This window comes from Lissotriton helveticus, chromosome 7 (genome assembly GCF_964261635.1).
Source record: "Lissotriton helveticus chromosome 7, aLisHel1.1, whole genome shotgun sequence".
Taxonomy (NCBI): domain Eukaryota; kingdom Metazoa; phylum Chordata; class Amphibia; order Caudata; family Salamandridae; genus Lissotriton; species Lissotriton helveticus.
The window spans coordinates 318,631,356-318,703,444 of record NC_136068.1 but is presented as its reverse complement, the minus strand read 5'-3'; positions in this window follow the sequence as shown (position 1 = coordinate 318,703,444).

Sequence of the window (72,089 nt, the reverse complement as noted above, 5' to 3'; positions counted from 1 at the left end):
TTTACAAACATGGTGTGACGCAGGCTCATGCCTGGCCACCAGTACCGCGATTGTAAATCTTCCAGAGAATCTTTTAGTTTGAGGTGTCTGAGACCCTCGCCCATATGTGCGTCTGCGATTAACAAGTTTCTCCTGTCCATGTTTGGAATCACTCTATCCCCCACTCCAGGGATTCGAGCAAAAGGGACGGAGTTTGCATCGATTATGTATGTATAATTGAGTGGATAGTTGATCGGTAACGCTGAGCAGTCGCCTTTTGATGACGTTTTCACCGCCAGCACTGTTTCACCGTCAATGTATTTTAATGTACGCTTTTTTCGAACTACGGGAGCCGATTTAGTGGATGCCGCTGTGGCTGTTTCAGCCAATGAATTCCCTGCAACGTGAACGCCATCACGCTGATGACTCAGTGAGTGTGTCACGTGAGTCTTTGGTAGCTCTTTCTGTAAAAGAGCTATTTGTTCCCAGAGCAGTTTTTGCTTTATTGGTGCATCTGTGTCATCTTTGTAACCGTTTTGAATCCATGTCTGCAAATCGCTGTTATATGATTTGACGCAGTAATATGAATCTGACACTATAAGTGTCGGGAATTCGCGATCCGCATTATCTAGCGCCATTTTCAATGCCATTATTTCAGTCTGTTGTTCTGAATTAGTTTCTACTGAGTGTGTTTTTGTTAATAGAGGTTTTAGTTTACCTCCGCGCCACACTTCTTTTGTAATACCACATGTGGGGTTGTATGCCTGTTCTCCCCAAACGGGGGGTTGAGCATGTCCGTCTGTATAAATTACACAGGCGTAATGTCGTAAAGGCAGAATTTCAGCTGGCAGAGGGTATGTTTTTTCATATTCTAAATTTTCCATTTCTTCTAGTTCTAGAAGATTGTAAGCCAGGCTACACTTGATAATTCATATCCTACGAACAGGACTGTCAGATGGGCAATTCTTGATTTTTTAAAGTTGAATTTGTAACCCTCTGCTGCGAACCCAAGTATTATGGTGTTCACTCTTTTCAAGTGAGTCTCCAAGTCATCATCTGTTAAGTAAATGTCATCGACATAAGATAATGCTTCATCATCATATAGTTGTAGTAATTCTGTTACTCTCGCTGAGAATACCCCCGGGCTGTTCTTGTACCCCTGGGCTAACCGACAGAATTGTTTTTGAGTGCCATTTATTGAGAACGCAGTTAAATATCTGCTCTCTGGTGCTATGTTTTGACAAAAGAATCCATTAGAGATGTCTAAGGTTGTTTTGTATTTTTTGCGCACTATGTTATTCATTAGTGCAGCACTGTGTGAGTTTTGCACTGCAAAAGTTTTGCAACATGTGTTAAGGTGTCGGTAATCCAAAACTAGACGATATGAATTGTCTGGTTTGGAGACCGGAAACAAAGGGTTGTTCATTTGTGAGGTGCAAGTTTCAAACACCCCCTGGTATTCTAGCTGATCTAGTATCTCATTTACCTGTTTTTTAGCTTCTTGCTTAATTGGGTACTGCCTTTGTGCAGTAGGTTGTGATTTTAACTGGATTTTGTGAGGAGGAGAGTCCTCATCCCATCCCACGTGATTTTTATATAAAGCAGGAGCTAGAGCCACTGCCCATTTTCTGGCAAGTGTGTATTTTTTATGAATTGGAATTTGATTTGAGAAGGCAGACATAATTATTTCTTCGCCATGAGGGCACTCCCTGACAAACTCTGGTGGCCAGTCTTTTTCAGCTAGAAGGATATCATAGCCCTTGGAGAGATTATCCCAAAATAGTCCCCTTATTTTTCTAGTCTTATCCCCCTCTATACGCAATGTTATTTCGTATATTTTGTGAGGTTTGCTAACTCTGGTGTCCGCAGTTTCCACTTGAAGGTATTCATTCGTGTCCACTGTCTCCAGATGATTCATAAGGACTTTGCGAGCTATGCTCACTTCTGCTGCGCTGTCTAGCATTGTCTGAGCCCATTCCCCGTTTTTCAGTTGTGTCCTCAGTATTCTCGGCATTGTTAACTACCTTGATACTGGCTACCTTCTTTTTTTGAAAATTGTAATTTCTTTTTTAGCTGAGCAGGTTCCTTGTCTTTGGACTTGGCGTGCTCTTCTCTTTGTTCTGATCGTCCTCTTCTTTCCGATTTCTGCGAGGAAGTCTGAAAAGATTGAGAGGGACGTGTATCAATGTCTTGATATCTATCAGGCTTTTTTATATTATCCCTATTTCTAAGGTTGTATCTATTCCCAGAGGGGTCACTCTGGGGTGACCTGTGTCTTTGGTTCGGAGATTTTTCTCTTCGCCTAGGAGACCTTCCTCTGGACTGAAATTTCTTTTCTTTAGGATTGGATTGTTTGTTTCCATCCCAGTTCTTTTTTGGTGATGTAGATTTATTATTATAAAATATTTTTTCAGGACTTTCAATTAGTTGCGGTTTTACTGGTATCCCACCTAAACTATCTCTGCCTAGTTCCTCATAGGATTTTTCTATGATTCTGGCAATTTCAGCTGGTTGGTCTGCTATATCTGTCTCTTTTAACCTCTGGCGGATTGCCACGTTTGCTGCTTCTCCTTTTATGTTGGCTAATAGTATAGCCGAGACCTGCTTGAAGTCTTTTAGTAATTTCATACCAAGAGTTAAAGCGGGTTCCGGACCATATTCATCTTGAATTTGTTTTAGCACATCTGGTATTACCGAAATGGATGGAACACCATGCGTTTTTGTGTAAATGGAAGCAAAGACTGTACCCCAAGTGTCACAGTCCTCAATGTGTGGTGCAATTCCCATTGGAAGACAGATAGTCAGAATCCTGTGTTTTTCTAATGGGGTGGTGTCAGGAAACACCGCCTCCATTTGGGTGATTTTCTGTGCCAACCAGAATGGTATTTGTTCCTGTTTAGCCGGTACTTTACCTAGGCAGGACTGGATGTTCTGTGGTGTAATTTTATTTGTGTTCCCCTGGTGAGGGGTCAGATGTGGAAGTTTAATCGCTGGCTGAATTGTTGAAGTCCGCATCACATATTGGACTAATTGTCTGTGTATTTTTATTAGTTGTTTTAGCTGTGTTAACAGCTCTGCTGCAGACATCCCTTCGATGTCTGGATGTGGTGTGTATCCGGCTAGGACCGGCCACGTTGCTCCTTGTCTACCTAAAGGACCGAGCCTGGTGATGTGATTGTTATGTTTTAGGGCGCCATTAAATAAGAGCAAATGCTCTTGAAATTTAAGTGGTACTTCCACTTCCTCGAAAGGAGTGTACATTTCAGGAGGTTCCTCTATTTGGTAATAGTGGAAGTACTTTGTTACAGCATTTGCTGCTGGAAAATGTATCCATGAATAGTATACCTCTGTCTGCCGATATTCGTGTGCCTCAATTACGAATATGACTGTGCCACCTCTAGGTGTCAGTCCATTTTCTATAAGTTTTAGAGTTATAGATCTCCTTTTGATGACCGGGATGAGTATTATATCCTCGTCTGCTGCCTGCATGGTGGCATCAGCTGCTGCGAGTTCAGTTGCTAATCTAACTGCCTCTCTTTCATCCTCATTGTCTGACATTTTACTGTCCAAAAGGTTATTTTGTTTGTTTGCAGATCAGGTTTCTTATGGAAACAAAGATTAGATGCACAATATTTTGGAACTGTTTTTATCCTTCAACGTTGACTATACCAAGAACCATACATAGGAGTTCCCTCCTGCGAGGTCTGGCGGATATAACCTTTCGCCCACTCCAGACGTCTTTGGAGTATTTGGGAAAAGGGGTCTGAGTGAGAAAGCACGACTGAGTTACTCTAAATGTCTTACGTTAGTTTTATCGCCCTTTCCAAACGCGTTGGGTGCCATGTAGTGTAGTTCCTATCATCCCAATAGGCTCTGCGCATTGGAATAATACCTACAGCAGTAAAGGCCTAGACCGGACGTTAACTAGGTCTACTACTGTCGATACTAGACTTAAAGTTTTGGGTTTGCCAGCTTAGCTCAGAGTTCACTAGAAACTTTCTCGAATGTTCAGGAAGGACTTAACTTCCCTGATTAGACAAGAAGGGATTTAGTTTCTGACAACCATAGAACATGACAACTTTGCTCTCCCCTAATCAAGAGTATATCTCGAGAGTCGTGTGAACAAAAGGCAATTTATTTTACTCAGTCAGTACGTGCATTCTTAGTCTCATCAGAATGTAGAGAAAAGGAAGAGACGGGCGTGTTCAATAAAAAGGTGTTATTTATTGATCAGTCTCTTTTCTCATACAAGAGAAATGGATCGATATTATTGCAATACTTATAGTTAAGTAAAGTGCATACATTAAAAGCAATAGTATAAAATAATACTGTAAAAACATTGATATGGTTTCTAAGCCATAAGATGTTTTAAAATGAATAAAATATATTACATACACATATACATTTGACTAAACGTACTCAACTGGTGTTTCTAAATACGCCTACCCCATGTACCTGACCTAAGCCTAATACGTGGGCGGGAATAGAAAGTTACAGTTTAAGTTAAGTTTGTTTTTGCCAAGTGAATAACTAAAGAATTCTCTGTGAGGGGTTATTCAGTTCTGTACCTGGAAGTTAGGATGAATGAGGGATGGTATCTCTCTCTCTGGTCTCGATATTCCAGGCTGCCTGCGAGGGCTGCCCAGAAACGCCGGGGCTGGATTTCTCGGCAGGAGAAAGCAGCGCGTCTCTCAGCACGTCAGGAAGGCGGGGCTGCGCCAGCGGGGTCTGCTCAGCTCTGCTCTTCGCTTCGGCAAGTATGGCTGCTCCGTCTCGTCACCACGCGTGTGTTTGCATAGGGCAAGATCGGTAATATTTATACCTTTAAGGTGCCGAGATTGACGTAAGGATGGACATAGATACGTCAATAAGGATGTCATACGACTTGCTCGTTAGCACATTCTTTTACTGAAGTTCTCGGTGAAATCAAAACAATGGCCGCAGGGTTTTGCCCAGGTTGTCATAGGTTTGATTTGTTATGAGAACTCCGTATGCCTTATCGGGGGCTGGAGGAATATCGCTTGTCTAATTAGATCGCAAGCGTTATGACCTAATCAGATAACACGTTCCTGTGCCGTAGTGTGACTGCGTCAGATAACGGTATCTGCATCATGGGGATTTTCTGCCTCATGGGCTGATTACAAGTTAACTTGTTAGTTTGCTAACCAGAATAGGGTCAGGAATAGGGGGATCGATTCAGAACCTATAGGAATACATCACAAGATAGATAGATAGATAGATAGATAGATAGATAGATAGATAGATAGATAGATAGATAGATAGATAGATCGATAGATAGATAGACAGATAGATATGTGTGTATGTATATACCCTCCAGGATTTCACGAATAAAAGAAATCTTGAAATTGTCAGTTTTGTAAAAATACTGCGCTTTTTAGGTCGAGCTGGTACAGCTGGAGACCTAATGTTGCCCGTCACGAGGGAAGGAGGACAAGAGGGTGTTACTAGCATTTTCCCTGGATTTGTGTGCGCGAACGCGCACGTTCCGTCCTGCGCCGCGCACTTCCCTCCCATACTCCCAGCCAGTCAGCCTAACGCGCATGCACACACACGCGTGCACACGCACTTACACTTACACAGACACCCAGGCAGGCAACCCCCTCCCCTTCCCACAGTCACACACACACACACACGCATACACACAGACTCCGAGACACATACACACACACACACTCACACACATACACAGCCCGCCGCCACGCGCGCGCGCACACACATGCCCCCCGCCCTCGCAGCCCAGCAAAACACAAAGCGAAGCCCCACTCACCGGCTTCCTTGGTGCAGCGGCTCTCACCAGCAGCAGGACTCTTTCTCCCTTCTTCGGCACCGGGGCGCAGGGTAGGCTCCTGCCTGCTCCGGTGCTCCAAACAATCGCGGCTCTTCCGTGGGAGGTGGGGTAGGCTCCCGCCCTCCTACTTCCTGTTTCCGGTTGTCCCGCCCGGCCTGCCTGACTTCCTGGTCGCAGGCCGGCGGCGCAAGCTTTTTTATTTATTTATTTATTTATGTATGCATTTTTATATGGCGCGGACTTACAAAAGAGCAGATTACAAAAGCATACATTACGTTACATAAGGTAATAGTGACATTTGTGAGCAAACAAAATACATGAGGTAGTAAAAATTGTGAGCAACCAAAAATACATGAGGTAGTAAAGGTAATAGTGACAATTGTGAGCAAACAAAATACATGAGGTAGTAAAAATTGTGAGCAGCCAAAAATACATGACGTAGTAAAAAGTGCACAGGAGGAAAAAGTGACAAGTGTCAACAAGTGACAACTGCAGCACGCGCTCTCGCGAAGATTTCCCTGCCCTCGCAGTTGTTGTAAGGTAAGAGAAAACTGCAACGAATGCTTCACTTGGCTCCCTAATGCTTCTAAGCACTGTTCTGTTTTTGTGAAATACATTGTCTGGAAGGACGTTGTCTTTCCTCACAGAATCAATCTGTGCAACCATTCAACAACAACTGGTTCAAATATACGCTATCAATGTTTCAAGCTTTATTGCAAATGTCACAAAAAAATGTTAATATTTCACTTCTGTTCTTGGATTTTCGTCACAATAAAATACACTGAACATAATTTCACAAAAGTTCTTTAGAAAAGTTTAAGCTATTGCCATTATAAATTACAATAACTTTTATTTAAGTATTAGTTATTTTAAAAAATTAAACGCCATTGTTATTTGTAATATCAATACATCTAAGTCATGTAAATACAAAACATATTGCATTACAAATGCTATAGGTATCACATTTGCGAAAGTTATAACTATTAGCATTGTAAAAGACAAAGCTATTAATTTAGCTATTTAAAAAAAAAAACATAAATAAAAACTTTGCCATTTACAATACCAATAGCTCAAACTTTCCTAATGCGAGACCTATTGCATTGCAAATGCTTGTTACAAAAGTGCCTGCAAAATCTGGAGAATGCGACCCTCCATGTATTGGTCTAGTGGCCTCCTCACCACTGAGCCAATAGAAGGCTATAGCCAATAGCTATTTTTCCTGAACTTGATTATTTATAAATCAACAAATACATGTGCGCTGCAGCCACACACGATTAAAACACTTTTGTTCTTATACCCCATGCAACGAGAACACAATGTACTGTGCGCATGTGTAAAACATCAGGGATGCCCGGATTGTATCTAAATACACACATGAAAAGAAAAAACTGTTAGCATTTTCATTTCATGCAATACCCAAAGCCCGAAATGTTATCAGTGTCGTGACAGTCGATGCCAGGGTTCCTTTTCTTGCACTTATGAGGAGGACCTCGGCTGCACGAGCCAGGTGGGGAGTGAGTTCCCGAGGCGCAAGGCTGAAATCTAATGTTAGTGAAAGGGTCATTAGCGACAACGCGCTCCTTAATAAGCTTTTCCGAGGAAAATGGGTTTTCCAAAGTCCTGAGATTATAAATTCCCCACGTTCTCCCCAGCTTCCTCTCGTTCTTGCTCTCTCACTCTTTGTCTCTACTTCTCTTTTTCTCTCGCTGGCGCCTACTCACACTCAATATTTTATGTGTTTCTCTATTTTTCTCTTCCTTTCCTTCTTGCGCTGTCTTCTCTGTCATTCTCGTTCTCTTAGGTCATTTCTCTCTGTCTCTTCTTTGTCTGTCTCTCTCTCTCTCTCTCTCTCTGTCCCCTCCCTCTCTCTTTCTCTCTCCCTCCCTCTCTCTTTCTCTCTCCCTCCCTTTCTTGCTGATTCTCTATCTCTTTCACTGGAACTGTAACATTTTGTATGTCTTATTCTTCTTCTCTGTCTATATCACTCCCTCTCTCCTTCTCTTCTCACAGAACTTCCTGTTGCTTCTTCTCTTCTTCTCTCTGACTTACTTTTTTCCAATCTCATGTTTCTTTTTCTCGCTTACTTTAAAGTTTCCTTGAGTCTCCCTTTTTACTTTCTTGTTCTCTTTCTTTCCATGACTCTTTCTTACTTTAATGTTTCTATCTCCCTTTTTTTCTTTAATTTTTGTTCGGCTCTCACTTACTCTAATGCTCTGTCTTTCTCTGTGCTGCTTTCATAGCTGCCAAGTTTCCCAGGTCAGAGGCTAAAGAGCTGCTCCTATTCAGCTTTTTTCTGTGTAATCTAGGCTTTGTAGTCCTGGTTTTATAATGAGCTAAACAAGACTACAAGTCACAGAATTCATAGGAATAACCCTGAACTGGAGCAGCTAATCACATATGGATCTAGGAAACTTGGATGGGCTATACCATATGATTCAAAACCGTGACTACACAATAAAACTTAATGCGTCAGGGAGTGCATTAACAACCAGAGTTATCTTACAGTTATTATTATCATCTGAAAATTGCTAGGCACTGAAAGATCTTTGCAGCAGGTGCCTTAATCTCATAACATATTTTAAAATGCCACCTCCTTTTCTCTTTTTCTATTTTTCTACCACATTCAGTTTTCATGCGTATATACACACTACGACTCACACACAGTCGCTCACACACACACACACACACACACACACACACATGCCCCCACACACACACATATAGAGGTGGGGAATTCAGCAAAATTACAAGGAGACAATGTGGTCCCAATGCGCAATTTTCTTTAATTAAATCTTTGTTCCGCTGCCCATGGCCCATGCGGCGGGCCTAGGGGCAATATATTTTAATTAAATCTAGGGCCTGAAGCCCATGTGGAGCTCAGCAAGCCCAGATGGCCATTATTTTGTACAGAATGGAGAAATAAAGTGCCACAAAAAAGATGCCTAATTTCCATATTTGTGCTGCAAAATTCACTAATCCATGCACTAATGTTATCGACCTCAAAAGGATGAAAGGCTGAGTGGACCTGCTGATATTTGAACCTGTGTCAATGAGGTCAAACAAAGGCCTCTACTGTGGACGCATTAGCCCACTAAATCACTATACATGGGACAAATGAGTATATGTAAAAAAAAACTATCGCCACAGGAACGTCACTTTTTAGGACGTTCCTATGGCGATAGGGGCTTTGTCTTATTCACAAGGCAGCATTAAGCCACTTAACGTGGCTTCAGGCTGCCTTGTAAATAAGACCCCCTTTCAGGCTATGCTTAGCTTGAAAGGGGTGGGCAGTGGATGTTGCGGTGGGCATTCCACCGCAACACCTATTAATTTTGACGCTGCCCTCTATTCACAATGGTGGCGTAAATAGGAGGCAGCACCAAAACTAAGACCAGGGAAAACCTGGTCTTAACTTGGCGAAACGATGAGAAATTACTTATTTCTCAACGTTTCTGCTTTTTCCATGTATGCTGCCTTGTGCAGCAGAACAGGGAAAAAGCAAAACTCCTAGGATTGTTTATGTGTAGGAAGGTGTCCCTTCCTGCACATAAGCAATCATTACAAAAATGACATTTTGTAACTTTCATTATGCAGCACACCACAAAACGGCATTTAAAGATTGTATATGCGCAGGAAGGGACACCTTCCTTCAAGTAAAGAATCTTCCCCTGCGCGCAGTCACCCTTGTACTTTGGTGCATGGGTGCCTGCATTGGCGCTAGGCAGCTAAGTGTGGCGCCTGCACAGGGGGAAGCTTAAGGCTGCATTATATTCTTGTACATATGGTGCAGCCTTTCATTTCTGAAGTGACGGAGGGAGGTGGTAAGCCATGACACCTAATGCCTCACTCCGCCACTTCTTTGTACATATGCCCCCAAGTGTTTTCAGACCCTCTCTTTTTCTGAGATCACACTTGTCGAATCACCCAAAAACTTTCCAAGCATCAGCTCAACTAAGTTGTACACTTGCTTTGAAACTTTTGTGAAAATGTCATGAAATAGCATCAAAGTTATTAGCCAAACAAAAAACGCTTTGTTGATGGAAACTAGGCCCAAGCTATAACTACCATGAGCATAATGAAGTCTGGTAAGCATACTCATATTAAAAATGCTCTGAAAAGGCTCCTTTTCTCTTACATCTTTCCAGAGGAATACAATAAAAAGTTCTACAAACCAAACAGCATAAACGTTGACAACATCTCTACTGACGTTTTTTCATTTCATAATTAGCCACAATGCAATCACTAGTAAAACGTCAATTTTATTGACATTGAATAAAACATTCTTCCCGTAATCTGAGAATCTTCCAAAAATGTTTTCAGTACTGGAGGGGACGTTATTAGAATGAAAAAGAGAATTAATCTAATTACAGACTTTTTGCCAGAATTCTTGAACAAAATGACAGGAACACAAGTGCTCTCATCTGGCAAATTGAGTATTACATGACCTGCAAATATTAGGAACATCCGAGTTAAATTTATATAAGGTTGACGGAGTAATTGGAAATCTATTACACAGAAAAATAGTTATAATAGAATTTGCAGGAGGCATTGATTTTTTAATCTTAAACCAATTGATTTCCATAGAGTTGTTTGTCAAATAACATTAAGATGTTGCTCCCATTTCAGTTAAGCCTCTTTTTTTTGTCTTTTTTGAGCTTCTGATTTTTTTCAAATATAATTTACACAGGTGATGCACTTGGATTTTGTTCCAGAAAAGTAATGTAATCAATATTAATACTTATGGGGAAATTGTTATAAGAGCTAGAAATTACTTTAAGAAGTGATTTGATTTTTTTTTCCAAATGAATTTGGGAAATTAAAAATGAATCTTGCTATTGAAAAGGGAATTACACTATCCGCAGAAAGTAATTGATGTACCCAATGTAAGGTTTTTTCTATATAGTTTTGCTAACATAATGGTTTATTATTGATTTTGATGAATTTATGTTACAAGGCTGAGTTTAAAGATGTATCCCTCCCTGCAGCTTACGATAATACTAAAGATTCTAATAATCTATAAATATTTTTAAGTATGGGTGTTGGCATAAACTGCAGTCCTTGCAAATAGGAAATAAATTCTTTAAAAGAGAATGGATGAATGACATTCTTTTCTAATTCCACATGGAAAGGGTAATAACCCTTAACGTTCAGTAACTAGTGCATAAACTGTTTAAACAAAAAGGCCTATAGTCATTTTAAAAATCTTGTTATTTGTATGCCTTTAATAGAAACATACAAGGTTTTTCCTTGTTGCAGCGAAAAGAAGATACTATAGAAATTAAATTCCTGAAAAATTGAAGGGGTTGTTCATATGAAATGTGGCATGGCTGGGGAAGAGCTTTGTCCTCCCTGATTACATTTCAGAGGACCTTGCCCATAGCACACACAAAGGAACCTGACACCAGATCAACCCTTGCATTTGGCACCCTAGACAGTTTGAAGCCAGGGAAATGGAAGAACTGACCAGAACCTGTTTTGAACGTGGCCAAGGGAATTCCTTCTAACAAAAGCTGGCACAAGGTTTAAAAAGAGGACTTTCTACACAATTCTACAGAACACTCAAATACCTTTGGAAGATTCATAAGAAAGATTGCCTTGCTGCCAGAAGGACTGCTCTGCTGTGTGATGGTCTGTCTGCCTTGCAGTCTGAGGAAGGAAGAATTGACCCTCTTGTCGTGATCTCAGTCTATCCAGAGTGACACAGAGTGTCAGTTGGCTGACATCCTGTGCAAAGTATGGGGACTCAAACAGCTCCTCGAGGCCTCCTTACAGGTTACTAACTGACCAGTACCAACTGCAATTTTCTTGTCTTGTGTTTTCACCTTATTACTGGTAGTGTGCGCCATAAATACTTTACACATTGCCTCTGAATTAAGCCAGACTGCTTTTGTGCCAAGCTATCAACGAGTCAAGCACAGGTTAATTTAATGTATTATGTGATTCACCCTGAAAAGCATTATGATTGTTGACTGAGTGGGGCTTCCACACCACTCAAACAATAACCCAATTTCTTACAATGCGTTTTGCAAAACAAAAAACCTTTGCAAAGTATACAGTAACTAATGGAAATGTCCATAAAAAAGTCAAGGGGCTTATTTACAAGCCACTTGGGCTGCGGGTGGGTCACTTTTTCCCCATATAAAATGTGATGATTCGGCGGCGCAAGGGGCTTGTAAATAAGCATTAAAGGGTTTTTGAGGTGAATCTATTACAAAACTCTCAGCAAAGTCGTTCCTCATGCAAAATTGCTCAGCAGGCAGCAGTCACATTTTAGGTGTTTTGGCGGAAAATGTTTTCCTTATCTAATGCTGAAATGCTGCAGATGTACCTCTGTGGACCATTGGATAAGGATCTATTTCCTTCCATGTCACAAGTTTTTTTTTGCTCTCAGTTACTTCATCTTGATGACATTGAAATGTGTCACCATTCATGCCTAAGCGTTGCGCAAGACGAATTGCTGCTGTCAATAAGCCCTAATTTCAAGGTGGCCTTTTATGAAAATAAGATATTTTTACTTCATTATATATTTATTTTATACTTATATTAGAAGATCCGAGTTATTAAGTATTGTAAGAAAAAGTTTGGTTTCACAGTACTGAGTATATTACATGCGTTCCATATGAATTTGCCTTTTTTGTTTATTAATATGTTGAGGGTATTGTCAGCACTTTGGTACTGTTGTTGAATCGTAGTAAAGTAGTTCCAGTTGACTTGGTTAGGTTACAGATGAATACGTTTATTATTCTTAGATGTTAAGTACGTTTTCCAGTAAAGATGTAGATAAGGCCCTACCAGGAGCATTCTCTCTGCTGCTCAGCACAGGATCTAACTGACACCTCACAGTAATCCTCACATTCCAATGATATCACCCTCCACACCAACATTCTACCCAACACATTCACACTGGTTGAGCAGCAGAGGCAGAGAAACAGGGACGATGCATAGTTTAAAACCTTTGATATTACACACATTCCCCCTTTATATAATACACTTAAACATAGCAAATATAAGAAGAAAGATCACCATGATACAAAGGAAACTTTCAAGAGAAAATGTCGCAAAATGCAAGTAGAAAGCAGCATTACATAAGAAACGTAAAAATACTAGAATATAGGCAGAAAATACAGTTACAAAAAAAGGAAACTTGCATAAGAAGATATCACAAATGCAAAAATGCAAACAGCATTTTGTGAAATACATAAGGCACTTAAGTTGCGTCTATGCATAAAATTCAGCAAGATGCAAGGAGGAAAAGGAATACATGAAAGATAAGATACACATCCTCTTCCTTAGAAGAGAAAATTGAAACCAGAAAATTTCAAAACGAACAAAACTGTCCAATAACACAAAAGCAAAATGAGAAAGAGACATACACCAATAAGAAAGAAGTATACCACGAAAACAACAAGTAAAGAGTGGTTCAAATTACCACCACAACCACATCAGCCGGCCAGACTGACAAAGAAAATGTGAAAAACGGAACACATCAAAAGGAAGTAGAAAGGACAAAGACTTACATCCAAACAAAAGTAAGCAACAGGTGGCTAGCATGCAAGCAGAAAGCAAGCAAGGGGGAATTACACCCAACAGGATGGGAATACACCCAACCAGAAAGCAAGCAATAGGTGACATACACCTAACCAGAAAAAAAGCACGGGGTGACTGGCACCCAAATTGAAAGTAATTTTAAGTAAGCAATGGGTGGCTGACACCCAAATTGAAGGCAAGCAAAAGATGAATGACACCTAACCAAGAAAGCAAGCAACGGGTAGCTCACACCCAAATAGAAAACAAGCAAATGGGCGACTTACACCCAACCAGAAAGCAAGTAAAAGAGTGGATTACACCCAACAGAAAGCAAGCAACGGGGGACTACACCCAGAAAGCAAGCAACCGGATCTTCACCAAACTAATGAATCCCCAAACAGCAAACAAATCAAAAATGCGATCCGGGTGTACTACACCCCACCGAAAATCAAAAGTGCAGTCACACCTCAAGTAAGACCATGCAAAAAAAATCGCAATGTAGTCACACATGCAGAAACTTACACACCAAAGTAAAAGAGTGCACCATAATTGGAAGTTCTATAAAGTAGCAGAAAATAATTAGAATACAACATGACAACCAAAAGCGAGTATTGCACTTCCAAGATACAGACAAGTTAAAACACTTGAAGCACTGTGTGCCATGAAATTCACACATACAGCAAAACCACTTGTAATTGCAATACAGTAAAAATAAACAAACTCGTAATACTTCTACAGCAGGAATATAAATCAAAATCATAAGTAACACCCTGGAAATCATGGCAGTACCACATATAAATAAAAACAGCAATAAAACATTTTTTTGTTAGGGAACTGGTGCCTCACCCAGGTGGCATGTTGCATTTCCGCGTCTCTGCTCCTTACTGTTTTTAGGTCTCGCCTGTCAATGCGCTTGCGCATTGAGCTTGCGAGAATATAGGGGCTTATCCAGAGCTTAACCATTCGGGCAATTTCATGCTGTGCCCGTGAAAAGCAAGCTCAATGCGCAAGCGCATTGACCGCAAAGCGCATGCACATTAAAGCCATCTGCCTCCTTCCCACAATTATTCACGGCCGGCCGGCCGTACTTTCACTTTCACGGCTGACAGGCCGTGTCTCTCGTTTCTCCTCCCCCCTTCCCCCCTCCCCACAGCAATGCATTTCTCCTCCCCTAATAATTCACGGCCGGCCGGCCGTACTTTCACTTTCACGGCCGCCACGCCGTGTCTCTCGTTTCTCCTCCCCCTTCCATCACAACAGTGACTTAAATCCGTAGGCATCTCTTTTTCCAAAAGTCTAAGACGCCTGTAGTTGTTGCCAGAGTAAGTTTAAGCATCGCATTTCACCTTTTTGTTTTTCTCAGTTCCACAGGTTATTAGAGCATTGGCGTGGTCACCAGCCTCCCCCATTACCACTCTCCCAGCATCACACATGACGAGCACATAACTCAATGCCGAGCACTCCAGCACAACCAGCTAGAGCACAAATGTCTCAAAAGCGCATGTACACTGGTAATATTTGCCGTATCGGTGTTTTTACCTTTATTTGGACCCTCCCTGCACGTGTTGCCGCCAGGCCGTGTCCCTCGTTTCTCCTCCCCCTTCCCCCCTCCCCACAGCAATGCATTTCTCCTCCCCTGATTATTCACGGCCGGCCGGCCGGCCGTACTTTCACTTTCACGGCCGCCAGGCCGTGTCTCTCGTTTCTCCTCCCCCCTTTCGTCACAACAGTGACTTAAATCTGTAGGCATCTTTTTTTTTTTAAGTCTAAGACGGCTGTAGTTGTTGCCAGAGTAAGTTTAAGCATCGCATTTCACCTTTTCGTTTTTCTCAGTTCCACAGGTTATTAGAGCATTGGCGTGGTCACCAGCCTCCCCCATTACCACTCTCCGAGCATCACACATGACGAGCACATAACTCAATGCAGTAGCACTCCAGGACAACCAGCTAGAGCACAAATGTCTCAAAAGTGCATGTACACTGGTAATATTTGCCGTATCGGTGATTTCACCTTTATTTGGACCCTCTGTGCACGTGTTTCTTTGATCTTCTGCCTTATCTTTTCTCGTCTGTAATCTTCATAAGCAAACGGATTAACCATTGCATACCTTTAAACATAAACAAGAGGGAAATGTGGATGAGCTGCAGCTTGAAGTTACATCCCCTCACTGCACAGTTACTGCAACAAGGTGACAGACCAGGCAGGCTTTATTTGCCTTTTCCCTTACTTTATGATACAATCGTATGTCAATAAAAAAGCCATTCATGTATGCCTTGAGCATCGGCGATCCAATCAGATGAGCCAGTCCTGAAAACAGAAAATACAGCTTGAGCAGGGATTCTTTTGTTTGCACTCATGTCCTTTTGCAGTTGAAGGCCCAGCAAGACATTGCACCGCATTGTGTTAGATACGTTTATACAAGAATACCTGAACAGCATTTGGATCGTAAGTCACGTACATACAAAACATGTTGCATTACAAATGCTATAGGTGTCACATTTGAAAAAGTTAAAAGTATTGGCATTGTAAATGACAAAGCTATTAATTTTGCTATATTCAAGACCAACACATAAAAAAGAAATTGGCATTTACAAAACCAATAGCTCCAACTTTTCTTTTTTTTTTTTTGAAAACCTTTATTTGTACAAAAAGGATATACAGGTCTAGGCCTACAACCACACTGGCCGGCCACAATACGAGAAGCAGTCGAAAAAGACAGAGAAAACGATACAGAAGCAATCATAAAGGAGCATGAGTAATACAATCTTAAAAAGGGGGAGGAGGAAAGAAGATTTAGACGGCCAGCAAACAGGAGCAAAGAAGGTTAATTTTATAATATAGGGATAAGGAGCATGACAGGCTTAGTGACAACACAGAAGAATCCGGAGTCCCAAAACAAACCATTGGCAGCAAAGAGGGTAAAGGGCCGCAATGCAGGAGTGTCAGCACTACATACATCGGAATGAAAACAGGTGCGGTAAATACAAATCAATATGCAAATACTATCAACTTTGCACGCCCACCACCCCGTAGCACATCGGAACCAGGACAAAGGGGCCAGATTAGCGACTTCGCCAAACCTAACCCGTCACACTAACCTTGGGTGAGAAAGAAAAGGGGGGGGGGGAAAGAAGAAGGGGAAAGAAAACCACAGACGAAAGAAGGAGTGCCGCGCCGAAACAAGCGCCCGGTAGCGAGGAGTACAGAAGAGAGCAGGAATATTAGCAACGAGGGGGGTATGGGAGTCGCGATGGAAAGCAGCAGAGCTATGAAGAAGAAGAACAGCGACGGTACAGACCCCACCCCAATCACGCCCCGAAAGGCAGGGACAGACGCGGCACTCCAATAAGGAGACACAAAAGGCCATAGAACTGAGGAAAATGAAACATCAAAGAAGACCCAACCCACCCATCCCACCCTGCACCCCTGCAGAAGGCTACGGCCTACCCTCCAAACAGCGTGCCTGTCGCCCTAAACCTGAACCCGAAATGTAGTAGAGAGAAGAGAGAAAGGAATATGGAGACAAAAAGAAGGAGAGAAAAACAAAGAAATAAATGGGGGGGAGGAGCAAGAAGGCATAAACAAATACGGTCGGCCACAGCCCTAAGCCCAACCATAATCATATTACGTGTGAACCAGAACGACACGATCTCAAGTGCCATAAAAACTGACAGGGGGGGTTCTCCCACAGCGCCATGAATATAAACAACTGTGCTACGAATCCGTACACCAATAATCCACCGGGAGTCGTGCATCTCATCCCAATCCCTTCTTAACCGCAATTCCCACCCACCACATGACAAATTGAAGTGAGTAACACGATGCGAGGCAAGCACACAATTGAAAGAAAGTACGATTAAGACGTATACCAGGGAGGGCAAGCAAGTTGCAAGTGAACAAGAGTTCAAATAGGTAGTCCAAGTGTCTCAGCAATAGCAACACGAACAGCAAAAAATAGGAGATAAGTCTCGTAGTTCGGAAAAGCGGTGATGCTCCTGCAAGATAGATAGACGACCTCGTCAAGGCAGGAACAGGAAGCAGTCCACCATGTTTCTCAGGCATCCGGGGAGGAACGGGCCTCCGCACTATATCCAGGTCCCCAAACTCCAACCATCGAAGAGCAGGAGGTTCCAAAGCCACCGGCCCACAATCCCGTCGACGAACAGCGGCAGCAACCCTCATGGCAACCGAGGGGGGCGAGGCAGTGGCATCACCGGGACAAGAGGGGGCAATGAAGAAGCGTCCACCCAAGATGGCGGCGGATCGCAACAAGTCTCTAGGGGCACCGGGGGCCAAGGACGTGTGCCAGGACCGCAAGGCACCAAGAACGTCTCCAATCGTAAGTTCACGTGCACAAGTCCAGGCCCCCGTGTAATCCAGTAACCGAAGTCCGCCATCACGAGGAGATCTACAGCCCGGATCTTCGGCAGCCATTTTGTAAGTTCAGCCTCCTCACCCCCCTCCGTGACTCTCGGGACAGTTCACAAATGCGGGACTTTACAGATGTCCCGGGGGTCCCAGCAATAGCGGCCTTGGTGCAAAAAGGAGTATCGCTCAACGCGGGGGCCCGCCTGTATCCCCACCAGGTGCTCCTCACGAGTAGAGTCGGAGCGCACGGATCCAGGGCCACCGGACGGAGCAGCGGCGGGGGAACCCCTTCACGCGATCAGTCCCCGGAGCACTGCGCCCCGCACCAGCCTCACGGCCACCAAGGCAGGCCCGGATCAGGGTCACCGGGATGCTCGCACAATGGCTCTCACCAGCGGTTCACTCTCTCGGCCGGGGCCTACGGTCACAACAACGCCTGGCCGGATCACACAGGCGAGGCCCCGGTACCAGCCCCACGGAGGCCCCGGTCCCCTCGGATGGGCACAACTTCGGATTTGCAACTCGCTGGAACTTCCAGGTCAAACGGTGAGTATGAGCGAAATGTTGCGTTCCTATTTCTTCGGAAGCGTGTCGTCTCTGGGCAGGATATGCAGCAGGATATACGAGTCAGGCCGGAGGGCTGACGGAGCCGAGCTAAAAGGCGACCATTACGCTCGCGAGCTTGGCTCCTCCCCCAGCTCCAACTTTTCTAATGCGAGACCTATTGCATTTCCAATGCTTGTTAGATCCTTGGCCTCATTTAATGTATTCATATATTTATTGCACTTGCACTTTAGTATTGAACAGGAGTATTACTGTTCATTATCTGCAAGTTTGGTCATGATAAATGGGTCTGGACACATAATATGAGGACAGGTTACACTATTACTAATGACTAGTTTGTGATAACGAGGGACATAGTTACTATGGGATTGTGACCACGATTAAACTCAATTGAATGTCGCTATCATAGCAATTTATTTGTGGCAGAGGGTAACATTAATTTTTGGAGCATTTTTGAAGCATCTGTATGGGTAAGAGGTAATAGGGTCATGTCCCCCACTGTGAGTCATACACATCTTCTATCAGGATTTTAAAGTACATTTAAATATGGGCTAAACCGCTACAGTCTCCCCTAGTTTATCACATAAAAAAAAATCTTTTTACCCTTGGCCTGACTATGTAGTCAATAGCGGTCCTGTGAAAAGAGGTTAAATCTCCTGTTTTTTGGGGGGTTTTAACACTCAGCACTTGCACTATTTATATTTTATCACATCAGCCTTACTTTTACCGATTGGATTTCAGTATACCATGTTTTTTTGATCAGGGAGTGTTTCCTGTTTTGTCCACTATGGTGAAATTACACTGACTGTGTATGAATTCAAACCCACAGCAGGCTGGATTGTTCTGCATTTATAGAAAGTCTTTCTTTGAAATGTATTTCTCCCGATCGTTGCAGTATGTTGATTAGTTTCCTTGTATGCTGCAATTGGCTGACAGGGAAGGTAGGTAATTGACAACACTATATTAATTGAAAAGGGGCCTAGCGTGTCATGTGATCAAGGTCGTGGCAACACGGCCGAAACGTGTCATGCTGATCTTCACAAAATAAAAAGCACTTATTGAACTCTCAGCACTGTGTGGTCTGTACCTGATTATCCGAGGAGTTGGAATGACGGGATTGTGGTTTTCCATATACAGATATATATATATATATATATATATATATATATATATATATATATATATATATTACCTACTGGCGGTCGCCAGTAGGTATATATAGTTAGGATTTTTTCTCTATGGGATTTTTGAAAATTCTATGTCTAATAACTTTGGCGTTTGTGGACGGAATTGGCTGAAATTTTCAGGAAAATGGCACATTTTGTTTCTGAGCAGCCCCTGAAAATTTTGGGGGGGTTCGTCAAGGGGGGGCCGAGAAAAAAGGGGGGTCCCAAAACGCGTTTTTCCCATGTTAATTTCCATAGGGCGGTTGGCCTCACTTTTAGCCCGAACGGCTGAATGGATTTGCACGAAACTTGGCAAAATTGTAGGGACTGGTAGCCCGATGTGCCTTTTGTAGGTCTCAATATATGTGCTCCAGTGGATTTTGAGAAATTAACGTTTAAAAAAAGATATATATCTGTAACAGCGGACCTGGCAGCGTCCCAGGACGCGTACTTTTCGCGCAACGGAGCTTTGTGAAGCGAAGCTGATTGGTTCTCCGGCGTCTGTCAACATTCCAAACAGTCCGTAGCGGCCGCCATCTTGTCTCTCGGTAGGATCGAGAGACAAGAGGAGGCGAAAGCGAAGGGGCAAATGACCATAAGGGGGAATAGTAGATCCTCGCTGACCCCCTAGGTTTGATGTGGAGGTTTTAAAAGGGCCCCGCGGGGCAAAAAAAAATAAAATAATAATAATCGAACGGCTGAATGGATTTGCACGAAACTTGGCAAAATTGTAGGGACTGGTAGCCCGATGTGCCTTTGCTAGGTCTCAATATATGTGCTCCAGTGGATTTTGAGAAATTAACGTTCAAAAAAGATATATATCTGTAACAGCGCTCCGCTTCGCGTACTTTTCGCGTTACGGAGGTTTGCGAAGCTGATTGGTTTTTCGGCGTCTGTAAACATTCCAAACAGTCCGTAGCGGCCGCCATCTTGTCTCTCGGTAGGATCGAGAGACAAGAGGAGGCCAAAGCGAAGGGGCAAATGACCATAAGGGGGCATAGTAGATCGTCCCTGACCCCCTAGGTTTGATGTGGAGGCTTTGAAGGGGTCTCGCAGGGCAAAAAAAAATATACAGTTTTTTTAGTTTTTTTGCGTGGAGTGCGCCCGGTTCGCGAACCGGGAAGCGTTCTGGGGAGCGTACTTTCTTGAAAATTAGTGAAAAAAGTTAGAGTAAAATAATAATTGTGAGTGATCAGATGTAGGGTAGCTCTGAGAAGAGCTTTTGGGTTCATGGTACATTTAGGTACTTATAAGTAGGTACCAATGCACATTCTTAAATTCAGAGTGAAAACTCTGTTGCCCTCATCTGAGAAGTGAACTCCATCTCCTCTGTAGATATCTTGCATGTAGTAACGCAAGTTATTGTTGTACAGGGAGCCCATTCCATGGTCTCTCATGTAAGCTGAAACAGATTTGTTTACATGCTTCCTCGACTTCTCAATTTGTGGACAAAATTGGTTCGACCACCTCCATTTCTGTCTTTGGCATATATTTGAATATACCAAGGCAGTCTGAGGAAAAAGTGCCATCAATTGCTCAAAGGTGTCCTTTAAAAGCATTTCCAGACCTACCCCAGTCAAAGTGCCCAAATCATTACCTCCACAGTGCACAATTAACAGGTCAGGTTTTGGCAAATGCATAAAGGTTTTCACCAATGGTATCAATTGGTGACATTTTAATCCTCTGTGGCCAAACCACTTAATTTCCACATCTTGTAAATTGAGGTTAGGTAAATTCCTGTTTTCAGCGTATTTGAGCCCAATAGATGTAACTATGTCCAACAATCCAGACAGAAAACATGGTGAGAGAAGGTTCTGCTGCAGTCAGATGAAGTGTGGCAATGAAATGGCAGTTGAAAAAATGAGAGTGTAAAATGAAAAAAACGGAGGAGTTTCTGTGTTAATGAAGCAGTAAGAGTGATTGGTGGATTTTGATTGCTGAAAACAGAAAGTTAGTGTGCATGGATGAGTTCGTTGAAAGATGTATTTTGAGTGGCGAAGAAAAAATCATTAAATGAAAGAATGCTCTGGATATGCAGGTGCACTGAGAGTTCAGAGTTCAATTGCAACATTGTTGTGTGAGAGGTCTTGCAAGAGGTGGTTGCTATGCAGAAAAAGCAGAGAGGGGGCAGAGGGGGGAAGGGTTTTGCTTTGAAAAAAAGTGAGGGAAGAGTTTTGATTGGGTGACATGAGAGATATGTGTGAGGAATTACAGCATTTCTGTGCTTTTGATAGCTGCAGACTCTGGAGTGCATACCTTTTGCTCTGCTGAAGACAAATTGGTGTGTTTCTGAGACTGTTTTGAAACTCAAAGTATTTGCTAAGGTGAGAAAAGATTTCTTTAATTTAGATAGAAAATAGTGTGCTTTAAGGAGAAAATTATGAAGAAAGTTGTGTTTTTCAAATGTTGCTTTGTCTCAAGTGTTTCACAAATAGATTTTGTTTCTTTGAGAAATTGTAATTGGAGAAAATGTGAAGTATTAGTACTGACAGGGCTTTTATGTGCATAGGAGCTGTGGAGTGTTTTCAAATTATGACTTGTAAATCGTTTTTGAGAAAAAGCAATGGTTTTAATATTGATGAGAAGGACATAATGGTGTCTGCTTCTTTATAAGGTAATTGAAAGTCTCTGATGTTATTTTTCCCATTTCAATGTAAGAAGTTTGTCTGTGGAGCAAATTGCTTGTAAATATGCTCCCACCTGTGCATGGCAAATTTAGATTTTGAATGTTTCCGTTACATAGGCATGTTAAAGGTGACTGAAACATGCTGCAAAGGCAATCAAAAAATGCTTTTATGTGTCTTAAGGACATTTTAAGTCATTTCCCCATGTGCAGTGTTTTCAAATTATGAGTTGAAAATCGTTTTTGAGGTAAAGGAATGTTTTCAAAATTTATGTGCGCCATATGACCCCAAATTTCTTTTTCAGGGGTGCAGCAGGGTGTTCTTGAGACACCCCTGCACCGTCGGAAATATTGGTAATTTGCGATGAGGTAATTGCTAATCGCAAATTGCACCTTCATTCCTATGGGCCTCCTGCTGCATGGAAATGAATGGGTAATTTGTAATTAGCAAATAGGTCATCGCAAACTAGGAATGGTAAAGAATCGCTATTTATTCCTTAAAGTTCGCTATTTAGGAAATGCAAAAAACTTTGATGATACATATGGCGGTTTATCTCTAACAAGATAAGAAGCATAGGGATAGATTTATGATGACTGGCGCATCACCAGGGATGTGTTAGTCATTCTGTGCCGCTGTTCCGTCACCTATGGTGTGCTGCATTTACAATGCGGCGCATCATGGGGCAAAAACAGCACAGATGCGTGACGTATTTGTGCCGTAAAGTTGGCGCATTGCTGGAGTTGTATCGCAAGTGTGATGAAGCTCCAGTAAGGTTGAGGGGTGCCCCTGTCGCAGGGTTTCTGTTCTGACACAGAACTGTGGACAGAGGATTGGAACCTCGGCGAATTAGGGTGTCCCAAAACTCACCTTAGTAATCAAAACCCCTTAGCAAGCTAGGTACAGTGTCACATTGGATATAACAAACTCTCAATGTTTAGACAATCCAGAATATGAACTTATAGTACCTCAGGATACGTGGAACTCATGAACAGTCGGTCGTTATATATTTCTTAGAAACGAGAACATGGAGTTAAGAAGAACACATGTGTATTTGAAATGTTTATTTACTAATGCCGTCTTCTCAGGCGTAGTATCTTAGATTATACAAGTACACATATTGTCAGTAGCAAAATTACCAGCATAGTCAATAGTACATAAAAAGCGAATGGTGACAGTATGTTAACATGCTGTAAATGAATAAGAGTTAGCAACACTTATAAGCAGCCGCGGGCCGTGGAGGGAGTTACGGTGGGCAGGGAGGCGGGGAGGGGGAGGGGCAGGGTGGAGAGGGCTCCACCCTGCCCCTCCCCCTCCCCGCATCCCTGCCCCACCGTAACTCCCTCCACGGCCCGCGGCTGCTTATATCTCACCCTCCCTAATACACATAATATATTATTTGCTAAGAAGGTCTCTTTGTGTTGGTTTAGGGCGTGCCGATACTTTAGTGTCTTAGATTTGAAGGAATCACATCAGCATAGAAAAGATAATCCATATGCCGTGCTTAATATCGCCAACGGCATTGTGCCATAATATTCTAGCATGCGATTGCGGAACAGTGTCAGCAGCTGCAGGGCGGGAGCTTGCACAGGAGGGACATCCATATTTAAAAATGTAAAAAAGCACAAGAGCGTCCGCTGGTAATGCAAGTAAAAATGGGAATCCACGAAGCAGAGTGGAAAAAATAGAATGTAAGAAAGCAGGGATGACTCCAAAGATTTTCTCAAATGAAGTCACGAGACCACTGGTAACAATTTTAAAAAAGTGCGCCAGGCCCTTTGTGGAGGACGCGTTAGAGATAGTCCGAACCATCTTGCTGAAATGGAAAGGCGAATCTGTATTTAAAAGGGTCTGCACCTCTGTACGGGTGTTCGCTGTGTGAAGCACGAAAGTTTCACGGGCCGAACTCAAGGCCACCTCTCTCTGAGACAAAATAGCTCTTATTCTTGCCATGCCGTTGAAATGTGCTGCCAAGGTTGGTATTTGTGGCCAGATTGAAAACTCCCTATGTTCATGTGTGGGAGGAAATAGAACATTTCTGCAGCAAATAACCCGTTCATTTACTGTTACGATAAAATGAATACTTTTAATTAACCCAGAACAATCTTCATTATTGAGCATCAAATAACTACCATTTTCCAAGAACTTGAACGTGGGGATGATAGCAGGAACTGGTGTGCCTTGCAACACGCAAGCCATATTTGGTCGGTGTTTGTTGCATGAACCGTGTAACTGTATGTGCCTACACATTAGTGAATGATCTGGCGTCTCAGTGCATTCCTCTCCATTCAGATAAAGTTCTTGATCATCTTTGAAAATCTGTATGTGTATGGAAGCGACCAGACTTCATGAAGAAAACCACTACCTAAAGGTTAATAACGACCTATTGGTATATATTTCATACAATTTGAAAACTTATATAAAGCAAAAGGCAGCGTTATTAAACCGTGGATAAGGCACGTTGCCAAAGCAGTCAACCTTTTGGATTTATACTGGAAATGTTAAAGGAAGAATTACGGAGTAGGGCCTGTAAATCTTTAATAGACAACGAGTAAAATTACTCCAACCATCATATTCCTCTAACTCCGGGATAGTAGGGGTGTTTAATTTTTTAGAAGTAGCCAATCCAAAGCATTTGGTCTGGGAAATTGTTTCATTCACAAACCACATATGTTTTGGGATGAGACATACACGGTGGAAAGCCTCAGTGCCTTGTACCTGCCAGGTTCGTGAACCCCAAACTGATGTAGATCCTGGATATTTTTACTCTGTATTACGTTAGCATGGTCTCATTACTGGTTTAAACGCCATTTTTCCTTTTTTGTAACTTCTGCACACGACACTTAGTTGTTGCTTTAGCTTTCAGCCTAACTGCGTCAAGATCTATGCCTGCTTCAAGCAGGCGCAGGGTTTTGATGTAGCTTTGTCCTATCTGATTGTAAATGCGGCACACCGTGGGTGGCAGAGCAGCGGTGCACGTTAACTGGTGCATCCCTGGGGATGTGCTAGTTAATATAAATCTGCCCCTTTACATTTAATTATGTGCAGGGGACACAGAGTAGGTGAGGTTTATCCAAGGTTAAGAAGAGATGAGTCCTGTTCAGTGAAAAATTGGAGATAGGCTTCAGTATATTATATACTTAAGTAGTGTGTTAAGTTTTTGATGACTGTTATTAATTTACTGTTGGGTAATAGTGGTTAATAACATTTTTTATTATATTTTACCACAGATTCAACTGCAGATTATTTCAAGATTTTAGGATGCCTAGCAAAGAAAGAGTAAGAAAGGCTGCAAAACGTCAAAGACAGCAGGACCATGGAATAATGCAGCAGTCCTCTAACAAAAAGATTTGTCAAGTCACCAAGAAAGCACCGGGTAAGAGTCGAAAAACAGTCATAAGAAATATGTGTAGTAAAAAAAATATTACTACAGAAAATGTTTCAGTCCAGAAAAGGAGAAAGAATTCAAATGGTAAGGAAAGGCCAATGAGAAATGTTACTGCTAGAGTAAGAGATAACTCTATGCATGAAAGTAGAAGGAAACAACAGTTTAGGGATATTCGTAAACGAATGTTCCGCCACAGGATAATTTGGAATTTGTTAAAAAATATTAAGAAAGGTCAGCAGAAAGTGGTTTTTTATAAGAGAAAAAAAATAGTTGAGAAAGTTATTGATCAGGCATTTGAAATTAAACGTAAGTTATTTATTTTGACAATCAATAGAATTAGGAAGCTAAACAAGGTAATTTATGATTTCAAAAGAAATAGTAGATGGAAGAGAATAGTTAATCGTAGTAATTTTTGTGAAGTTTTTTCTGGAGAATGGATGCATAGTTCAAGCTCTGAGGCATTTTTTAATGAGGAGAGTTATTTCCAGGATAATGATTTGGTGCATGCAGTTGACACCAGTGGTCGAGCTTATGAAGTGAAAGATGGTTGTCCAGTTGAAAAAGAAAAACTTGTGAGAACAGAGATAGAAGAGGTGTTAGGTAATGAGGTTTTAGGGAGACGTCCTAAGGGTCCTGTGTACACCTGGAAGTGTAGTAGTATTTGCAGTGTACGACAGGATTCCATCAATTTGCTTTGTGATTTTATACGGTCATTTAGTAAGAAAAGTTTGAAGCAGAAAATGAAGTTGTTGCAAGAATTAGATCCTTGCAGAGTGAGAGAAGTGATAGGTTTGCATGGTCATTCACTGGCTTGTCTTTCCAGGAGAGTATGCCAGAGTGTTTTTCATCATTTCAGGATGCTAGCAGTGCATCATAATAAAGTGAGGAAATTAGTTAGAATGTTGTATTATGCTAAGAGTCCAGCAATTATGCTTAAACAATTATGCGCTGCTCTTTTGCATGGTTCTGAAATAGATGTGAAGAATATATGTGTAGAAATTGAGTTTTGTTACTTTGGAAGTAAAGAGGAGAATGTTGAAATTGACCAAGAAGAAGAGAGTAATGTGGAAGATAGTGTACAGGTTTCCAGTACAGATAATTTCCAGAGGGAAATTGCGACGTTTGAGGTGAAATCAAGTGAGAGGCCAAATTTCACTTGTGTGTGTTGTCGACGCACTTATTATAAGAATCAGACTAAGTTAGTAGATTTATATGGAAAAAGTGAAAGGGAAAATAATAGTGAATGGAAGGATTTTACAACATACTTGATGGTAGAAAATTGTTTTGATTTGGGATTGGATCAACGTGTGTGTACTTATTGTTGTAACAAATTAAATCAAAACCAGATGCCTGCTAGAGCAGTTCATAATAATCTGGAATTGGTTGAGATTCCTTCTGAATTGAAGAATTTAAATACTTATGAATCTATTTTGATTCAAAGTATCCATCCCTTTCAGGCTATTGTAAGAATGGAGCCAAAGACAGGGAAATTGCCTCCATCAGATTTACAGAGAGGATTAAAGGGAAGAGTTGTTTATTTGCCTCTAGATTTGAAGAAAAACATTAACACAATTGGAGTAGAAAAAGTGGAAGAGGAACCTCTTGTTATCTTAGTTAATGGGGTTCCGACAAAGAATAAGAAAATATGGCAAGATTTAGTAGATGTTAGGAAAGTCAAAAGGGCAACATTGTATTTGAAAAAATATAATAAATACTATAAAAATGTATATGTTGCAGAAGAGGAAGTAAGTGAGGAAGAGGATAGCGATTTGTGTGCTGGTCAAATTGAGAAAGTAGAACCCTGTACTAGTGAAGAAATATATGAACATTATAGTGTTCATCCTTTGCATTCCAAGGAAGTCATGGGGAATGCTATTGAGTTGTTTCAAATGAAACAAGCGAAAGGGAGTCCCATTAGTGTTTGGGAGGAAAGTTTGGAAGCTCTGTGTTTCCCACAGCTTTTTCCAACAGGTCAGGGAGGAAGATATGATGAGCGACCTCATCAAATTCCTGCTTCTGAATACCGGACTTTGCGATTGTATGCAGGAGATCCTAGGTTTCGACAATGCATTCCTTATTTGTTTCATCTCCTGTTTGAAAGCGATCTGTCTGGACTGTCATATGCAGTGAACCACATCTTGAAAAGTGGTATACACATGCAAAACATCTCGGCAAGTGACTTTATGGATAAAGTCAATGTCCAAGACAGTATTTTGGATTCTCACCTGATTAATCTCATGGCGTGTCAGCGTGGTACTAATGAGTACTGGTACCGTCGTCATGGTGATTTAAAATGTATGCTGAGGAACTTAGGAACTCCCACATGGTTCCTCACTTTGAGCTGTGCTGAGTATGACTGGGAAGACTTACTTGAATTTCTACGAGAGGCAAATGCTAACGTAGAAAACATCGAATTCAAGACACCCGGAGAACTGTGCTCTTTGGATCCAGTCAATGTATGTAGGTACTTCAATCATAGATTTGAAGGTATGATGTCTTTCATCATGAATAAGAAGAATCCACCTCTTGGAGAGGTGTTGGATTTCTTCTGGAGGAAGGAGTACCAAGCAAGAGGTGCTCCTCATATACATATGTTGCTGTGGATCAAGGATGCACCTAAATTTGGAACGGATGCAGACGACTCAGTGATGAGTTTCATAGAACAGTATTCTACGTGTGCTGTTCCAAACGCAAAGGAGAAAAAAAGCCTAAGAGAAAAAGTTCTACGTTTCCAAAGCCATCGATGTGGAAAGTGCTGTCGTCGTAAATTCCGGAACAAAGACAAGTTCTACACCAAATGTCGTTTCGGCTTTCCACGATCGGTGATTTCTAAAGGAAGAGTGAACAGTTTGATGTCTTCGCTGCGACATAATGTGATGAAGAAATCACCTAAAAACACATACAATTTGAAGAGGAACGAAGAGTCTAAGTACATCAACGACTACAACCCGGTGATTTTGTCCATGTGGAATGCTAACATGGATATACAGTTTGTGGCTGATAACTGTATGGCTGTGGCTCGGTATGTGACATCTTACATCACCAAAAAAGAGAAGACAGAATTGAAGGATATGTGGGAGGACATTTCCCATGAAAAGAGCCTCAGCAAGAAGTTGTACAGTTTCAGTCTGAAGATGTTGTCGCATCGAGAAATCGGAGCTTACGAATGTTCTGACCGGTTGTCTTCAGCAAGTCTCTATGCCAAGTCCAGGAGTATCGTTTGGGCGAGTGTTGGTCTTGCTGCAACGCGTAATCGAGTTCTGAAACCTGTGCGGGAAATTGAGTATTTGGCGGAAAAGGAGCCAAACAGTACCGACATTTTGAAGAGCAACATGTTGGATACATATTATCCAAATCGAAGCAGTCACCTCGAGAATGTTTGTCTGTATGAGGTTCTGCAAAATTACATATTCAAGAGGAACATCAAAGAAGATACTGAGAAAGGAGTGTATGGTGTAATAGGAAGTGAGGGATGTCTGGTCAAGCAAAGAAAATGCCACTTGATAAACCATCGAAAATTGAGTGGCGAATCTCGTGAAAAAAAGGAGTTTTTCTATTTAGCACTTTTGCAACTTTTTAAGCCTTGGCGTGCAGAAGAGGAACTGCTTGGAGATTTCCTTTGTTACGAAGACTCATTCAATGCTGCCAAGGAGACCATAGAATGTCCTGCTTTTCCCAAATATGTAGAAATGTTGAATGTGGAAATTGAGCAGGAAGCAACGATTGCAGTCGAGATTGCCAGAGACAGTTCTCAGGACAGTCAGAGTTCTGCTTCATTGAGTCAGGATCCACTAGGAGGACCTCTTATCGAAAATGAAGCTGCCACTGCTATGAATGAAGTGGAAAGAGCCATGGCACATGCTCAGGAGGATGCGGTTAACTTAGAAGAGTTGGAAAGACAACTCAACGTTGAGCAGAGGAAAATATATGACGAACTTACCATGCAAATTGATCATGGATTAAGTCATGACAAGAAAGAGTGCTCATGTACGTCGTTGAAGCCTGTCCGACTGTACGTGAGTGGAGAAGCGGGAACTGGAAAAAGTTTCCTTATTAAAGCAATTTCATGTTATTTGCAGGAAAGGACAGAGTCATCGCTGACTTGTGTTGTCACCGCTCCAACTGGACTGGCAGCACATAACATTAAAGGGATTACTTTACATCGTTTACTGATGCTGCCAGTGGAGCATGACAACAAATTAGAATATCACAAGCTATCTGGAGATGCTTGTTTTGAAGTTTCAAGAGTCTTGAGGAAAATGAAACTTCTTATCATTGACGAAGTAAGCATGGTTTCCAATGTCATGCTTGCCTTTGTGCATTTGAGAATGCAAGAAGTTCTCAAAACAGAGTATGATGTGTTATTTGGTGGCAAACACATCATTGTTTTCGGAGATCTTCTGCAGCTGACACCAGTGAAAGGGCAACCTGTGTTCAAAATGCTCACGCATGAAGATACCAGGAAGTGCTTAGGGAGTATTGGCAACGTCAATATATGGTTAAACTTCAATTATGCTGAACTGCATGAAAATATGCGTCAGGCAAAGGATGAAGTTTACAAGACTATTCTACAAGATGTTAGAATTGGAAAAGTGACCGAGCATGGGAAAGAAGCTTTACATGCACGATTACTGACAAATTTATATCCAGACGAAGATGTTGTGCCTGAGAATATTTTTCAGAAAGTTACTGAGAAAAAATCTGGAATATGTTTGATGCCAACTCTTGCAGAATGTGCCAAATTCAACAACAAAATGTTGCATTTAGAAAAGCAAGAGATTGTGAAATTGGAAGCTATTGACAGAGTAGAGCATATGGGATCAACAATTATTTTGTCTGAGAATCTGAAAACAAAATTGGATTCATTAGAGAAGAGTATATCTAAAACTGCGGGTTTTGAAAAGACTCTGAATGTGTGCTTGAACTGCCGTATAATTTTAAGAAGGAATTTACATGTTGAAAGAGGTCTGGTAAATGGATCAATGGGTAATGTTGTTGATTTTGTGAAATACAGAAATAGAGATGGAATTGAATTTTTAAAAATTAAATTTGATGGCATTGAGGAAGTACAGCTAATTGCTCGTTGTTCTGCTAGATTTTTGCTTGTAAAAGACTTATATGTTCGTCGTAAGCAGTTTCCTGTTTGCTTGGCATATGCGGTGACAATCCATAAATCGCAAGGTTTAAGTGTAGACTGTGCATTGGTGAATATTGGCAGTTCTGTGTTCAAGGAGGGTATGGCATATGTGGCATTGTCACGAGTTAGGACTTTATCGGGATTGTACTTGATTGAGTGTGATGTCACAAACATTTGTGCGGATCTAGATTGTGTTAAGGAATACAATAGGTTGAGAAGAGAGTATGCGCCACATTTGCCTCAGTATCCTTTGTTTGAGAAACGTGTGGTAGGCCGGAAACTAAGAAATGTGACCAATACTGGGGAGGTTGTAGCAAAAAGACGAAAAGTCGATGAACCTGAAATTATATGCAGAAACAAAAAGGATTCTGTTGAAGATGTTGTTGGTTTTCAATTTGAAAACAGTTCTGGTGTCAACTGCTATGCTAATGTAGTGGTTAATGTTTTGTTTTCTCTACAAAATGTAAAAGAAGAGATTGTGGTCAATTCTGATCAAAGATTTTGCAGTTTGTTAAATTCTGTGTTAGAGAAATGTAGCACTGATAGAACAAACATAGAAAGTGTGTCTGAAATTCGAAATCTGTTAGACAGATGTTCAGGCCAAACACAATTCTCTCAAAATAGTCAGCAAGATTGTCAGGAGTTTTTAATGTATATGCTTGATGTATTGTATGCTGAAGGTGTAGATGTAGATCATCTGTTTGGGCTTTCTTATCAATGGCAGCATGACTGCGAGAACTGTAGGGTATCAAGTAGTACTAGTGTAGACTCAGAAAGATTTATATATTTAACTTTGCCAGACAGTAAATCAGTCTCTTTTAATAAGCTAGTAAAAGCAGCTGATCACAATATGGAGTGTAGGCAATGTAAATCCGAAATGATGTCCACATTATTTATACGAACATATGGCCAGTATGTCATTTTAATGTTCCAACGATGTAGGCCTGATGGAACAAAATTGACAACTTTAATTAAAAATTTTGTGGCTTCACAGTTGTCAATATCAGGAAGGACTTTTGTAACTGTAGCAATTATATATCATGATGGTTCTTCAATAACATCAGGACATTATACAGCTTATTTAAAGTGTAGAAATGGCTGGTCATTCTGCAATGATTCTGTTTTAATTTAAAAAAAAAAATTGCCATATGACCTTAAAAACTGTTACCTGGTGTTTTTAAAACCAAAATTTTAGGGAAAGAATCTCGGGATGTGCTCTGAGGAATTTCAAGAAGTTCTCATGGCTCCTACACTATTTGGCCTTGAAGATAAGTGTAGTACAGAGACATAACTTTTTACCATAACACTGGACGTTATTGAGAAATACGTGCACTTTGAATGAGTTCAGAAAAACTATTTCTTTTTATAAGCTAATTGAAGCAGCGAATCAAAACATGGAGTAGAGGGAATGTAAGTCTGCAATGCTGTCTACTGTTTTACATTGCTTTGTGATTAAAAGTGATGTAGAGAATTAAATAATTGTACTAGTCATAAAGGTAGTGTAAGTCTGCTTCATAGTAAGCAGTATCAGCGTGATAGGAAATGTAGAACATGATTGAGCAATAAGGGGAAGATATTACTAGTCCAGGATTGTGTAAATGATCTTCAACATTTTAATTCTGAAAGTTGCGGAAATGCGAAAAGACGGGATTGGCTAACAAGAATTCCAAGAGTTATACATGGCTCTGACAAGATTTGGCCTTGTGGAATCTTGTGGTAGAGAGCAAGAAGTCATTTATTGTATGTAACATGTTTTTGAAAACGATGGAGGTTTTCTTTCAGAAAGTGGCGGGTTGAAAGTAATAACAGCACAACAGAGTGTAAGCTGTTCATAGGACATCCTTGGCCGTCATGGAAAGTAAGTTAACTTTAAGGAGTTCTGAATTCTGATTTGTAATGTTGTATGGGTTTTTTAAACACAATCATTTTGATTGTGTTTTTTTTTCCCCGCTGTTATATGATGAATACCTTCAAGTCACTGTTTTAGTGAAATTTGATACATTCTGAGAACAGCAAAAATAAACCATTTAACATGTATAATTAATTCTGTTCTGTTTGCATTTATGATGTACATGTAGAACTGTGTAGGAGGCATGGAGAAGGTGAGGCTTCTGTAAGTGTCAAAGTTGTTGCATACAGTGCTCATATTCTACGTAGTCTTTTATATTTCATTACTTTCACTGTTTCTGACTGATCTAAAAATGTTTTTTTTAAAAGAACAGTAAGTATAAGGGAAGGAAACAGACAGTTATGTTAAAAGAAACACAGCTATAGGGAATAAACTAGGGATACTGTTACCCGCAATCCTCTGCTGATGATGTCACTGAGCATGTCATGAATGATGTAATATGTGACATCATCAGCAGTGGATTACGGGTAATAGTATCTCTAGTTTACTCCCCTATAGCTGTCTTTCTTTTAACATAACTGTCTGTTTCCTTCCCTTATACTTACTGTTCTTTTTAAAAAAAAAAAATTTTTGGTTCGCTTCCGGTTCGCGTACCGGGGAGCGAACTGGGAAGCGAACTAAGAGAAATAGAGGTTGGCACAGTTGCAAATATTGTACCAATTTTTTAATAACGGGGAGGTAGTTCTGAAAAGAACTTTTTTTTAAATTGTTTTTGTTGTTTTATATTTTTTTTATTATTTTTCTGAACATTTTTTTACTTTTTTTGAATTTTTCTGAACAGTTTTATATTTTTTTTGTTTTTTTTTCGGAGGGGGCAACGAAAACGATTCATTGTAAAGGGCTCAACAGGAGCAAGAAAACAAAAAAAAAGAATTTATTGTTTGGGGAGTTTCGGACAAACATGAGCATGATTGTCAATAGCTCTGTTGATCAGAGTGATGCTACTTTCTCCGTAGCAAATGAATCCACTGCAATGTACGCAGACTTGTTTTACTTCACGAAATCTCGTTTGTATATTTGGCACCATCTCCCTGCCCTCTGGTCCCGTTACTTCCGGTACAACAGATCTTCTGGCCATAATAGGGAGATTATCTAGGTCGTCCTGTTCCTCTTCTTCCTCTTCTTGCTGAATTAAAACTTTAGCAGGTGGTCCACTCTTCCTTGGATGTGGTGGAGGTGGTGGGGAAGCACCAGCTGAAGCTAGTAAAGAAGCCATTGCTCACTGGTAACAAAGGGTCTTTCTCTCACAATGATGAAAGTCAGAGTGAGGAAAGAAGGAGGGATTTTCACCATTTGGGAAAAAAAATAGTTCTCAACCAATGAAAAGTGTTCATTTTAGATCATATGACCTAGTCTTACATCATTAGGAAACCGAAAGTGAAATGAACCAATGAAAAGTGTTATTACCAAGTCACATGACCTGCTGTGTTTACGTTACGCGCTTTGCAGGGCCTCCCGGTTTGCTTCCAGAAACCTGTGCTTTGCGACTCGGTAAGCGTACGAGTTCGCTAACGTAGCACGTCATATGATGTATCACGCGACAACGCGAAACGTCATGCGGACGGGACGCGTCACGATGTTGTTTTCTAACGCGGCAGTTGCGGTAAAGAAACGTTTACCGGCTCGCGGTCTATTTCGAGGCATCAAGGTCAGCTAACGGGAAGCTTCCCGATTCGCGAAGCGGGAACGAAGAAAAAAAAATATTTAAAAAAAAAGTTATTAATAAACATATAAAATATATTTTTGGATTTAAAGAAGAATACATTTTACAGCTACAGATATTAGCTGTTAAAAAACCAATGAAATTCACTGAAAAAACCATAGGTTATAGACCATATATAGTTAGGAATTAGCATTTACAAAACCTTGAAAATTCACTGAAAAAACCATAGGTTATAGACCATATATAGTTAGGAATTAGCATTTAAAAAACCTTATTTTACTCACACAAAACCATTGAAATTCCATATATAGTTAGTTGCACTAACTATATATCGCGCACCCGCAATCCACTGCTGATGATGTCACATATTACATCATTCATGACATGGTCAGTGACATCACTGATGACATCACTGATGACATCTCAAATGACATCACTGATGACATCTTACTTGACATCAATGATCACATCACTGATGATATCATTCATGTGATAATACAATGCATCTCCTCACACTCTAATATAACCTCCGTTACACCCAGTGTTAAATAGAGAGTATCATTTTTGAAACCATTGACACACCAATACTAGTTACTACATACGCACTCACTGATTCCTATGTCTACACACACATTCACTCATACAATCATTCATACATACAATCACTCATCTTTACAACACTATCATATGCACTCATACACCTATACAGACACTCACACTCTGCCACTCATCCATGGAGTTACTCACACACCTAGTCAGTCCTGAAAAGAATCAATCACACTTCCATTTTCTCATCTATACAGTTAAACACAGAACACCTTACATTTTTGAAACATATACTAACACATAGTTACTCTCTTATAGAATCACTGATACAAGTACACATTGATCTGCACAGAGTCACACACCTCCCAGCCAGCCATACACACACTCAGTCTCCCATACAAATACTTGTGCAACCAATCAATAACCCATATAGCTACTTATATAGCTACTGATCAACACATGCAGCAGCTTGCACAACAACAGACATACTGATGCACACTTTTAGACAGTTTAGTCACTAACCCGTGCATTCAGTAAGACGCATTTAATCACTCACTCATACAGTCAATCACGCACCTACTAAAACCTTCATTCAGACACTTATACATCCACTCATTCTTCAATATGTAAAACATATTTAAACTTTACAGAAACACATAATCACTGGATGTTGTCATCAGTGATGTCATCAGTGATGTCACTGACCATGTCATGAATGATGTAATATGTGACATCATCAGCAGTGGATTGCGGGTGCGCGATATATAGTTAGTGCAACTAACTATATATGGAATTTTAATGGTTTTGTGTGAGTAAAATAAGGTTTTTTAAATGCTAATTCCTAACTATATATGGTCTATAACCTATGGTTTTTTCAGTGAATTTTCAAGGTTTTGTAAATGCTAATTCCTAACTATATATGGTCTATAACCTATGGTTTTTTCAGTGAATATATATATATATATATATATATATATATATATATATATATATATTTTATTTTATTTTCCCAACTTGCCTCACATTTGTCGACCCCTGGCGATTCTCGTCCAGGTGCGATACTATACGGCAGAGCCCTGACGAAATTAATTCCCACACAAACTTCCTCCTCGGAAATGATTGTCCGCACTCACAGGATCTTCAAATCTCTATGTTACTTTATTCACCCAGCAACATCCAGTGATAAAAAATACCGACGCGTTTTGTTACACACAGGTAACTTGCTCACGGATATATATATATATATATATTATATTCAACAAATATATATATTTATATGCAACAAATATATATATATGTATATATGTATATATGTATATATATATATATATATATATATATATATATATATATATATATATATATATATATATATATATATATATATATATTTATATAGCAGCACAAACATGAAATAAATTTTACTTATCAGCACCAGCAAAATCAGAGTCCGAATATCTGCTTTGTGGATCACCTGCACTTGGATTGTTGTATATATATATATATATATATATATATATATATATATATATATATGCATTTCAATGGCCCAAAAGCTTTAGGTAAGCATAGGATTAGCACAGCGCCATCCACGCCGAGATAGAAAGGGACAAAGGGCCAAGTTAGACTTGGCCCTATTTGCGGGGTCATCCCTGAACTTTTTTCAGAGGCGACTTACAGACTGTGAGTGTTGCCAGAATAGATTTTATGCCCAGCTGCATATTGTTAGTCAATTACATTGCTCAGTGCGTTTTTAATGCATGCTGGAACAAGTAGTCCAGTACAATCCCAATCACTCCCTTTAGTAGGTTTCTGTTTGAACATTCACGTTTTTAAAAGTAAATTATTTTCCTTTGTAGGACACAGAGTGCAGGGCTGATTAAATTACCTCACCATGTAATTGACTAACAATATGCAGCTGGGCATAAAATCTATTCTGGCAACACTCACAGTCTGTAAGTCGCCTCTGAAGAAAAGGCAGGAGCCTTGAAACGCGTAAGGCGCTATGAACTCTTTGGAATGCAGATGCTGGTTCCTTGTTGAAATAAACCTTCGGTTTGCACTTGCTGTCGTGTGCTTCCTTGAAAGCTTTTGGGCCATTGAAATGCATATATATATATATATGTATATATATATATATATATATATATATATATATATATATATATATATATATATTATATATATATATATACTTAAACAGTGCCCCGGGGGTCCCGACAACTATTACCACGATCCCGTGTTTTTGGCCGACAGCTGCCCAGGGCGCGACTTGGCAATTACGGAGCCTTCTTACAGGGAGGGGGTTGACGTAGCCGGAGTAAGTCAATCCGGAAATATAATTTGTAGCTCAATCACACCATCCTTCTTGGAAAAGACAAGCGTGGACCCAAATCTTGCGCAGAATGTATTTTTATTTAACCAGCTCTGCCACTACGCGTTTTGGGCACTCCCGCCCTTGATCACATGACAGCTCCACTATTTTTCTCACCGCTTTTTAAAGTGCAAGTGCATATGGACATAGAATAGACATGGACAAAATACTATATCTCGTTACCATAATAGTAAAAGAGTAAATGTGCATATAGAATATTTACATATTTGATCACTATAATTTAGGATTAAAACTCACTGCATGAATGCATTAAAAATCCATAGTTATACATCCTCTATTTAGAAACCTCCTAAGCCTAAGGTTTCTAAATAGAGGATATGAAGCTCAAGTTGTTGAAGCAGCAATTGCCAAATCCAAAAATCTAGCAAGAATGGATTTAATGCAGTATAGGGCCAAAAAGATTATTAAGCCTGGTATGGAGGAACCCACTAGGTTGATTTTGACCTACTCGAGACAGGAGAAACAGATGAGGTCCATTGTGAAAAGGAATTGGCCTATTGTCAAAGGGGATCCTGTGATTGGTAAGCTTTTACCTAATTATCCGGCTGTCTCGTTTAGAAAAGCTAACAGCATGGGCAGTGCGCCTACCAGTAGCAACCTAGATACCAGGGTGAAAGGCACGTGATTGGTAGCAAGGAAAGGATTCTTCAAATGCGCAACGTGCAAAGCTTGTCAATATGGAATTAACACAACTAGCTACATAACGGCATTTAATACAAAGCAGCGCAGCATAGAGCAACATCTCACATGTAAAACAGATTATGCTGTATATGTATTATCATGCAGCTGTAATTTACTATATATTGGCAGCACGAAACTTCAGGTGCATAAGAGAGTCCTGCAACACATGCATGCTATAGTAAACAGCGACAATAGCTACCCAGTGGCCAGACATTTTGGATTGGTCCACAACGAGGACTTGAAACATCTAAAATACTTTGTCATAGACGCAGCAAGCCCCCAGAAAAGAGGAGGGAATAGAGAATTGAAACTCAGAAGGTTGGAAACATCTTATATTCTGGAGTGTGACTCTAAATGCCTAAGGGGACTGAATACCAGTGAAGATTTATATACGTTTCTATGACAGAGTACCAATGAATGACCTTTTTGTATTAGGAAGTAAACTGTAATTTTATGTTTACATTTTCTACCTACCTTCTTTTTGTACAGCTGACTATTTAAGTGAGATATTAAATAACTATAATTCTTTTGGAGAAGCAAATTTTAAGACTGTTTATGTATTTAATTATTTATATATGGTATTTATGATGAGGTTTTAGACACGGTTTTTTAGAAAGTATATTTTATACTTCTATTTATAATGGTCAGAGAGCCTAAACCATGGTCATTTATCTTCCATATGTATATATATATATATATATATTGTATATATTTATTGTCCTTTGCATTTTTGCACTTTGCAAAAGAAGGAGGTTGTTAAGGTTTTGGTTTGGTGAAATACACATGATTTACCTGCAGCAATACAAATAAGGCATATACTCCAATGAAGTGTCAGGAGGTATGTATTGCAGCAGATAGCAATCGAATAATTGAGATGGAGCATTGTATTATACATTTTTTTTCAGGGTTTATGGTCTAGGTTTGGCACATTTTGTTTACATAATTTTTGTATGTAATATTATTGGTTTGCACTAAATATTTGGACATTGTATAGGACATGATTGGTGATGTTATTATGATGATCACTGCTAGTATAATTGAAAAGCCTTTATGCTGTGATTCTCTTCTTTCAATTCTCCGAGCCACTTCCAGTCCCAAGGAAACCGGCGAAGAAGGAGAACAGACCACTTTCTTTGGCAAGTGAATTTTCTTTATTCCCAAATCAGCATATGGTGACGCATTTCGGGCACGGAAGCCCTTGATGCAAAAAAAAAGCAAAGAACTCTGGGTAGTTCTCAAGTTTAGGTGGAGTGCAGCTCCAATATAGAACACTCTCAACATCAGTGACACACTAAAATTGCTCACCTCAATGTCTGCTTTTCTATCAAAGTCTTTAGGCTTAAGATTAGCACAGTGCTGTCCACACTGAGATAGAAAGGGACAAAGTATTTTGCCATTTCTACAGCAAAGTCTATAGGCATAGGAATAGCACAGTGCAATCCATGCTGAGCTGTAAAATGAACAGAGCCTTTTACCACGCCAGGTACAGTATTACATCTTGGGATTGGTAAAATACCATCCAAGCAAATCTGAAATTAATAAAAGCAACCCCCTGACACGTGTTTTGCTCTCATTCGAGCTCGTCAGAGGTATAGCTTTGTCCAGAAATGAGGAAGCACGCAGTATAAGTCAACACAATACCCTTTTAGGCATGGAGTGATGCATAAATTATGCAAGAAAAGAAGCAGAGAACTCTGGGTAGTTCTCAAGTTTAGGTGGAAAGCAGCTCCAATATAGAGCACTCTCAACACCAGCGACACTCTAAATGTGCTCACCTCAAATGTCTGCTTTTCTATCAAATTCGGTAAGCATAGGATTAGCACAGCATGCGCAAGGTATACACCTTTAAGGAGTGGTGCGCTGAGCAACCTATCAGGCGGGGGCAGATATTACATCTAAGAAGCACGACCCTCCCTGAACTAAACACACCCCTGGCGCTGAAGAAGGCGGAAAAATACGCCGAAATGCATTCGCCTAAAGCGGGATTGTGGGATTGTTACTCGCCTTTGCCTGTGGAATAAAAGCTGTTTTCCATGGTTCCCCTGCTGTTGGTCTCTTCACTGGATCTTCGTGATAAGGTGTGGAATTGCTATATTTCAGCGCGTTTTCCAGTAACGCGCAAAGGGACCCCCGCTTTTTTAAGTTGGCTCTGGACTACTGGAAAACAGGATTTCATCCGGGGTACCGGAATCACCAGAGTCCCCCTGTATGTTCGGGACATGCGGCGGTGTAGGGGCTTCAAGCTTCACAGAGAGTAAGGTGGTGATTTCAGCCTTACTCCCGTCCTCCCGGTGACATCAGGGTGAAGCGGTTTTGGGGACAAAGGGAGACGGCGAGTTCCACGCGCATGGGTAAAGGAGGACGCCCCACAGCGATAAAGTGCACCGCTCCACGCGACAACCTTCCAGATACTAACATGGACAATGCATGCTGGGACAGGTAGGCGTTTGAGCCGTTAACGCCCTACCTAGGATGTATGCGCAAGGTATACACCTTTAAGGAGTGGTGCGCTGAGCAACCTATCAGGCGGGGGCAGATATTACATCTAAGAAGCACGACCCTCCCTGAACTAAACACACCCCTGGCGCTGAAGAAGGCGGAAAAATACGCCGAAATGCATTCGCCTAAAGCGGGATTGTGGGATTGTTACTCGCCTTTGCCTGTGGAATAAAAGCTGTTTTCCATGGTTCCCCTGCTGTTGGTCTCTTCACTGGATCTTCGTGATAAGGTGTGGAATTGCTATATTTCAGCGCGTTTTCCAGTAACGCGCAAAGGGACCCCCGCTTTTTTAAGTTGGCTCTGGACTACTGGAAAACAGGATTTCATCCGGGGTACCGGAATCACCAGAGTCCCCCTGTATGTTCGGGACATGCGGCGGTGTAGGGGCTTCAAGCTTCACAGAGAGTAAGGTGGTGATTTCAGCCTTACTCCCGTCCTCCCGGTGACATCAGGGTGAAGCGGTTTTGGGGACAAAGGGAGACGGCGAGTTCCACGCGCATGGGTAAAGGAGGACGCCCCACAGCGATAAAGTGCACCGCTCCACGCGACAACCTTCCAGATACTAACATGGACAATGCATGCTGGGACAGGTAGGCGTTTGAGCCATTAACGCCCTACCTAGGATGTATGCGCAAGGTATACACCTTTAAGGAGTGGTGCGCTGAGCAACCTATCAGGCGGGGGCAGATATTACATCTAAGAAGCACGACCCTCCCTGAACTAAACACACCCCTGGCGCTGAAGAAGGCGGAAAAATACGCCGAAATGCATTCGCCTAAAGCGGGATTGTGGGATTGTTACTCGCCTTTGCCTGTGGAATAAAAGCTGTTTTCCATGGTTCCCCTGCTGTTGGTCTCTTCACTGGATCTTCGTGATAAGGTGTGGAATTGCTATATTTCAGCGCGTTTTCCAGTAACGCGCAAAGGGACCCCCGCTTTTTTAAGTTGGCTCTGGACTACTGGAAAACAGGATTTCATCCGGGGTACCGGAATCACCAGAGTCCCCCTGTATGTTCGGGACATGCGGCGGTGTAGGGGCTTCAAGCTTCACAGAGAGTAAGGTGGTGATTTCAGCCTTACTCCCGTCCTCCCGGTGACATCAGGGTGAAGCGGTTTTGGGGACAAAGGGAGACGGCGAGTTCCACGCACATGGGTAAAGGAGGACGCCCCACAGCGATAAAGTGCACCGCTCCACGCGACAACCTTCCAGATACTAACATGGACAATGCATGCTGGGACAGGTAGGCGTTTGAGCCATTAACGCCCTACCTAGGATGTATGCGCAAGGTATACACCTTTAAGGAGTGGTGCGCTGAGCAACCTATCAGGCGGGGGCAGAGATTACATCTAAGAAGCACGACCCTCCCTGAACTAAACACACCCCTGGCGCTGAAGAAGGCGGAAAAATACGCCGAAATGCATTCGCCTAAAGCGGGATTGTGGGATTGTTACTCGCCTTTGCCTGTGGAATAAAAGCTGTTTTCCATGGTTCCCCTGCTGTTGGTCTCTTCACTGGATCTTCGTGATAAGGTGTGGAATTGATATATATATATATATATATATATATATATATATATATATATATATATATATATATATATATTTTTTTTTTTTTTCCAACTTGCCTCACATTTGTCGACCCCTGGCGATTCTCGTCCAGGTGCGATACTATACGGCAGAGCCCTGACGAAATTAATTCCCACACAAACTTCCTCCTCGGAAATGATTGTCCGCACTCACAGGATCTTCAAATCTCTCTGTTACTTTATTCACCCAGCAACATCCAGTGATAAAAAATACCGACGCGTTTTGTTACACACAGGTAACTTGCTCACGGTTATATATATATATATATTATATTCAACAAATATATATATTTATATGCAACAAATATATATATATGTATATATGTATATATGTATATATATATATATATATATATATATATATATATATATATATATATTTATATAGCAGCACAAACATGAAATACATTTTACTTATCAGCACCAGCAAAATCAGAGTCCGAATATCTGCTTTGTGGATCACCTGCACTTGGATTGTTGTATATATATATATATATATATATATATATATATGCATTTCAATGGCCCAAAAGCTTTAGGTAAGCATAGGATTAGCACAGCGCCATCCACGTCGAGATAGAAAGGGACAAAGGGCCAAGTTAGACTTGGCCCTATTTGCGGGGTCATCCCTGAACTTTTTTCAGAGGCGACTTACAGACTGTGAGTGTTGCCAGAATAGATTTTATGCCCAGCTGCATATTGTTAGTCAATTACATTGCTCAGTGCGTTTTTAATGCATGCTGGAACAAGTAGTCCAGTACAATCCCAATCACTCCCTTTAGTAGGTTTCTGTTTGAACATTCACGTTTTTAAAAGTAAATTATTTTCCTTTGTAGGACACAGAGTGCAGGGCTGATTAAATTACCTCACCATGTAATTGACTAACAATATGCAGCTGGGCATAAAATCTATTCTGGCAACACTCACAGTCTGTAAGTCGCCTCTGAAGAAAAGGCAGGAGCCTTGAAACGCGTAAGGCGCTATGAACTCTTTGGAATGCAGATGCTGGTTCCTTGTTGAAATAAACCTTCGGTTTGCACTTGCTGTCGTGTGCTTCCTTGAAAGCTTTTGGGCCATTGAAATGCATATATATATATATATGTATATATATATATATATATATATATATATATATATATATATATATATATATATACTTAAACAGTGCCCCGGGGGTCCCGACAACTATTACCACGATCCCGTGTTTTTGGCCGACAGCTGCCCAGGGCGCGACTTGGCAATTACGGAGCCTTCTTACAGGGAGGGGGTTGACGTAGCCGGAGTAAGTCAATCCGGAAATATAATTTGTAGCTCAATCACACCATCCTTCTTGGAAAAGACAAGCGTGGACCCAAATCTTGCGCAGAATGTATTTTTATTTAGCCAGCTCTGCCACTACGCGTTTTGGGCACTCCCGCCCTTGATCACATGACAGCTCCACTATTTTTCTCACCGCTTTTTAAAGTGCAAGTGCATGTGGACATAGAATAGACATGGACAAAATACTATATCTCGTTACCATAATAGTAAAAGAGTAAATGTGCATATAGAATATTTACATATTTGATCACTATAATTTAGGATTAAAACTCACTGCATGAATGCATTAAAAATCCATAGTTATACATCCTCTATTTAGAAACCTCCTAAGCCTAAGGTTTCTAAATAGAGGATATGAAGCTCAAGTTGTTGAAGCAGCAATTGCCAAATCCAAAAATCTAGCAAGAATGGATTTAATGCAGTATAGGGCCAAAAAGATTATTAAGCCTGGTATGGAGGAACCCACTAGGTTGATTTTGACCTACTCGAGACAGGAGAAACAGATGAGGTCCATTGTGAAAAGGAATTGGCCTATTGTCAAAGGGGATCCTGTGATTGGTAAGCTTTTACCTAATTATCCGGCTGTCTCGTTTAGAAAAGCTAACAGCATGGGCAGTGCGCCTACCAGTAGCAACCTAGATACCAGGGTGAAAGGCACGTGATTGGTAGCAAGGAAAGGATTCTTCAAATGCGCAACGTGCAAAGCTTGTCAATATGGAATTAACACAACTAGCTACATAACGGCATTTAATACAAAGCAGCGCAGCATAGAGCAACATCTCACATGTAAAACAGATTATGCTGTATATGTATTATCATGCAGCTGTAATTTACTATATATTGGCAGCACGAAACTTCAGGTGCATAAGAGAGTCCTGCAACACATGCATGCTATAGTAAACAGCGACAATAGCTACCCAGTGGCCAGACATTTTGGATTGGTCCACAACGAGGACTTGAAACATCTAAAATACTTTGTCATAGACGCAGCAAGCCCCCAGAAAAGAGGAGGGAATAGAGAATTGAAACTCAGAAGGTTGGAAACATCTTATATTCTGGAGTGTGACTCTAAATGCCTAAGGGGACTGAATACCAGTGAAGATTTATATACGTTTCTATGACAGAGTACCAATGAATGACCTTTTTGTATTAGGAAGTAAACTGTAATTTTATGTTTACATTTTCTACCTACCTTCTTTTTGTACAGCTGACTATTTAAGTGAGATATTAAATAACTATAATTCTTTTGGAGAAGCAAATTTTAAGACTGTTTATGTATTTAATTTTTTATATATGGTATTTATGATGAGGTTTTAGACACGGTTTTTTAGAAAGTATATTTTATACTTCTATTTATAATGGTCAGAGAGCCTAAACCATGGTCATTTATCTTCCATATGTATATATATATATATATTGTATATATTTATTGTCCTTTGCATTTTTGCACTTTGCAAAAGAAGGAGGTTGTTAAGGTTTTGGTTTGGTGAAATACACATGATTTACCTGCAGCAATACAAATAAGGCATATACTCCAATGAAGTGTCAGGAGGTATGTATTGCAGCAGATAGCAATCGAATAATTGAGATGGAGCATTGTATTATACATTTTTTTTCAGGGTTTATGGTCTAGGTTTGGCACATTTTGTTTACATAATTTTTGTATGTAATATTATTGGTTTGCACTAAATATTTGGACATTGTATAGGACATGATTGGTGATGTTATTATGAAGATCACTGCTAGTATAATTGAAAAGCCTTTATGCTGTGATTCTCTTCTTTCAATTCTCCGAGCCACTTCCAGTCCCAAGGAAACCGGCGAAGAAGGAGAACAGACCACTTTCTTTGGCAAGTGAATTTTCTTTATTCCCAAATCAGCATATGGTGACGCATTTCGGGCACGGAAGCCCTTGATGCAAAAAAAAAGCAAAGAACTCTGGGTAGTTCTCAAGTTTAGGTGGAGTGCAGCTCCAATATAGAACACTCTCAACATCAGTGACACACTAAAATTGCTCACCTCAATGTCTGCTTTTCTATCAAAGTCTTTAGGCTTAAGATTAGCACAGTGCTGTCCACACTGAGATAGAAAGGGACAAAGTATTTTGCCATTTCTACAGCAAAGTCTATAGGCATAGGAATAGCACAGTGCAATCCATGCTGAGCTGTAAAATGAACAGAGCCTTTTACCACGCCAGGTACAGTATTACATCTTGGGATTGGTAAAATACCATCCAAGCAAATCTGAAATTGATAAAAGCAACCCCCTGACACGTGTTTTGCTCTCATTCGAGCTCGTCAGAGGTATAGCTTTGTCCAGAAATGAGGAAGCACGCAGTATAAGTCAACACAATACCCTTTTAGGCATGGAGTGATGCATAAATTATGCAAGAAAAGAAGCAGAGAACTCTGGGTAGTTCTCAAGTTTAGGTGGAAAGCAGCTCCAATATAGAGCACTCTCAACACCAGCGACACTCTAAATGTGCTCACCTCAAATGTCTGCTTTTCTATCAAATTCGGTAAGCATAGGATTAGCACAGCGCCATCCACGCCGAGATAGAAAGGGACAAAGGGCCATGTTAGACTTGGCCCTATTTGCGGGGTCATCCCTGAACTTTTTGCCTTCCTCCTGGTAATTTTTCTGACCTGGAGTTGGAAGGTTTAAGGACTCTGGCCACGTTATCTCTGCTGTTCAGTGTTAAAGTGCATGTGCTCTCTATTGTAAACTTGGTAAGATTGGTCTACACCTGTTTGGTGTATTTAATTTACCTATCAGTCCCTTGTAAAGTGGTATCTCATAAACCCAGGGCCAGTAAATTAAATGCTACTGGTGGGCTTGCAGCGCTGCTTGCTCCACCCACTAAAGTAGCCTTTCAAACCTGTCTCAGGCCTCTACCATTGCATGGCCTGCACCTGGACCTGAATAGGACTGAGCCTGCCTTCCACAATACTGGCTCTGCCCCCCCGTGGTATGTCTGGGGCCAGAACTTACAGTAACAAAAGAGGTGTTTGTGCACATGTAAAGAAATGTGTCAGTGACACCAGAACTGGTTTGGACCAGGCACAGAGCCCTGTGCCAGGGGGAGAACAAAAACATTATGTGGTATACATTTTGGGGCTGTAACCCCATGTAAAATGTTTGTGCTTACTTGGAGCGGAAGGACAGCTCGGCACCAGGAGGAACCACCACAAAGGACTTCCCATCTACTGGAGGGGCACTGTGAGCTGCCTGTCTGCGTCCAGCTCTGTCCTGCATAGCCTGAAATCCAGCACACGGTGAGCGCTTGAGTCATTTCTCTGCTGGCGTTTCCTGCCTCTGGACTGGAGAGAGAGAGATAGCATTAGGGGAGCGCTGTGCTGTGCCTCCCCTCACTGATCCTGCTGTGGTGGCATGCTTTTGCCTGACCCAGGAACCCAGAGTGAGGAAAAAGGGGCTGCCAGTTGTCCCACCTTGCTGTTCCTCTACCTGGAGAGCGCCGCAGGTGCTGCACCCGCTGCTTGTGGTGCCTGAGGAGAGGGCTCCAGCGGTGAGAACGGCGAGAGCAGCCGCACCATGAGGCAGAAGTCAGGCAAGGAGCGCCTGACCATGGGCGGGCCAGCAAGAGGAAGCAGAGCCGGAGCAGGAAGACAGGCAAGTCCGTGCCTGAGTGTGGGTGGGGTTCCCGTGTTCACAAGGAGCGTCCCGCGTACTACCAAGCCTGTGGTGGGCGAGACCGGTGGCAAGAGGAAACAGAGCCTCGCAGGCTCATAAGACAAACCGAAAAAGGAACGGAAACTCGCGGGCTCTCTTCTGCCACTTTCGGCCTTTTCTCCAGTGAGTGTCACGATGGATTGGCCGTCCCCTTGAGAGCGTAGCCGACGACAGGTAGGAACCCTCAAGACTCCCGTGTGTTACAGCCAACAGCTGTAGCCCCCAAGAAATGGGGAGTGGGACTGAGCTATCTGGTATTGAACTCCGTTCGCCGTGAGGGCAGGGGCGTTTCCCATTCTGAGCCAGGGAAGGAGAGGGTGAGCAAGGGGTTAGCTTTCTTCCCCCCTGGGCGCCAGAGACTGGGAGAGGTCTCTCCCATGCATTTTTGACATGGAGGAGGGTTGATTTGGGCCTCCTGCACTCCCTAGATATCGGGACAGTTTTTGCTCTAAGGTGGCATTGCAGGACGAGCCCAGGACGGGGCCTCCACTGGGAACAGTGACTTATAGCTACTAATGTTGTACATAATGTTCACTACTGATGATTGCTGTCAGTAAGGTGCTCGGCTAACCACCATCATTTTGTTTATGCCTAAAAGGTGCCCGTGGTGCAGAATGTGCTATGTAGATGATTAGGATGTATGCTTAATGTGTTTATGCTAAGTGCCCTTACCAGTTGTCACTGGTTGTTTTCTCTAATTGTGATATGATGGTTAGGACAGTGGCCCCATTGGCCCTGTAGTGTATATACTCCCTGTAAAGTCATACTAAGTGCCAGGTGGCACAGTGTATATATGTGATTACATTCTAATGTGTTTTATGAGAAATACAAAGGCTATTTTTGATATAACCTTGTGTGGAGTTTCTTTTGTGGTGTGCATAGTGTGTCGCTGCTGTGTGTGCGTGTTGCGCAAACGCTTTGCACAATGCCTCTGGGATAAGCCTGACTGCTGTTGCCAAGCTACCAAGGGTGTGAGCAGGGGTTATCTTCAGCGCGTAACTCCCTTACCCTGACTAGAATGGTGGTTGCTGCCTGGCTTAGGCGCAAACCCTAGCCAACCAGAAATCCCATTTCTAACAGCCACGTGTAGCAAAATTAGAAATTGTGATTACCTACTTGAAATTTTATCGCAATTAGGTAATGGCAATTTCCAATGTATGAAACTCCAAGAGTTTCACATACCGATTCTTAGGGGGTCGCAAATCAGCCTACCTCATTAATAGTAATGAGGTAGATAGCAATTTGTGACCCCCTAGGAATTGCTAAATTTTTATTTAGATGCTACCATGGACATGTTGGTCGGTTGACCCCACCAGACCACCAGGTCGCTCTTAAATAAAGCAATCTTTTTTTTTAAATGCAGCTCGTTTTCCTTAGAGTTTTATTTTTATGTTTTAAGAGCAGGCAGTGGTGCTTGCGCTTAAAAAATGATTTTACAATCATTCCCAAAGGGGAAGGGGTCCGTGCAGAAAGTGGAAGAAAGGTGCTGGAAGAAGAAGAAAGGTGCAGAAAGAGGAAAAAAGGTGTAGAAAGAAGTAAGAGAAGTACAGAAAGAAGCAAGAGAGGTACAGAAAGAAGCAAGAGGTGCAGAAAGAAGAGAGTGGGGTATAGAAGAAGCAAGTGAGGTGCAGAAAGAGGCAAGAAAGGTGCAGAAAGAAGCAAGAGAAGTGCAGAAAGAGGAAGAATTGTGCAGAAAGAAGCAAGAGAAGTGTAGAAAGAGGCAATAGAAGTTAAGAAAGAGGTAAGCGATGTACAGAAAGATGCATGAGAAGCACAGAAAGAGCCAATAAAGGTACAGAAAGAAGCAAAAGAGGTGCAGAGAGATGCAAGAGAAGTGCAGTTAGAAGAAGAAAGGTGCAGAAAGAGTAAGAGAGATGCAAAAAAGCAAGAGAGGTGCAGAATGAAGCAAGAGAGGTGCAGAAAGACAGAAGAGAAATGCAGAAAGAAGCAAAAGAAGTACAGAAAGAGACAAGAGAAGTACAGAAAGAGGCAAGCGACGTGCATATAGAGGAATAAAGGTGCAGAATGAAGCAAGAGGTGCAGAAAGAAGCATGAGAAGTACAGAAAGAAGCAAGAGACATGCAGATAGAGGCAAGAGAGGTGCAGAAAGAGGCAAGAGAGGTACAGAAAGAGGCAAGATAAGTTTAGAAAGAGGACGAAAGGTGCTGAAAAGAGGAAGAAAGGTGATGTAAGGGGAAGAAAGGTACAGAAAGAGAAAGAAAGGCACAGAAAGAATAATGAGAAGTACAGAAAGAAGCTAGAGAGGTGCAGAAAGAAGCAAGAAAGGTATAGAAAGAAGAGAGTGAGGTGCACAAAGAAGCAAGTGAGGTACAGAAAGAAGCAAGGGAGATACAGAAAGAAAAGAGTGAGGTTCAGAAAGAATCAAGAGAGGTGCAAATAGAAGTAAGAGAAGTGCCTCTTTCTGTACTTCTCTTGCCTCTTTCTGTACCTTTCTTCCTCTTTCTGTACCTTTCCTGCTTCTTTCTGCACCTCTCTTACTTCTTTCTGCACTTCTCTTGTCTCTTTCTGTGCCTCACTTGCTTCTTTCTGCGCCGCTGCCATCCCATCCTAAATCAGTCATCGTGTGCTTTCAATTTTCATTATCAGCCCCTGGTGTGCTCATTTCTGTCCCACACACTGCACTTTTTCAATATTTGTTAATGGTTGTAGAGTCTCACTGTAGGTTTTCAGGGAGTCTGTGCACCAGCTCTGTAATCAATTAAATTCTGTTTTGCTTTTAGCTCCATACAGTGCCAGCAGGTTATTTTAAACAGCTCAGGGATTCTTCTTTTGTTCTTGTTTTCCAATTCAGTTAATTGTAACCCTGCCTTCCATGTAACTCGGACTCCTGCTCATGTTTACATGACATCCTTACTGTTGGTGACGTCTTTTCATGTGAGGTAATGTTTTATTGACATTTCTACATATGTAATGTTTTCCAAAGCTCAGATTACTGTTTACATCCCGGAAACATGACACAGGTAGATCCTGTTTCTAATGTGTATGATCCTAAACCCTGGGTATACCTAGCCTTATAGGACAGAAGTCCGTAGGTACCCCACATTTTACCAGTGTACAGGTGATACCTTGCCCTTTTTGGGTCTCGCCTAAGCAGCACTTCTGCTGTCTCTTTGAGACATGCTGTATTCAGAATATGCAAAAACAACAATTGATGGACAGAATACAGAACAATGTCATACATTCACCCCAGTACAGAGATCTGGGCCTAAATCCATCGTTTTTTTAACTCTACACCACCCCAGTTCAGACATGGCCATATGCAAATCAGCCTTGACCCTGTGCCTCATTTTATTTTTTTATTTATTTATTTTTTGCACTTGTAATGCGCGCAGATACCCACAAAGGGTTTCCCGGCGCCAGGACTGAGAGGCCGAAAACACAGAGAGCAGCACAGTCAAAGACCACAATTATTTATTAAAGAGCCAGGTTTTAACGTTTTTCTTAAAACTGACGAGGTTTTCCTCCTTACGTAGGGCTAAGGGAAGGGAGTTCCAAAGAACTGGTCCCAGATGGGAAAAAGATTTTCCTCCCACTCGGGCCAGTTTAAATCTAGGAACCACAAAATTTGCTCCATTTAAAGAACGGAGATTGCGTGCAGGAACGTAAGGCCTAACCAGCTTTTGCAGGTACTTTGGCGCGGTCCCTGCCTTGATCTTAAACATGTAGGTCAAAGCTTTGAACCGGACCCGGTTCTCAACCCTCAGCCAGTGCAGGTCCCTAAGGTGCTTCGAGATCCTTGCTGTCCTAGGGATCTTACACAGCAGCCTGGCTGCGGAGTTCTGGACAAGCTGTAGCCGCCTAATCACGGCTAAATTGGAACCCAGGTATAAGATGTTACCGTAGTCAAGCCTGGATGTAATCAGTGCATTGACTACGGTCTTCTGGGTATCCACAGGCAGCATCCAGATGATCTTCCGCAGCCATTTGAGGATCGTGAAGCAAGTACCAGCCACTTTATTGACCTGCTGTTTCATCGATAGTGAATCATCGATGCACACCCCTAAATTTCTGACCTGGGTAGCCGGGATGGGGAAAGCACCCAAGGATGGCGGCCAATGGGTATCCTGCCACAGATATCTGTTTTTACCTAGGAGAAGAATCTCCGTCTTCTCCCCGTTGAGCTTCAGCTGGTTCGTTGACATCCAGCTGAAGACTTCGTGAAGACCTAGTTTCAGCGCAGAGGGGGATGAAGGCTCTGAGTTGGTAAGGGAAAAGATAATCTGCGAATCGTCCGCATAGGTCATGAGTTCTAGACCTACTCGCTCTGCTAGATCGGCGAGGGGGCGGAGATACAGGTTAAAAAATAACGGACTCAAAATTGAGCCCTGAGGCACACCATGGGGTGAGAGAAAGGTGTCTGACTGGGCATGCGAGGACGAGATCTGAAACGTCCGGTTGCTCAAGTAAGACCCAATCCAATCCAGCGCTGCCCCTCCGACACCATCCTCACTCAGCCTGGCAAGCAGTCTGTTGTGTGAGATGGTGTCGAAGGCTGCGCTCAGATCAAGCAGGACAAGAGCAACCGTTTGCCCATCGTCCAAGAGTCCCCTGATCTTCTCGGTGACTCCCAGGAGGGCGGACTCGGTGGAGTGGCCCGCCCTAAAGCCTGACTGGGAAAAATGGAGTAAGTTGTTATTCTCCGTGTATGTTGAGAGTACACCATGAATGTGCTTCTCCAAGATTTTTGAGAAAGCAGGCAGCAGGGATATCGGGCGGTAGTTGGCCAGCACCTCTGGATCCGCAGCCGGCTTCTTCAACAGAGGGCTAACCATGGCGTGCTTCCAGGACGCTGGGACAGTTGCCAGATGAATGGAGGCATTTAATGTCTCGGCAATAATCCCCAAAGCAGAGTCATCCAGTTGGCTCAGAATGCTAATAGGGAGAGGGTCACAAGGAGAGCCCGACTTAATGGAAACAGCTAAGGATTTCAGGGTGTCCAAGGAGATGGATGGCCAAGAGTCAAGCCGGTGTCCTACTGGACTTACTGGAGACGGAACTTCCCTATCATCCCTCACCGGGGGATTAATATTGGCGAGAATGGTCTCAATCTTTTCCACAAAATACGTGGCAAGATCTTGACATTTTTGAGGGGTAAGGGGGCGTGCAGCCGCCATAGAATTTGCTCCGGCTAGTTCTTTGACTGTATTAAAAAGGGTCCGCGCTTTATTGGCAGCAGTGTTGATGGTCTCTGTTAGATAGGATGCTTTGGCTCTGGTGCAGGCCGTATGATAGAGATTTCTGGCCTTACGATATGTTTCCTTTTTTAGAGGATCATAATGTTTGCGCCATTTCCGCTCAAGTGCCTTACACTTGGTTTTTTCTAATTTCAGTTCTTCAGTATACCAGGGGGCCGGGGGGCGATGAACATTTCCTCTACACCTGGTAGCAGGCAGACAAGTGTCGACTGCTCTCTCCAGCCAAGAGTGGGCTTCCAGCGCATTTGCTTCCATGTCAGCACCCAAAACAGGGGGGGATATCTGTAATGCGTTCTGCAACTCGGTCAGGTCTAACCTTTTCCAATTTCTCATAAAAATCGGAGGCCGAGCAGAGCATGGCAACTTAGATTCTCTAAGAGTAATACTAAAAAGTGTTAAAAAATGGTCCGACCAACAAATAGGGTCAGTTTTTATCCATTTTAGCTCCTGTATGTTGGATATAATGGGGTCTAACAAATGCCCAGCTTTATGAGTGGGGCCTTCATTTCGCAGTGACATGTTCAGAGTATTGAAATCCTCCAAAAGGTTGACAGCTATGCTATTAGATTTATCCTCCAAATGGAGATTTAGATCCCCCAATATAGTCAGGTTTTGGGCATTCAAAAAGTAAGGCGAAATGAAATTAACCAAATTCGCAGCCCAAGCATTGCTGTTTCCAGGAGGGCGGTAAATTAAAAATCCAGAAAACATAAAATTCGGGTTCAGTGAAATTTAAAAAAATGCTGCTTCGCATCCGGGAATGTTGACCATTTCAAGGTCACAGTTAAACTCCCTGTTAAAAATCACAGCAATACCCCCTCCTACTTGTCTTTCTCTATCTACTCTAACGATAGCATAGTTAGAGGGCAGTGCGGCGGCTACATCGGGACCTGCACCGTCATGCAGCCAGGTCTCCGTTAAGAATACCGCACATGGTTTTTCTTCAGCTAAGAGGTGGTAAATGTCTGCTTTATGTTGGGGCAGTGATCTACAATTAACGGTGTAAAAAGTGAAAATACAGGGATTTAGAACAGAGGTTTGAGTAGGTGACGTAGAATTGTGTGATACCTCTGGGTAGGGCTGGACATTGGATAGGGCAAAAGCACAATGAGGACATGCTTGTGATCCTGTTAGGGAAGGCTTTAGAACGGAGCATTTACTGTTGATACTAGGGCGCCTGGCCCTTAACTGATCCGTGGAGATCATACCTGAACCAGCGTTTCGTGCCCCGTGACCCGGCCTGGCCCGGACGGGCACAGACGGGCTTTCCTCTGGCGCTCCTCCGGCGCGATGCTGCGCGCGATCGCTGCGCGCCTGCATACTAAAGTCAGTATATAGAGTATGGCTGAGGCCTTCGCGAAGACTAGCCCGCTAACCACCAAGGCGTCTCTTACTCACATCCAAGATGGCGGACGGCGTGAGGCAGCGAGGTAGTCACCAAAAGTGGTGAAATGTGCTGTTATTTCCGATTATAGTGCAGGCAATGCGAATATTAGGGGAGCGTGGTGTCACTGAAACAATGTTTAAGCAAACTAGTCTTTAAAAGCAATTTTTCGAGCAACAACAATTTTTATCAGAATCACAGTTTTAAGAACGGAGCAATGCTCCAAAACAGTTTAAAAACAATGACGGTTCTCCGTGTGCATCAGCAGTGTGTCAATCTAGGTCTGACCGGCGCGCTCGCCGAGTGCCCACCTAAATAGCTTTGCCTGAAACCCTCGCGAAGACTAGCCCGCTAACCACCAAGGCGTCTCTTACTCACATCCAAGATGGCGGACGGCGTGAGGCAGCGAGGTAGTCACCAAAAGTGGTGAAATGTGCTGTTATTTCCGATTATAGTGCAGGCAATGCGAATATTAGGGGAGCGTGGTGTCACTGAAACAATGTTTAAGCAAACTAGTCTTTAAAAGCAATTTTTCGAGCAACAACAATTTTTATCAGAATCACAGTCATGGGAACAGTCCAGCCTGAACTGCCAAGCCATGTCTTCCTTGGACCGGAATCAAGCATCCTAGGACCGGTTTCTGGCTATCAACCGTCTTCAGCCAGGATAGCTTGACTCCAGTGGTGTGGAGAGCACGGGACTCACGTCTGAGCATACCCGTCCCACTCGGGGTGACAAATGCAAAAACAACAATTGATGGACAGAATGCAGAACAATGTCATACATTCACCCCAGTACAGAGATCTGGGCCTAAATCCATCGTTTTTTTGCACTCCACACCACCCCTGTTGAGACATGGTCATATGCAAATCAACCTTGACCCTGTGCCTCATGGGAACAGTCCAGCCCGAACTGCCAAGCCATGTCTTCCCTGGACCGGAATCAAGCATCCTAGGACCGGTTTCTGGCTATCAGCCGTCTTCAGCCAGGATAGCTTGACTCCAGTGGTGTGGAGAGCACGAGACTCATGTCTGAGCATACCCGTCCCACTCGGGGTGACAAATGCAAAAGCAACAATTGATGGACAGAATGCAGAACAATGTCATACATTCACCACAGTACAGAGATCTGGGCCTAAATCCATTGTTTTTTTTGCATTCCACACCACCCCAGTTCAGACATGGCCATATGCAAATCAGCCTTGACCCTGTGCCTCATGGGAACAGTCCAGCCCGAACTGCCAAGCCATGTCTTCCCTGGACCGGAATCAAGCATCCTAGGACCGGTTTCTGGCTATCAGCCATCTTCAGCCAAGATAGCTTGACTCCAGTGGTGTGGAGAGCACGGGACGCACGTCTGAGCATACCCGTCCATCACCACCCCCTTTTGTACCGCTTTGTTTGCCGTAAGTTGGCAGGATATGCTCAGATGTGAGTCCCTTGCTTACTTTGCCACTGGATTAAAGAGAGCCTGGCCGAAGACGGCTGTAATGCCAGAAACCAGTCCTAGGAAGCTTGTTTCCGGTCCAGGGAAGGCATGGCTTGGCAGTTCGGGCTAGACTGTTCCCATGAGGCACAGGGTCAGACTGATTTGCATATGGCCATGTCTGAACTGGGGTGGCAGAGTGGGCTAAAGAACGGTGATGGATTAAACCCAGATCTGTTGACTGGGTGTGAGTGTTTGATTGGTTCAGATTCTCCGTTCATCACCACCCCCTTTTGTACCGCTGTATTCAGAATATGGTCATTCAACATGACTCGGGCTTCTAGTTGGTTTGTTGGCCTGCCTTTTTATAGTCCTTTACTCTGGTTGATCAATACTGTCCATCTCTCCCACCTTTGTGTAACTGGTTCCCTCCCAGCAGACATTACCAATTATATTTTTTTGTTGGCCATCTGTTGCCTCTTCTGCTCACACCCCCTCCCTCCCATCATTTCTGACATCCTTCCTGCTGCATGCCCTACCCCCCTGCCCGAAACTTCATTGACGTTTGTGGCTATGGCGACAAACCGCGCTTTAGCTTTAAACATCTAAAGAGTGGAGTGTTGCCATTGCTACAAAGGTCAAAAAATAGAAAAACAAAGGAAGGCGCTTGCCACATTTGTTTTGCATTTGCAGAGCAATAGCTCAAAATTTAACCAATGCAAGACCTATTGCTTTGCAAATGGTTGCGCACCATTAGTACCACATTTAGCAGTAAGTAACAAGTGACCATTCCAGCTTTGCAAAGGGCCTTCCACCACACTGTAACATGTGTGGCTACATTTTTGGGAAACTTTGTTCTAGAAACAAGGTATTTTGGTTCAGATTTGCAGATTATGCAGCAGATGATGGATTATGTGGCAAATGCTAAAAATGTATACCTCTGCGAAAATCAGCGCGGCCGAGCAATCACATAATTCCAGTGGCCCTTCTCATAGCTCTGACTAGGTCCAGAAGCGCTTCTCTGTGGTTGCTTTTTTTGTGTGTTTCATTGAGTTTATTGTTTAGCCTCTATGGAAACGAGGAGGACTAAACCTGAGGTTACCACTCCACAAAATTACTTTCCATAACACACAGTCCCACTCCTTATAATTCCTATACACCAAATACCACATACTTTGTATCTACATAGTTTCACTGCACAACATACCCCATAATTCCACTACACACAACATACATCCACTCCACTCCCAAAAACATTGGTAAAAATGTTTTACATTTATAACGCCAATAGCCCTAACTCTCTCAAATGCGAGGCCTATTGCATTGTAAATGCTTGTTTAACTAGTAGTCGCATTTGTAGAGTGGTGGAGAAAGAAGGCAGGGTCTCCAACCAGCGCTCTGGAATTCCACTGCTTAGGACTTACAGGAGATACCAAGAGGGCTGCTTGGACCCCAAGTTCACTCAGTAATAAAGTGGACTTCATCCCCCAACCAGTAGTGCACCAGGAGGCGCATTTGCAGAGTGGATGAGTAAGGGGTGTGGTCTCCAAAGACCTTTAAGCAGTCCCACTATGTGGGACTTACTGGAGGTGACAAGAGGTGTAGTTGGCCCTCAAGGGCGTCCTCAGGGGCCAAGTACCCCTCCTATTACCTCCAGTAAGTCCTACACAGCAGGATAGCTGAGAGGTGGACGCAGGCCATGCCCCCTTGCTCCAATACTCTGCAAACAGACCTCCTGGCGCATCCTTGGGTGGGAGATGAAGTCCCCTTGCTGCTTGAGGTTCCTTGGGGGCAAACAAGCACCCCTGTTACCTCTAGTAGCCCCACACAGCTGGATTGTCTAAAGGTGGTCAGAGGCCACGCCCCCTTTCTACACCACTCTGCAAACATGCCTCCTGGCACTCTCCTGCTGGGGGGATGAAGTCCACCTTACTCCAGAGGCTCTTAGGACACAAGGGGACCTCATGGTCTCACCAGCAGCGCGCCAAGAGGTGTTTTTTCAGAGTGGTGGAAAAAGGAGCGTGGCCTCCGACCATCTTTCAGCAATCCCACTGTGTGGGGCTTACTGAAGGTAAGAGGTGGGCTAGTGGGCCCCTAAGGACGCTCAGTAGTGAAGGGAACTCCATCCCCCAACCAGGAGCACGCCAGGAGGCATGTTTGCAGAGTATTGAGGAAAGGGGGCGGAGCCTCTGGCGAGTTGCTGGCTTCCTTTTTTTTATTTTAGGAAGGAGTGAGACAGAGGGAGAAGAACGCGGCAGAGGCGCTGACAGACTCTTAAGCAGGACATATCCAGTTCCCAAGCGAGAGATAAAAATCCATATATGCCCGTTCATGAGAACGTTTTAATTGACACAAAGATATCCGCCAAAATTTTTAAAGGAATCCGATATAAAGAAGGGATCCAAACCCACCTGATCATTGCACAGGAAAAGGACTTGTTTACCCGGATAAGTGGCATCACCCCCTAGGTACATCAAAATACCTACAGGTTTCGTCAGGAGAAGGTTCCCGGACGGATGCTTTTTCCCGGGGGAAGGCTACAAGACCAATGGGAGATTTTTAAATATATATCTAGAAGCCGGTGACCCCAAAGAGACGGCATTGTTCTGATGAAGGTGTTACGACATCAAGTAATAGAACACCGAAACGCGTCGACGCAATTGTTACCAAAATCCAAACAAGGCCAAGGGAGTAGCAGATACTCATGTATTTTTGATACTGTCTACTATACCACCACTATCAAAGCAAGGGCCAGTGGATCTATATGAGTAGTGGCAGGAGAATTTGAAGGCCACAGTGTTAGGGGGTTTGTGAAAAGGATTTATTTGCTTATGTACTGTATTAGTGATGATTATTTTTCTTCTGTGTTGCATAATTTTATTGATTGTGATACTGTGTTTGTGTGTAATGAACTGTTATTAATTATTTGTTTAAATTTTATTGTACTTGTTCAAAGAATTTTCTTTGGATTTTTAACTGAACTTTGGAGCTTTTCATTTTATAATAAAATAAAGAGATTGTGAACGTTCACTTTTTAGTGTGGAAATCTTCATCTAATGCTCCCTTCCCTAAGAATTTTGCCCCTGATATAGCTGGAATGAATGGTTGGATGAGCAGTTAGAACCCATATAGCAATACAACACGCAGTTGCTATAGTGCACACCCAGGGATTTCCCTTTGACTGAGCTGTGTGACCCCCCTTCCCTTGACACTTTTGGGCCCGGGGACCCCATCCCCTGAGGCCTGACCCATTTTTCAATTTTTTTTTAAACAAAAAGGGAGGGGGGGGGGGTTTGGTCCCAGGAACCCCATCTCCGGGGGCTAGGCCTTTGCTTATTTACATTTTTTTAAAGGGGAGGGGGGCCATTTGGCCTCCCTCCCCAGGCCAATTTTGCTCCCGGGACCCCAACCCCCAGGGCCTGGCCAATTTTTTTTTTTTTTTTTTAAGGGATGGAGATGAGCAGCCCCCCTCCTAGGCCATTTTTGGCCCTGGCATCACATGCACTGGGGCATGGCCATTTTTTTTTTATGTTTCCTTTTCATGTAGCCCCCCTTTCAGGCCATATTCGGCCTTCGGGACCCGATCCCCCAGGACATGGCCATCTCTTAATGGATCGCGCAGAAGCTTGAAGTCCCTCGCAGTCCTGGCCAGTTCCCGCCTCCTGTGGGAGCTGGCATGGCTTTTTACACCTAGGAAGCAACTGACATGCAGCTCCCTGGGGTTAAAAAGCAAAGTGAACAAGCAAGAACATAGTGCTCTTATTTGTTCAAAGCGAGTACACTGTTTGCTTTGGGATGGCGGGAGCAGAGCTCCCGCTATCCCTAGCAAATTGCAATTTCTCAGGGGTGGGCACCCTGAGACACTGCTGGAGCCGGCCCTGGGGGGTGGCAGTCCCCAAGGCTATTTAGGGCTCCACAAGGGGGGTCATGCGGCCCCCCTCCAACATGTTTAAAGCCCTGAGTTGGTGGTCCCTAGGGCCTGTAACAGACCAACGCATTTAATTTGTGTATGCCCCGGGGAGGTGGTGGTCCCTGGACAGAGTCGGGGGCTCGAGCCCCCTACACTTGATTTTTTAAACATACCCCGGGGAGGTGTTGGTCCCCGGGGCTGCGGGAGGGCTGTGTGGTCCCCCACTTTTAATAATTATAGCCCGGGGAAGTTGCCGTCCCCGGGCAGCAGGTCCCCCGCGGGCCAATGCATCATGATTTCGCATTGCCCCTGGGGAGTTAAAAAAAATGAAGCTCGGGTGCCTGCCCTGGATTGTGGATTATGGAAATAGAGTTTGGATATTTGGGGAGCTGCAGACTCTTGCAGGATTGCATAGATGGCGTTCGCCAACTTCTTTGTTTGGAGAAGAGAAGTGAAGCATCCACTTTCCTCTACTGAGTAATATGCTCTTCACTGCTGCAGACATGAGACGGCTTCCACTCGCTCGCTTGGGTTGGTTACATTAGATAGATAAAACTACCATTTCCAATGTGGAGGAGAGTAGGGTGGCTTTCACTGCTGCTATTGGCTGGGGTTAAGTAGATGGCTTCCAACACCTTCTCCTATTTGGAGAAGAGCGGCAAGGATTTCACAATCCTCTATGAAGTAGAATGGCCATGTTGGGCTTGGCGCTTTTTTTCAGGGTCACTCCAGATATTTGCCTTTTTATTTTCCTTGCTGAACCCATTTTTGTTTGCTTTTGTGGCTCTGTGCACTTTATTCCTGTTACGAGTGGTGATGTGCTTCTACTATCCCTACTAAACATGGTCAAATTTGCTTACATCCAATTGGTATAATTTAATTTACTGATAAGTCCCTAGTAAATGGTACTACATGTACACAGGCCCTGTAAATTAAATCCTATTAGTGTGCTGCAGCAATCATTGTACCACCCACTAAAATAGCACTGTAAAACTTGTCTCAGGCCTGCCACAACAACTTGTAGTTCTGTTTTTAGCTAACTTTTCAATGTGGCAAAATAAATGTTTTTGCCAGGCCTACACCTGTCTTCTCAATACTTATATGCCACCACTATGAAAGGCCATAAAGCTCATAGGGCAGTGTGCTTGGTATTTAGAAAGGATGACATGTGTATTTACGTTTTACATCTCCTGTCAATGAACAACTCCTAAGGTCGTTTTTCATTGTTGTAAGGTTATCTCTTACATAGACTAACACCTGGTTACCTTAGTACACTAAATAGGTGATAACTTCAGCTGGGAACAGATAGAGAAACGCTTCTTCCACTCAGTTGAATTGCAATTTAAAATCCTCTTATATGAAAAAGTTGGATTTTAGGTTACTGTTTGGAAAACGCCACTTTTAGAAAGTGGCATTTTTCTGCTTAAACCAAATATGCTTTTCCTCCAGTGTTCACAATCACATGACAGTGTAGTGGCTGTCCTGTGGTTTTTTGTGTATTACATCCAGACATGGAAGAGAGATTGTGGAATGTGGAGGGAGAGGGTCTTCCGGAGGAATATAGCTCCTTACAACGTATGCGATTTGATCGCATGCCATCACAACGCGGTTGTTACAACGACCGCGTTGTTAGTGTGCAATACCATTGCATCGCAAATCATTACGACTTACAGTAGGGGGCGCACTGGACTTAGGGATAGTATTATTTGCTATTGCTACTCCAGTTTGTGCGAAAGCAGGGATGGTGTTGGATTTTAAATCCAATACCAGTCCGCCCACTACAGCAAGTCCTTGTAATGACTTGCGATTTAATGGTATTGCATACTAACAATGCGGTCATTGTAATGACTGCGTTGTAATGGTTGTGCGTTGTGGTGGCAGCATTGTAAACACTGTTTCCCCTTCCAGACAGGATGGCTGGGGGAGTTTTGCCCTTCCCTGATTACACTTTTTCTAAAAGAAGGAGTATGGCCCAATGGGACAAGAGACCGGCAGGGCTTAATAAATTCAAAGCAATAAGAAGTGCCTAAGTCTCTATTTCTAACAACCCTTTCTTGCTTTTTAGCTTATAAGCCAAACACATTCCTTTATGTTTGTACTTGTATTTTATTTATACTTATTTTTTGGCAAATAACTATTTTCTACTTTGTCATAAAAAATTTTAGTGAAAAGGAAAAATAGTGCATATTTTACAAACATTCAAAAAAATTATTTAAAAAATCAATCAACAAACATTTACATTACACATACTGTGCTATACATATTACATTGCAATACATATATCTATATACACATCCCACATTATACCAATTCCAACCCAAGTTGAAAGTAATGCCATAAATCAAATAATGTCATGAATTTTCTAAATCTATAAGAGCACAGAACCATTGAACATTCCATTATTCAAAATTGGACAAAATCCCTTTTATTTCTTTTTTTCTGTGCTCTTTTTTCGATGTGCCGACGCGTTTCAAGTCATAGATTCCCAATTTCTAGACTCTCATCAGGGCTCTCTGATTGTCTTAGGATGATGTAGCTATTCATTATATGATATTCCACCGGTCCTCGGATGCTTGTTTCCGTTCTGGGAAGGACATGGCTTTTGTAGTTCGGACTGGACTGTTCCCATGGGGCACAGGGTCAGCGCTGATTTGCATATCGCCATTGTCTAACCCAGGGTGGTGTGGAGTGGAAAAACGATGGATTTGGGCCCAGATCTTTGGACTGGGGTGAATGTGTGACATTGATCCACATTCTGTCCATCATTGTTGTGTTTGCAGTTACCGCTCTAAGTGTACTGGGGATGCTCAGACGTGAGTCCCAGGCACTCCACACCACTGGAATCAAGCTAGCCGGGCTGAAGAGAGGTGTTACCTCGAAACCGGGCCGGTCCTCGGATGCTTGTTTCCGTTCTGGGAAGGACATGGCTTTTGTAGTTCGGACTGGACTGTTCCCATGGGGCACAGGGTCAGCGCTGATTTGCATATCGCCATTGTCTAACCCAGGGTGGTGTGGAGTGGAAAAACGATGGATTTGGGCCCAGATCTTTGGACTGGGGTGAATGTGTGACATTGATCCACATTCTGTCCATCATTGTTGTGTTTGCAGTTACCGCTCTAAGTGTACTGGGGATGCTCAGACGTGAGTCCCAGGCACTCCACACCACTGGAATCAAGCTAGCCGGGCTGAAGAGAGGTGTTACCTCGAAACCGGGCCGGTCCTCGGATGCTTGTTTCCGTTCTGGGAAGGACATGGCTTTTGTAGTTCGGACTGGACTGTTCCCATGGGGCACAGGGTCAGCGCTGATTTGCATATCGCCATTGTCTAACCCAGGGTGGTGTGGAGTGGAAAAACGATGGATTTGGGCCCAGATCTTTGGACTGGGGTGAATGTGTGACATTGATCCACATTCTGTCCATCATTGTTGTGTTTGCAGTTACCGCTCTAAGTGTACTGGGGATGCTCAGACGTGAGTCCCAGGCACTCCACACCACTGGAATCAAGCTAGCCGGGCTGAAGAGAGGTGTTACCTCGAAACCGGGCCGGTCCTCGGATGCTTGTTTCCGTTCTGGGAAGGACATGGCTTTTGTAGTTCGGACTGGACTGTTCCCATGGGGCACAGGGTCAGCGCTGATTTGCATATCGCCATTGTCTAACCCAGGGTGGTGTGGAGTGGAAAAACGATGGATTTGGGCCCAGATCTTTGGACTGGGGTGAATGTGTGACATTGATCCACATTCTGTCCATCATTGTTGTGTTTGCAGTTACCGCTCTAAGTGTACTGGGGATGCTCAGACGTGAGTCCCAGGCACTCCACACCACTGGAATCAAGCTAGCCGGGCTGAAGAGAGGTGTTACCTCGAAACCGGGCCGGTCCTCGGATGCTTGTTTCCGTTTTGGGAAGGACATGGCTTTTGTAGTTCGGACTGGACTGTTCCCATGGGGCACAGGGTCAGCGCTGATTTGCATATCGCCATTGTCTAACCCAGGGTGGTGTGGAGTGGAAAAACGATGGATTTGGGCCCAGATCTTTGGACTGGGGTGAATGTGTGACATTGATCCACATTCTGTCCATCATTGTTGTGTTTGCAGTTACCGCTCTAAGTGTACTGGGGATGCTCAGACGTGAGTCCCAGGCACTCCACACCACTGGAATCAAGCTAGCCGGGCTGAAGAGAGGTGTTACCTCGAAACCGGGCCGGTCCTCGGATGCTTGTTTCCGTTCTGGGAAGGACATGGCTTTTGTAGTTCGGACTGGACTGTTCCCATGGGGCACAGGGTCAGCGCTGATTTGCATATCGCCATTGTCTAACCCAGGGTGGTGTGGAGTGGAAAAACGATGGATTTGGGCCCAGATCTTTGGACTGGGGTGAATGTGTGACATTGATCCACATTCTGTCCATCATTGTTGTGTTTGCAGTTACCGCTCTAAGTGTACTGGGGATGCTCAGACGTGAGTCCCAGGCACTCCACACCACTGGAATCAAGCTAGCCGGGCTGAAGAGAGGTGTTACCTCGAAACCGGGCCGGTCCTCGGATGCTTGTTTCCGTTCTGGGAAGGACATGGCTTTTGTAGTTCGGACTGGACTGTTCCCATGGGGCACAGGGTCAGCGCTGATTTGCATATCGCCATTGTCTAACCCAGGGTGGTGTGGAGTGGAAAAACGATGGATTTGGGCCCAGATCTTTGGACTGGGGTGAATGTGTGACATTGATCCACATTCTGTCCATCATTGTTGTGTTTGCAGTTACCGCTCTAAGTGTACTGGGGATGCTCAGACGTGAGTCCCAGGCACTCCACACCACTGGAATCAAGCTAGCCGGGCTGAAGAGAGGTGTTACCTCGAAACCGGGCCGGTCCTCGGATGCTTGTTTCCGTTCTGGGAAGGACATGGCTTTTGTAGTTCGGACTGGACTGTTCCCATGGGGCACAGGGTCAGCGCTGATTTGCATATCGCCATTGTCTAACCCAGGGTGGTGTGGAGTGGAAAAACGATGGATTTGGGCCCAGATCTTTGGACTGGGGTGAATGTGTGACATTGATCCACATTCTGTCCATCATTGTTGTGTTTGCAGTTACCGCTCTAAGTGTACTGGGGATGCTCAGACGTGAGTCCCAGGCACTCCACACCACTGGAATCAAGCTAGCCGGGCTGAAGAGAGGTGTTACCTCGAAACCGGGCCGGTCCTCGGATGCTTGTTTCCGTTCTGGGAAGGACATGGCTTTTGTAGTTCGGACTGGACTGTTCCCATGGGGCACAGGGTCAGCGCTGATTTGCATATCGCCATTGTCTAACCCAGGGTGGTGTGGAGTGGAAAAACGATGGATTTGGGCCCAGATCTTTGGACTGGGGTGAATGTGTGACATTGATCCACATTCTGTCCATCATTGTTGTGTTTGCAGTTACCGCTCTAAGTGTACTGGGGATGCTCAGACGTGAGTCCCAGGCACTCCACACCACTGGAATCAAGCTAGCCGGGCTGAAGAGAGGTGTTACCTCGAAACCGGGCCGGTCCTCGGATGCTTGTTTCCGTTCTGGGAAGGACATGGCTTTTGTAGTTCGGACTGGACTGTTCCCATGGGGCACAGGGTCAGCGCTGATTTGCATATCGCCATTGTCTAACCCAGGGTGGTGTGGAGTGGAAAAACGATGGATTTGGGCCCAGATCTTTGGACTGGGGTGAATGTGTGACATTGATCCACATTCTGTCCATCATTGTTGTGTTTGCAGTTACCGCTCTAAGTGTACTGGGGATGCTCAGACGTGAGTCCCAGGCACTCCACACCACTGGAATCAAGCTAGCCGGGCTGAAGAGAGGTGTTACCTCGAAACCGGGCCGGTCCTCGGATGCTTGTTTCCGTTCTGGGAAGGACATGGCTTTTGTAGTTCGGACTGGACTGTTCCCATGGGGCACAGGGTCAGCGCTGATTTGCATATCGCCATTGTCTAACCCAGGGTGGTGTGGAGTGGAAAAACGATGGATTTGGGCCCAGATCTTTGGACTGGGGTGAATGTGTGACATTGATCCACATTCTGTCCATCATTGTTGTGTTTGCAGTTACCGCTCTAAGTGTACTGGGGATGCTCAGACGTGAGTCTCAGGCACTCCACACCACTGGAATCAAGCTAGCCGGGCTGAAGAGAGGTGTTACCTCGAAACCGGGCCGGTCCTCGGATGCTTGTTTCCGTTCTGGGAAGGACATGGCTTTTGTAGTTCGGACTGGACTGTTCCCATGGGGCACAGGGTCAGCGCTGATTTGCATATCGCCATTGTCTAACCCAGGGTGGTGTGGAGTGGAAAAACTATGGATTTGGGCCCAGATCTTTGGACTGGGGTGAATGTGTGACATTGATCCACATTCTGTCCATCATTGTTGTGTTTGCAGTTACCGCTCTAAGTGTACTGGGGATGCTCAGACGTGAGTCCCAGGCACTCCACACCACTGGAATCAAGCTAGCCGGGCTGAAGAGAGGTGTTACCTCGAAACCGGGCCGGTCCTCGGATGCTTGTTTCCGTTCTGGGAAGGACATGGCTTTTGTAGTTCGGACTGGACTGTTCCCATGGGGCACAGGGTCAGCGCTGATTTGCATATCGCCATTGTCTAACCCAGGGTGGTGTGGAGTGGAAAAACGATGGATTTGGGCCCAGATCTTTGGACTGGGGTGAATGTGTGACATTGATCCACATTCTGTCCATCATTGTTGTGTTTGCAGTTACCGCTCTAAGTGTACTGGGGATGCTCAGACGTGAGTCCCAGGCACTCCACACCACTGGAATCAAGCTAGCCGGGCTGAAGAGAGGTGTTACCTCGAAGCCGGTCCTCGGATGCTTGTTTCCGTTCTGGGAAGGACATGGCTTTTGTAGTTCGGACTGGACTGTTCCCATGGGGCACAGGGTCAGCGCTGATTTGCATATCGCCATTGTCTAACCCAGGGTGGTGTGGAGTGGAAAAACGATGGATTTGGGCCCAGATCTTTGGACTGGGGTGAATGTGTGACATTGATCCACATTCTGTCCATCATTGTTGTGTTTGCAGTTACCGCTCTAAGTGTACTGGGGATGCTCAGACGTGAGTCCCAGGCACTCCACACCACTGGAATCAAGCTAGCCGGGCTGAAGAGAGGTGTTACCTCGAAACCGGGCCGGTCCTCGGATGCTTGTTTCCGTTCTGGGAAGGACATGGCTTTTGTAGTTCGGACTGGACTGTTCCCATGGGGCACAGGGTCAGCGCTGATTTGCATATCGCCATTGTCTAACCCAGGGTGGTGTGGAGTGGAAAAACGATGGATTTGGGCCCAGATCTTTGGACTGGGGTGAATGTGTGACATTGATCCACATTCTGTCCATCATTGTTGTGTTTGCAATAAATCAAATAATGTCATGAATTTTCTAAATCTATAAGAGCACAGAACCATTGAACATTCCATTATTCAAAATTGGACAAAATCCCTTTTATTTCTTTTTTTCTGTGCTCTTTTTTCGATGTGCCGACGCGTTTCAAGTCATAGATTCCCAATTTCTAGACTCTCATCAGGGCTCTCTGATTGTCTTAGGATGATGTAGCTATTCATCATATGATATTCCACCAATGGCTTTCTGTTTATTTGATTCAGCAGAATGCTTTTCTTTTCTTTAGAAAAATGCTTCGCTATTTTGTTTCCGCCCTCGGCTTCAATTTTGCCACAAGGCCGCAGAGACCTTTTTTGAAATAAAATTCTCGTTCTTCAGTTATATTTGGGCGCACTCCCTCTCTATCTGATTTTAAGTTTAACTTCAAATCACGTGTGCTCCACTCATAGCTGGCGTTCGTTCCGCCTGTAACTTAATCTTTGGTCTTTCATTTTTGAAGTACCGGGTCCCAGGGTTCTAACCGGCTACTCTTCGAATGATTCGCTGTGCTTCTCAATCGCACTTGTAGGTCATATCTCTTCTCTCCGTGTGGCAAATCTTCTCACCATGTCTGCAGCACACACCAAGGAACCTGAAATCACACCTGCTCTTGACTATGTCACCCTAGACAGTTTGGAGCCAAACCCAGGAGAAGGAGAAGAAATGACTTGAACTAGTTTGGAAGTAGGCCAGGGATAAGTTAAGCCTGACTGCTTTGTGGCAAGCTGCCAGAGGTGTAAGCACAGGTTTTTTTAGTGACTTTTGTGGTTCACCCTTACTAGGATTATGTTTATTCCTTGAGCTGGGCTCTCATCACCCTCAATAATACTCAATTTCTTATAGGGTTCACTAACGTTGACATGACACAGATTCCACTACTGTCGCTGGGGATGGAGAGAATGAGGATAACTTATGTGGCTCTCATCTGGTTGATGAAAAGGATGATATACAGTTTGTTATCAATCTTGAGTGGTAAAGAGTAGGATTGTTTCCAGTAGACTCTCCTATGTGGATGGGAGAAACAGGGCGATCCCTCATCTCTCCTGGATAGGGGTGGAACAGTATAACTAACACTAAACATGCTCTCTTGGGAGGGGAAGAAGAATGATTCCTACTGCTTTCTCCTAGTTGTGGATGATGAACAAGAACAATGTACAGTTTCCATTACACCCTTCCGCTCCCTTCTCATGAAGGCACACGGACAACTCCCTTTCAGTCACCCAATCAGGTTTCAAGCACATAGACATACACAGTAAGGCACACTTTTCTGCCCTGAAGTGATTCATTTGCCAACACCTTAAATTCCTTTATATTTCAGAGGATATTAAATCAGCTGCCCGATCTCCACTCATGGTATCTGAAATACACATTCTGCTGGAACCAAACCAATAAAAATGGCCCTGCAAGAGAAACCTTAATCGAAAGCCTTTATTAGAAAAATTAGTTAAAATATTTGTAGGTTTGTTATTAAACTAGAACACTCCACAACAGATTGGCAGTAGGGAAAAAAATGCGCAAAATAGTATAAAGTTATTTGCTTTTTGTATATTTTCAACTAGTTAATGCTCAAAGGAAGAGATACAACCCCTACCATAGGTTGTAATAATAGATAGAATTTTCTATCTCAAATTATAAGTACCAATTCTCAACCTGAGCAACACTAATAAGTAACAAGTGTCCAAATTAATAACGATCTTTTCCAGAAATTGTGGAATCCATATCTTCTTTATTTATTCCAATCCAATTTTATAGTTCAATCCAATCCATGGGTACACATCATAAGGGTTTCTTCAACATTAGAAATAACCAACAGACTTTGCCAACACGTGTTTCGTCTGGCTCCTCAGCCAATGGGCATGTTGACTAAATTTCAGGAATGTTATCAAAATGAGGTAAAATTGAACCATCAAATGGCCAATCATATATATATAAGATTCCTGAGGAGAAACGTATATTCGTATGTTTTTCTCCGAATTCAAATGCTAGATGTGAATATTTCCGACCAGTATAATGTATTAAATTCCTACATTGAGTAGGGGTCATATCCCATAGGTTAGAGAGGGAGAGTGGTTCTATTTGCGGCTCAAATATTGTCCTAAGTACGGACCGGCAATATGAAGAGGAGTTCTTCCATCTAGCACATGCTTGAAGTGGCGTCTATTTAATGCACAGCTAGGCTTCTGTGTGTATTGCACTGCCAGGTTGGAGAAACAGCACAGACTCCCTATGCCTGAGTGAGCATTAAACCAGCCTGCTCAGGCCAATTCCTGCCCTGCTCTCATGCTTGGTAATAGAATGAGAGGAGCACTGGGATTGAACAGGGAGTCTATGATGCTATCCCAGTGTCGGCTGGTGCCAGGAAGTTGAGGAACACAGAAGTGCGAGGCCACCGGCAGCTTCAGGTAAGTCTTTTTCTCAATTATAAGCCCCCCCCCCGCGAGCCATCTTCCGCACTCCCGCACCTCCTCCACCCGCTCAACACTTTTATTTGTGTTGGGCGTCTCTGGACTGAGGTGCAGTGTTAAATGTTACTACATCACATACTTGACTCCATATATTTACTTGTAGCCTTGCGCTGTCGGTCCTGGGTAAACTCCATATTGTAGTCACTGGTACCACTGTTGCCACATAGTACATTGGTATTGGCTTGAATGACCAATTGAATGATCACCTCCATGGCCACCTTCTTGATAATCTGCATGACCTCCTGCATGACTATATACATGAGTATGACATGGCTGCGTATACATTACACTGAAATGACTTCCTACATGACAGGTTACATAGCCTGTCAAAACATATTGTGCGACATATTGCTTGCTACTTTGTAAGAGCCTCATATATTTGACTACATAGTAAACTGCAAGGCTAATTCAATGCAAACTATTTGTCAATTGCTGGTTAAACAACGTGACAAATTCTAAATAAATATGCATGACAGATGTCTCTAATGTTGTAAGCATCCCACGTAGTACAGTGGTATACAGCCACAAAACTCGTCAGTGCCTTACCAGCACATAACACACTGAATAAATGCCTCAAGGATGTATGTTACAATATCCTGTAAGAAGATATCATCCTGCAATAATAACATATCGACTAGCACAATAATGTGAAAGATCTAGTTGAGGTGCATAAATGTGGAGTTTAAGAATAATAATTCCATACTTACCTTAGTACCAATTTTCACTATATTATCGTAGTCAATATTCTAGGTATGGTATTTTGGCATGACAATATTTAGAATTTGATGATTTGACACATTCTTGGACACAGGGGCATGTTAGCAACAAATAGCGATATTTATCGCTAAATGCGCTTACGCAATTTTTTTATTGCTGTCTATTGCCAGAGATTACCGCAGAGATAACATGCCATTAGCAACATTTATCTCTAATGCGATAAAATATCCGGCGATAGCGGGTCAATGCGTGAATATCGCTGGAAATCCAGCAATATTCAGGTACTAACGCTAATGGGGACTTAACGTGAATATACACCTCCCATTGGATATGCAGGTTAAGTCATGGTCTGAGCAGGCGTTAGGTTCTGGCGATAATCGTGCTTAGAGCGACTTTTGTAATTGCACAGCCTGCCTTGCTAATAGGCGATAGCTGTGTTAGCAACTGCTTTCAGTTGCTAACAGGTTGGGTACGCCCACTTTGCATGTCTGTAGCGATAAATATCGCTGACATGCAAATTGGGCCCCAAACCGGTTGCTATTGCCTAAAAGCTGTCGCTAACTGCTGTTAGCGACAGCTTGCTAATAGGGCAAAAAAATTATCGCCGCTTTAGCGGGAAAAAGTTCCGCTAAAGCGGCGATAGTGCCCTTGCTAATATGCCCCACAGTTCTTACTTTTCTATTCGAATACGTTCCTGACACAGAACTCACACAAAAAAAACAATAATGCTAAAAATCACGAATGTTTTTTCAGAGTTTTGATTATGTGGAAGGAAAAATGACTCGCACTGTCAAAAGGACGTGTTGAGGTAAACCACAGCCGGAGGGTGTTTCGCTCCTCCTTTTTCTCTCTTGTCTAAGCACAGTCCCTCTCCCAATTTCTTTCCTACTCCCTCCCTCTGCAATCATCTAAACATCATCTCAGGAGAACTTGTCAGAGACAAATGATATGAGCAGATTGGGAGAGTCTCAGGGGCTGTAACAATTTGTAACGTGTTCTGTCTGGATCTGGCAGGTGTCATTTTCCACACATCTGACTGAAAGAGAGAGAGAAGAGCATATCCGGGGATCCGAGGAGGGAAAGCAAAAGATACTATTTGAAAAGTGGTGTGCGTGGGTGTGTGTGTATGTGTGTGAGAGAGAAAGAGAGAGAGATTATGAGAAAATGGTGGGATGGACTGCAAAGCAAAGGCATAAGAGAGGTGATAGAGAAAAGATGTGTGCATGTGTAAAAGGAGGGAGTGGAAAGAGAGGCATCATAAGTGTGAAAGCTGCGAGAAAGAGAGACAAGGAGTGAACAAAGAGGAGAAGAAGTGGAAGACAAACGGCATGATAAATAAAGACAAGGAGATGGAGAGAGAGGAAGTGAGAAAAGGAAAGCGAGGGAAAGAGAAAGAGAGAGGGGTCATAGAAGGAAAGAGTGATAAAAAGGTTGCAGTAGGCAAGAGAGACTGAAGAGTGGGTCAGAGGTTTACAATGGGAGGCGTGAAGGGTGGAAGAGAAAAATAGACAGTGACTCTTTTTGTCAAATAACTATTATTTCGGTTAAAACCATTAAAAGTACATATATATCGAATTCACAATTCTTATTTTGTTCTGTTCAATTAAAATAATAAATTATGGAAAACATGTACATTATTAGACAATGACTCAAATTGTGATAGTGAGGTACAATTAAGGGAACTGCATTAGGGTCTAGATTTATTAAGATTTTGGGTCGGAATGCGTCACTTTTTTTTGTGCAGACACGATGCAAAATTCATTTTGTTGTTTACAAAGCCAGGCAAAACCTGATTTGCATAGCCGAGGGTTGCTTTGTAAAAAATGTTTTTTATTCAACTCAGTGCATATCGCTGCCATGTGTAACCTTGCGTCAGTTAGCCGCTAGATAGGTAGAGCATGGGCAGTCCTGTGTATCCACCCATTTATTTTTAATCAAACCCATATTTACAAAGACTGTAAACAGGGGTTTGTACCAGAATGGTGTGTCTACCTGAGCATGGCAGAGTGAGGAGAAATATCTTTTATAGCTAAGGTGCCCCGAAAGAAAAATGTGAAAATAGACCACTGCACGTAGGGGTGATCAATTACTAAAGTTTTTCTAAAACAAATATAGACATAAAAAAGACTTGATAGCCAGTGTTTACAAGTTTTCATGGGGAAAATCAATGAATTTCATGTAATAATCCTCTAAGAAACAAATCATAACACCGCATTCCAACATTAGGACGCACATAGTCCAATCAGCCCCTTCCGGTCCAGCCCTCGTTCTTGATCAACTGATAATGGCAAGTATGTTTCCTAATGTTGGAAATAGTGTATTTCTTCTGTTAAACTTGGGCAAATTCAACTCACTTTTCAGTTTCCAACGGATGATGTATCATTCACTGTCCTGATGAAGGCCCTGCCCAAATTAGCTACTATGGTCAAGACATTCACAATCTATCCGACCTTGAATTGCCATCTGACACCATATGTGGCTCTTAAAGGATTAATATAAAATGCATTGATTTTCCTATAAAAAGCTGTAACTACAGGAAACCAAGAATTTTCAACACTTTTATTGGTACATAAAAACACTTTTGTCACTGATCACCCATCACATGCACTATGCCATTTTCACTTTTTTAACAGGAACACCTTATCTAGAAGAAGATTGGATTGATTACTTAAATACAAGTTATGTTTTACAAAATATGCGACTGTTAGCTTACTTTTTGGATGAATTCTGAGT